The sequence below is a fragment of the Haliotis rufescens genome, unplaced genomic scaffold, assembly GCF_023055435.1.
Source record: "Haliotis rufescens isolate VD_foot unplaced genomic scaffold, xgHalRufe1.0.p SCAF_7, whole genome shotgun sequence".
Lineage (NCBI taxonomy): Eukaryota > Metazoa > Mollusca > Gastropoda > Lepetellida > Haliotidae > Haliotis > Haliotis rufescens.
In genome coordinates, this window is record NW_025964361.1 from 23,945,516 (window position 1) to 24,017,604 (window position 72,089).

Below are 72,089 nucleotides of genomic sequence, written 5' to 3' on the forward strand. Positions count from 1 at the left end.
ACCCTTGTACCAGATGACCCCCTACCCTTGTACCAGATGACGCCCTACCCGTGTACCAGATGACGCCCTACCCTTGTACCAGATGACGCCCTACCCATGTACCAGATGACCCCCTACCCTTGTACCAGATGACCCCCTACCCTTGTACCAGATGACGCCCTACCCATGTACCAGAAGGCGCCCTACCCATGTAACAGATGACGCCCTGTCTACCCGTGCATCAGATTACGCCTTACCCTTGCACTAGATGACGTCATACCCATGTACCAGATAATGCCCTACCCTTGCACTAGATGACCCCCTACCCTTGTACCAGATGACGCCCTACCCATGTACCAGATGACCCCCTACCCGTGTACCAGATGACCCCCTATCCGTGTACCAGATGACCCTCTACCCTTGTACCAGATGACGCCCTACCCATGTACCAGAAGGCGCCCTACCCATGTAACAGATTACGCCCTGTCTACCCGTGCATCAGATTACGCCTTACCCTTGCACTAGATGACGTCATACCCATGCACCAGATAATGCCCTACCCTTGCACTAGATGACGTCCTACCCATGTACCAGATGACGCCCTACCCATGTACCAGATGACGCCCTACCCATGTACCAGATGACGCCCTACCCATGTACCAGATGACGCCCTAGCTACCCGTGCATCAGATGACGCCCTACCCATGTACCAGATGACGCCCTACCCATGTACCAGATGACGCCCTAACCATGTTCCAGATGACGCCCTACCCATGTACCAGATGACGCCCTAACCATGTTCCAGATGATGCCCTACCCATGTACCAGATGACGCCCTACCCATGTACCAGATGACGCCCTACCCATGTACCAGATGACGCCCTACCCATGTACCAGATGACGCCCTAGCTACCCGTGCATCAGATGACGCCCTACCCATGTACCAGATGACGTCCTACCCATGTACCAGATGACGCCCTAACCATGTTCCAGATGACGCCCCACCCATGTACCAGATGACGCCCTACCCATGTACCAGATGACGCCCTAGCTACCCGTGCATCAGATGAGGCCCTACCCTTGCACTAGATGACGCCCTACCCATGTACCAGATGACGCCCCAGCTACCCGTGCATAAAATGACGCCCTACCCTTGCACTAGATGACGCCCTTCCCATGTAACAGATGACACCCTAGCTACCCGTGCATCAGATGACGCCCTACCCATGTACCAGATGATGCCCTACCCATGAACCAGATGACGCCCTAGCTACCCGTGCATCAGATGACGCCCTACCCTTGCACTAAATGACGCCCTACCCTTGTACCAGATGACACCCTAGCTACCCGTGCATCAGATGACGCCCTACCCGTGTACCAGATGACGCCCTACCCTTGTACCAGATGACGCCCTACCCATGTACCAGATGACCCCCTACCCTTGTACCAGATGACCCCCTACCCTTGTACCAGATGACGCCCTACCCATGTACCAGAAGGCGCCCTACCCATGTAACAGATGACGCCCTGTCTACCCGTGCATCAGATTACGCCTTACCCTTGTACTAGATGACGTCATACCCATGTACCAGATAATGCCCTACCCTTGCACTAGATGACGTCCTACCCATGTACCAGATGACGCCCTACCCATGTACCAGATGACCCCCTACCCTTGTACCAGATGACGCCCTACCCATGTACCAGATGACCCCCTACCCGTGTACCAGATGACCCCCTACCCGTGTACCAGATGACCCCCTACCCTTGTACCAGATGACGCCCTACCCATGTACCAGATGACCCCCTACCCGTGTACCAGATGACCCCCTACCCGTGTACCAGATGACCCCCTACCCTTGTACCAGATGACGCCCTACCCATGTACCAGAAGGCGCCCTACCCATGTAACAGATGACGCCCTGTCTACCCGTGCATCAGATTACGCCTTACCCTTGCACTAGATGACGTCATACCCATGTACCAGATAATGCCCTACCCTTGCACTAGATGACGTCCTATCCATGTACCAGATGACGCCCTACCCATGTACCAGATGACGCCCTACCCATGTACCAGATGACGCCCTACCCATGTACCAGATGACACCCTAGCTACCCGTGCATCAGATGACGCCCTACCCATGTACCAGATGACGCCCTACCCATGTACCAGATGACGCCCTAACCATGTTCCAGATGACGCCCTACCCATGTACCAGATGACGCCCCAACCATGTTCCAGATGATGCCCTACCCATGTATCAGATGACGCCCTACCCATGTACCAGATGACGCCCTACCCATGTTCCAGATGACGCCCTAACCATGTTCCAGATGACGCCCTACCCATGTACCAGATGACGCCCCAACCATGTTCCAGATGATGCCCTACCCATGTATCAGATGATGCCCTACCCATGTACCAGATGACGCCCTACCCATGTTCCAGATGACGCCCTACCCATGAACCAGATGACGCCCTAGCTACCCGTGCATCAGATGCCCCCCTACCCATGTACCAGATGACGCCCTAACCATGTACCAGATGATGCCCTAACCATGTTCCAGATGACGCCCTACCCATGTACCAGATGACGCCCTACCCATGTACCAGATGACGCCCTAGCTACCCGTGCATCAGATGACGCCCTACCCATGTACCAGATGACGTCCTACCCATGTACCAGATGACGCCCTAACCATGTTCCAGATGACGCCCCACCCATGTACCAGATGACGCCCTAACCATGTACCAGATGACGCCCTACCCATGTACCAGATGACGCCCTAGCTACCCGTGCATCAGATGAGGCCCTACCCTTGCACTAGATGACGCCCTACCCATGTACCAGATGACGCCCTAGCTACCCGTGCATAAAATGACGCCCTACCCTTGCACTAGATGACGCCCTTCCCATGTAACAGATGACACCCTAGCTACCCGTGCATCAGATGACGCCCTACCCATGTACCAGATGATGCCCTACCCATGAACCAGATGACGCCCTACCCGTGCATCAGATGACGCCCTACCCTTGCACTAAATGACGCCCTTCCCATGTACTAGATGACGTCCTACCTGTGTATCAGATGTATTCATGCCTGTGTATTAGACGACGCACTACCATACATCAGATGCATTCTTACCTGTATATCAGATGCTGCCCTACCTGTATATTAGATGCCTACTTCCTGTGTAACAGATGACGCCCTACCTGTGTATCAGATGCCTTCTAAGCTATGTATCAGACAAGGTACTACATATATCTCGGAGTCCTTCTTACCTGTGTCAGGGGCGGTCGGGTAGCCTAGTGGTTAAAGCGTTCGCTCGTCACGCCGAAAACCCGGGTTCGATTCCCGACATGGGTACAATGTGTGAAGCCCATTTCTGGTGTCCCCCGCCGTGATATTGCTGGAATATTGCTAAAAGCGGCGTAAAACCATACTCACTCACTCACTCTTACCTGTGTCTCAGATGGCGTCCTACCTGTATATCAGATGCTTTCTTATCTGTGTATTAGATGAAGTCTTACCTGTATATCAGATTACGTCCTACTTGTGTATCAGGGGACGTCTTACCTGTGTATCAGATGCCTTGTTACCTGTGTATTAGATGGCGTCTTACCTGTGTATCAGATGACGTGCTTCCTGTAAATAAAATGCCTTCTTATCTGCATATCAAATGCCTTGTTACCTGTATATCAGATGGCGTCTTAACTGAGTATCAGATGCCCTATACCTTGTGTACCAGATGCCTTGTTACCTGTGTCTCAGATGGCGTCTTACCTAAGTTTCAGATGCCTTTTTACCTGAGTATCAGATATCTTCTTACCTGTATATCAGATTACGTCCTACTTGTGTATCAGGGGACATCTTACCCATGTATCAGATGCCTTGTTACCTGTGTATCAGATGGCGTCTTACCTGTGTATTAGATGGCGTCTTACCTGTGTATCAGATGACGTGCTTCCTGTATATAAAATGCCTTCTTATCTGCATATCAAATGCCTTGTTACCTGTGTACCAGATGCCTTGTTACCTGAGTATCAGATGGCGTCTTACCTGTGTATCAGATGCCTTCTTACCAGTGTTTAAGATGACGCCCTACCTGTGAACCACGTGTTTAGTTCGGTCGGGAATGTTTCTACATCCATGTAGTGAAGTTGTTTTCAGGAATGTCGTCCCTGTATTATCACTGGTGTAACACAGTGACCCCTCCTTTGGTTTTGTCGGTTGAGCTGCGGGTTGATCCATTGTGCACGCAAATCCACGGACAGTAGTTATCCTTCACAACTGGGCAAGCTCTATTTCGCCAATACCATAGTGTTGCAAGCTGCAACGTGTGCGATATTAAGCTTGCATTCCTAATGTGATGCTGTTTATAGCAAAAAATAACCTGTCAGTGGCTATGCAGAATTTGCCACGGAATAACAACTAAAAAGGCAAACACGATATCGTGGTGTTAATGTTTGATCAGGACAATCAGCACGGCATAGGGAATTATATGTCGTTTGATGATTTCTTGAAATACTGACCCTTTGATGGGGCCATTAGTACACCATCAGCTACAGAGCCTGACTGGTATGCAGAACGTGTTGGACTGTGCTCTACAACATTCACGTAATCACCATACTAAACATTAGAGATAGTTATTTGTTTGTTCAAACTAGGTCCATATTGTTTAACCTTTTCTCATAAACAATGACACCGACATGATAGTGATATCACCTAAAGTAGGATGTCATGCATACATAATGAGTGTGTAATCTTGGCTGCTCTTCAAAGGAGTGAGTGAGTGAGTATGGTTTTACGCCGCTTTTAGCAATATTCCAGCAATATCACGGCGGGGGACACCAGAAATGGGCTTCACACATTGTACCCATGTCGGGAATAGAACCCGGATCTTCAGCATGACGAGCGAACGCTTTAACCACTAGGCTACCCGACCGCCCCCTCTTCAAAGGAAGGGTAATGAGTGGCTTTTGATATTGGGTAGACGCAATGCAGAGTTGCGCCCTTTTACTGTACCAACATCCTCCGTTCATGGGTTCGAATCTCAGATGATCCCCGATTGTCGCCTTTGGTCTGTCAGTACCCTACCCGTGCTTAGTACAAGTGTACAGCGTGGCGAACTTCGGTTTTCGAAAAGCGAGCTGGATAAAATATGTTTCAATGCCATAAAAAAACATTAATGTATTCAATTACTCGCTGCTCAAGGAGTCAGTCCATCATTATATTAACTTGGTCTTGCACATCCATAGTACCATATCTTCATTCTGGTAATATACACCTGTTCCCCACCAAGCGTCGTTTAGGAAGTGACAATCTCCATCTCCAACTTAGCACAGAATGTTTCTTTGGAGCTTCAGACCAGAAAGTGGTTCTTGCAGTGTAGACGTAGGTTGGATCCTAGTGTAATTTACTGTATTCTAACCTTTACCCACGCAAAATAAAAGATTTATTGGTGTTATTCTCATGACATAATAACCAGCTTGAACGAATTTCACTTTCATCAGTGATTAAGTGATATTATGGCCATCAGAATGTCATTGTGCATGTTGGAAAGTAGTAATATCAAATCATAGGACACTCTAAAGTTGGGCTGTAACTTTTATCGAATAAATAGTGATATCCCCAGATATCATTCACACTTCTTCCTCAAGTGTGTTGAAATGATATTATGCATTAGCTGAATTCATTTTCTGTAACCGCCTCGTATTTGACTCAAAAATATATTTTCCCCATTTTTCAACACGAGTATTGGTAAAATCCACTATTCTCGTAAATTATCCCAAAGCTGGTAGTTTTTGCCTGATGTCAATGTTTGTCCTTGTACCTGGTGTCACAGATGACGAGTTTCTCCTGACATGTACAGTGTTTACGGATTGTTTGTATATTTATTCGGCTATGGCCATACGTCACCCCAAACCTGTATTTAGTAAGTAAAATAGGAAACGCCAATTCCAGAGAATAGCTAGGCTTGATTGTCTGCTACTTTTCATCGGAAGCATAAGGCAATATATGGTGACAATATAAGTAGTAGGGTAGATAGGTGCTGCTCTACCGGTTTTACCTTTCAGTAACTCAACGAAATGCATAGGTGCTTTACAAATTACAAAACTTTAACCATTGCTAACATGTTGTGTGCCACATTGTGGTATTATAGTGCAATTGTGTATAGTTTGTATGTGTGTACGTTCCAGTAATACCAGCAATGTTATAACATCGTGCAGCATGTTCACAAATGAAATTTCTTGTAAAATGTTTACTATGGGCTATGTGGTAACAAATGCTCAGGTACGAATCTGAATATATTAAGGCGCCAGTTGTATATACAGAGATATACTTTGTTTGACAAAATACGTAAAAAAATAAATTTTTACCTCAGGTTTCACAAAAAACTAATATTTTCTCACTGGATGCCCTGAACAAAATGTGTTGTTGGTCAAGAATATTGTCAGCTCCTCCTTCCCGGATTATTAAATGATCAGATTATTTTCATTCGGAATTTCCCAGAACATGTACTTAATCGGCATTAATATGGTTCCCGGCATGAAGCACCAGGTGTGACCTGCGCATGGTAAAAGCTTAAATATCGTTGATACCTCCAAGAAACAATAATACATTTTGCCTTTAAACAAAGATATTAGAGAATAACGGAAAAGAAAAAAATAGCCATTAAGATATGTTTCACCACCACCCTAACCTGATAATAATATGGTTACAAACAGTAGAAAGGGTCAAACATAGCCGTTCCATCTGCGGCAAACAACAGTTACTATTGACAACATATTTGAAATGATTGTATGAGAAGTATAGTAGTTACCGTAGGGACCGACCATATGATATTTGAGGTAATGGGTGTGGGTGGTAGGGGGGCCTGGGAATTTGTACAGAGACTTCATATATTTTCAGCTAAACCTGAAAAACTAGATATATCTCTGTCATTAAAACTTTGAGCCTATATTTTTAACAAACGAACATCTTGCAGATGCACAATGCATTTTTTGTGGCTGAGATTTTCTTCGACAGTCTGAAGCAATTACTTTTTAATCATATGGTCTCTTTGTTCTATCGTAGCTGTACCATTAGTGTATAAGTTCGTGTTATTTCTCTATCATGAAAATGAATTACATTGCTTGTAAATGTTGATGTTTCTACCAACACGAATAGACAAGAACAACATATATCTCAAGCAATTTATTTCTGAACCCAAGTATAAAATTAGAAAAGAATTAAGAAAATAGCATATTCCTTCACGTTGCTGCCTTTACGAGCACTGATACGTCTTGCACGTGCAGCTAGTTGGCATGGGCATGGTAACCTTGGTGATCCTTTCCCCGTAGGCCAATCCAGCGCAGTAGGCCCACACCCCTGTCTGTTTGTAGCTGGCCTCACAACGACTAACTGTACCATAGCTAGCTTTGGCTAAACACCCATGGCTGAAACAATGAGAAAATGTGTTTAGCTTGTATATACATGTACTTTTACACAACAAAAATAATAATTTGCAGGGCATGCTGGATGTTCTGAAAACAGAGAATAAAAAGGTCGGTTCACATAAACATATACTCAAACCGTCATCTATATCACTGACCACCCTTCTTCTGGGTTACATGTGGCACCACAACTGAATCGACCCATGAAGATCCGGGGTAGAATAGGTCTTCAGCAACCCATGCTTGCCGTAAAAGGCGACTATGCTTGTCGTAAGAGGCGACTAACGGGATCGGGTGGTCAGGTTCGCTGACTTGGTTGATGGAGGTCATCGATCTCAATTGCGATCGACGCTCATGATATCAATCACTGAATTGTCTGGTCCAGACACGAAAAATCTGTTATTTTTCAATATTAATTTGCCAGGTCAACGACCTTATGGCAAATGGCGGAGCCATTTATTCTGAAACTACTGATGGTACTTATTGTTGCGCTGCCTGACGCTCGGCATTTTGGGGGAGTAGGGGTGTAAAAGCGACTTTGCTTGTCGTAGGAGGCGATTAACGGGAGCTCGTTGACTTGGTTGATGCGTGTCATCATATCCCATTTACGTGGATCGATGCTGATGTCATCAATCACTGGATTGTCTGGTCCAGACTCGATAATTTACAGACCGACGTCATATAGCTGGAATATTGCTGTGTGCTGCGTTAAACAACAAGCCAACCGACCAACCACATCTGAATCTCCCATCTCAACCACTGGACCAGAATAGGCCTCTTCCAGATGTCATAAAACAACATGTCCCCCTTATTTAATAAACGATGGGAATCTCATCAAATTACATCTTTGGCTCCGATACGATATGTCTCTACGATAAAATCTGACGTTAAGGCCTAACGTTAAGATCGCGTCAGGTGAACTCTGAGCCATCTATAAACACCCAGTCTAAACGAAGGATGGGTGGGTTCTTGCGCCAATCACATGTCAGCTTTCTGAAACGATTCGGCTTCATTCCTCTGCCATATCGATTCGGATATTTCGACTTTTACAAATGAAAGGTCACACAGAACACATATATTCGCTTCGATCGTAGACCTTCTTGGGAGTATATGCCATGGCGCTCAGAAAAGACAGTCAATATAACATAGTTACAAAAAATAAAACCATTACGTCACGCTTTTGTTAGTGCAGGTGATTCTGAGCCAAGAAATCACTTGCCATTTTGAACCTGTATTTTAAACAAGTACAACTGACTCAATTATAGGTCATTATGCTAGATTATAGATAAATTATGTATCAACCTGTTGAGTCTACTTGCGGAAACAACGGATTTTCAGCATTTCCTCATTGCATAATGGCGCGACCTGATTTATCTGCATCCGGAAATTGGCGTTTTCGTTCGTTTTCGAGATACAGAAATCGGATATGGTGGTCTGAATGCTTCGCTCCCTCATACCGAGAATTTGGAAGCTGATTGGCAGATTAGAAAGTACACCTGAAGAGACATCCCATGGGTATGGATAGAGTAAGAAATCTAATTTAAATGCGATAATAACTCATATTTCATAACGTCAGATCAAGTAAACAGAAACACAAAAATGCTTTCCATGTACATGTACATGTACCCAAAAATAGAAGATAGATTTTTCACTAGCTTATATGGCATGCCTCCCTGACTCACTATACAGACACACTATACAACACCAAACACAACACCAAACACAATAGCACCAACCCGCAGTTGTGGAAGCTGACGTCTTGGTACACAGGGTTGATGACCCAGCAGTAGTTGCTGTAGGAGTAGAAGCGTCTCAAGGTCAGTGACTGACCTTGGCATCCATCAGAGTAGGTAGCTTGGCGTCTAAATCTGTAATGATAAACATCATAGTAGAGACAGTAGATTGTTCAAGTGTAACGCACATGGACATGACATATGTACACATGGTATACATACAAATGAAGAACGTCGAGCCACAAGTCGGCATATGAGACTCTAAAAATCAAACTATGAGATGCATAAACAGTGTGACTTAAACTATGTTTTTGCATTAGGAACACACAATAATTGAAATATTATTGTGTGTTCCTTACGACATCATGCCAAACATCTTAAAAAGTGTTGAAGCTAAAACATTATGATGTTTACTATCCTCCATGAGATACAGAAAATTGAATGTGCAGACAAACCTTTCCCTAATCATTCCACACTGAAAGAAAATGTTCAAACTACACGTCTAAATCCTGTGTTGTTCGGTCCTGCCCCACGCTGAGCCATATGTTATACATGGTATGTCCTTAGATAAATGACTGTGTTAGAAATATGCCTCTGTTCACCCAGTAGTGAATGGGTATCCAGTAGGATGAGGCGGTTACTGTAAATCGTCTAGCGCCTCATTGATTGCGCACTGAACCTGAATTAATCATAATAATGATAATAATGAACATTTCTTGCGTATGGAATTGAGCATGATAAATTGTGTAGCGGATCTTTCGTGTGTCGAGTGAAATATCATGATTCTCTCATCGAGTGACGGGGAAAAAAAGATGTGTTCGAGTGACGGGGAAAAGAGATTTACCACCACACACATAACATGTCCTATTTAGTATATTTTTTGTGTAGTTGTCAACCGGAAAATTATATGACTTCATCTCAAATGTAAAACTTGAAACGTAAATACTCTCGCTACCTTACACGCAGGGGCGTTTCACCACCCCTTGTAATTGCGATCTACTAACTAGTTCCACGTTAGCAAAATGATAAAAAAATAAACAATAGTAACAAAACCATTTGTCAATTAAACTTCTTTAGCATACATTTGGATATGATTACTAGTATATACAAAATCAACTTCTTGAAATCTACGAGACTGCTGTTGGAAGCGAAAGAATGGCTTCTTGCGAAACGAATGGTCTCGATTAACTCGGGTCAGACACTTACGATAAAGGGGAGATAATGTGAGGGGAGGTAACTCTTGTACGACAATAAATACCTCCTTGTGTTCTACCTCGATGTGTAATACCTGAATGTGTAATACTTCCATGTGTAAATGTTCAGTCAAAGTGTTATGTTCACTGCAGTGAAATATCAAGTCTTTTGTTCACTGCAGTGAAATATCAAGTCTTATGTTCACTGCAGCGAAATATCAAGTCTTATGTTCACTGCAGTGAAATATCAAGTCTTAGGTTCACTGCAACGAAATATCAAGTCTTATGTTCACTGCAGTGAAATATCAAGTCTTAGGTTCACTGCAGTGAAATATCAAGTCTTATGTTCACTGCAGCGAAATATCAAGTCTTATGTTCACTGCAGTGAAAATATCATTTTTGTCAACTTCAGAAAACTTTCACACTTAGTATATAATTAATGTTATTATTATAATAATCCTGTTAATAACGTAACAAACATACCTTTGTCCATTTATGGCCATGCTCGGCTTGAGGTTGTATTTACCCTTGAATCGACCCCCAGTCCCTAAATCAAAAATGGCGGCTCTGATCTTGGGTCGCTGTTCAAGTTCGAAGGTGATGTCACCTCTGAAAAAATACATTTCGATGAACACTGCATCTCTGCATAATAAACTAATTTGTGGTACGCCATAATAATTTTGTTTGTAAAGGTAACAACTAGAGTTGACGATGCATTCGGCAATAGCATTTGGCTGTTCGTGAACGAAGTGAATGAAATAAATGAATGAATGCTGTATTTGTATTTAGTTGAGAAAAAATTGGGGTAGTGCGCTTCGCCTCTTTCGCAATATTCCAGCCAGAAAGGGTGGTAGACCACAAACATGCTTCACACATTTTCCCCATGTCCCTGGGTCTTCGGCGAACGCTTTAACCACTATGCAATAATCACAGAGAAAGGAGTGAGTGAGTTGGGTTTAACGCCGCTTTTAACAGTATTCCAGTTATATCGCGGCTTGTCAGCTTAATGTGGGAGGAAAGCCCGAAGTGATGCAGGTCTCAGACGTTTACCACCACGGGTATGGTGCTGGCAAACCTAGAAACATAATTGGCGCGAACCGGGATTCGAAACCACAATCATAGGTTTCTGGCGTGCCCAAGAGACGCAACTCTGCATAGCGAATCACGTCGCCTTAGACGACTGGGCCACCCGTGCCCCCACAGAGAAAGGAGTGTGGATGAGTAAAGCGGAGTGTTTCACTTACTTTGGGTAGTTGTAAGACAAGTGGGAGAATTGAAAGAGAGTATATGGTTCTGGTTTGAGGCCGCACTTGAGGACATTAGGATTGACAACAGGGGCAGCAATAGCAGCGTTCTTTAGGCTTGGCGACGTTGTCGGGGCGTGAGAGGGTGCAGGGAATGCATTGGGGAAATCTGGATGCGGCATATCAGGGAAGTCGGGTTCAATGGTAGCTGTGCTCGGGATAATGTCCTTTACAATATCAGAAGCTGCGGGTTCCTGTGGGAATGTTGAGCTTGGTACAACGTCGTGGACGATGGTGTTTGAGCTTGGAACGACGTCATGCACTACGTCTTTCGAAAATGCTTCAGGGATTACATCATGGACGACACTCGGGCTGGGTATTACGTCGTGAACGATGGCATCAGATCCGGATTCAGGTATAATGTCACGAACAACGTCGTCGGGATGTGGAACAACGTCGTGAACAGCATCTGAAGTAGGGCCAGACCCAGGTACGACGTCATAAACAACATCATCAGATGCCGGACCTGGTACAAAATCTACTATACCACTGTGGCCGGAATCGGGAACAACATCTTTCACAACGCTGTTCGACTGCGGGTCGTGGACAATGTCGTGGATGGGATCGCCTCCATGGACATCGACGGGGTCTTTGATAAACTCGCCATATCCACCTACAGTGGAGTGATGAGGCACAACGTCAATGACATCATCTGAGTGCGGACCAAAATCACGGACATTTCCCAAGTCTCGGGGATGAATCTGGGAAGACACGAGACTAACAAGGACAGAAACCAGGGGGAAGTATGCCTGCAACAGAAAGTATAGGGAGAATTATGGTGTCATTCAAGACATTGAAGCAGTCTTAATTTGTTTTGTGTAGAAATGAAAAGTGAGGTGAAATGGGGTTTAAATTTGCGTTCAAGATTATTGCACTAAAATAGCGATGTGCACGTGTTTACGTGTCTCTCGTGCACGCCGTTGTTATTAGTGCTAGCCCACTGAGATACCATGCCGCAGTTTATCATGGACGTCCCAATCAGACACATGAAACCGACTCCGAGCTGACCAGTCCTTGTTTTATCTGCTTCGTGCAGAGCTCCGGGCATTTTAAACCTCTTTAGGTATGATGGAACTACAGTCATTCCGCCCTACGGGCAGACGCTCTATCCACAGACATGGAGGCGGTCTTATTGGGTGAAACTCATATTAGAAATTTCTGCCTACAGAAAAAGATTTTATTTTATACAATGCTACTTGATATTCTTTACTGTTCAAAGAATAAACGATTAACCAATGATGTATCAGTGAGTTAGTTTTGATCGCTTTGATCAGTATATGTATAATTTACAACTTGTCAGCTTGATGTGTGAGGAAAGCCCGATGTGATACAGGTCTTAGACGTTTTACTACTTTGGTGACATCCACAAGCATGGACAAGGTGCTTACAGATCAATTATCATAATCAGTACGAAACTGGGATTCGAACCCTAAGAAACAGTTTTTGTTTCAATTTTCTTTGTCTCATTTATCAATCAAACTTCATTTGCATATTTCAAGATTTTAAAGCAACACTTACCAGTTCTTTGCTAAATTCACAACATATTGTAAATACAAATCAGTAAATTTCACATACATGAAAAAATATATTATTAATACTTAAATGGCGCACGGATGGTCCCGTCGCCACAACTCGCTGTGCAGAGCTGCGTATAATAAATGACTAATCTCTTACGGGGTTAGAAATAATTGGGCGAGGGAAATGTCGTCCTCTTCTGAAAAGCTGCTTCATCTCCGAACTCGCGGACATTAAGGGTTGAAACTGGGAGAAGTTTACGAAATGGTTTACATAGATCGTCGATATTTTAAACTGCTAAAGCCAGTGAGGTATTAAGTTAAATAAAACAGCCCCGCTCGTGTTTTAGGAGATTTTAAACACTTAGTCGAAGCATTTATACCTTTGATGCGGGTTTTATTCTTCACAATCACGACAAAAAATATTCTTCAAGCGGTTCATGATTTTCACGCTTCAAACATTGATCGAGACAGGGATGACTTGATACATATCTCTGTGCTTTTTCTGAATCATTTCTGAATCGACTCATATATCAACCCATTTATATATTTCTGCATTCTTATCTTCAATAATCAATTATCTATTCATGTCCATTGTTGTTTAAACACGATGTATTATTTAAATACCAGTTACCTGTATATGTTGGGGCGGTGGGGTAGTCTAATGGTTAAAGAGTTCACTCGTCGCGCCAACGGCCAAGGTTCGAATCTCCACATGGGTACAATGTGTGAAACCCATTTCTGGTATTCCCCGCCGTGATATTGATAGAAAATTGCTAAAAGCGGCGTAAAACCATACTCACTCACTCACTCACTCACTGACTCAAAGATCCTATTCCAGCAATATCACCGCGGGGGACACCTGAAATGGGCTTCACACATTGTACCCATGTCTGGAATCGAACCCGGGTCTTCGGCCTGACGAGCGAACGCTTTAACCACTAGGCTACCCGACCATCCTCTTGGAGTCAAGAATCCTTAGCTCAGTATATATAGTCATATAGTTGAACTATATCAGCACAATGTCCACCCATTCACTTATTTTATACCACAGCACGTTACATGTTTGCGAATGATCAATAAATGATAAAACGTCTCACGCTGTTGATTCTGAATTCTGTGTGCCGACGACACAGCTCTTTTGGCAATTAAAGACCTACAGAAATAATCCATTTGCTTTAAAATGTATTGTAAATTGTGGAAACTAACAGTAAACACGGATAAAACGTAGGTCCTTATCTCGGTGGTGCTAAAAAGAATTAAATTGATTTTGCAAGAAAAGTATTTAAATTTTGTGGATGAATATAAATATCCTGGTATAACTTCCAAAGCAATAATACGTTTTCTAAATTTGTTTAAACTCTGTGTCCAGGTAACAAAAGAAATGTATTTTATCTTACATACGGTACGTTTACAAAATCTCTCGTTGAAATGCAAACCCTGCCTGTTTGATGCTATGGTAAAACGAATACGACTATGTTGATGTGAAATATGGGGTTGTGATCATTGTTCACAAATTGACAAAGTTCATGTATAGATCCTCAGATACGTATCAACGGTAAAGAGAATCACATCTTTAACAATGTTCCAGGGAGAACTTGGTAGAACCCCACTTTGTCTGGATCCCCACTTTGTCTGGAACCCCACTTTGTCTGGATGTTAAGTTAAATCTCATGTCGAAGCTGATGTCAGGACAATGTAGAAAACTATCGCATGTTTTGTGTGAAAGTTATGACATTGAATATGAATCCCACTATATTTTAAAATGTAAATATTGCACTAAACAAACGGAAATGTACATTCCAAAACACTGTTAAAAATATGTTATGAAAACTATGTTACGACTCCAGCAATAATTTAACTGCCATAAAATATCATTTCAAAAGAAACTATGTAAATTTGTTAACATCATAATGAAGATTGTAAAAACTCCCGGTCAAACGCTGTCCGCCGCCATGTAAATTACTGTTTGTACCTCATGATCATATGCCGATGTACTCGGCCTGAGAGAAATGAAGTTGTTCTGTTTCTCTTCTGAACATAAATAGAGATAGCCGTGGACATAGCATAGCATAGCATAGCATAGCATAGCATAGCATAGCATAGCATAGCATAGCATAGCCTAGCCTAGCCTAGCATAGCATAGCATAGCATAGCATAGCCTAGCATAGCATAGCATAGCATAGCATAGCATAGCATATAGCGTGGCATTATAGGGTAGATCTGCCCCACAAGTATTACGAATACAGGCAACTTCCGAATGAAGTTTCAACCGTTACTATTACCAACGTTTACCGTAATCGTGTTAAGGAACACATGCAAAGGGCGCGTTATCTTTCCAAACACTATTACAATAAAATACCACGTGTGTGGAAATATACGTACTACTGACAAAAAGAATGCAGAACAACTTTACACAACATATTACTTACAAACATTGTGATTCTGGAGACACCTCCGACCCAAGCATCCACCTGCACAGCGCGGTCCAGTCAAATGACAGTGGGTCAAGGTGAAACTTAACCCACCAGGTGTCATAAAACGCTTCATTACATATGGGCCAGGACTGAAATATACAGGGATAACCCCGTCATCATAAACAGCCACGGTCAACGGTGCTTCCCGCAGAGCATCCATTCATTGTTTCACTGCTCGACTATAGAGAGTATTAACGAGAGCCCCTAAGTCTAGCCAAAGCCACGCGGTGTTTATTCATTGAATGCTATAATGACTCCTAAACTGGTTTAATGACCATAACACGGCACTGATGTCGCGTATATTTAAACTTGTAAATGGATGTATGTAGCGTTAATTTGCATATTTGCGATTTATTATTCATGGAATGCGTAATATATTCTCAACTGTTATTGTGATGCTTTTGTGAACCAACTGTCAATCCTTATAGTGTGGATATATATGATGCAACACATAATTTCATTGATGACTCGGTTTTACGTATGTTGATTAATATGACGTCTCTGTTAAGCCCTTCAATCAATATCAACTTTATGAGTGTATCGTCAGTTAGGCCATGAAAGTTTTAAAAATGCTTCTTATAATCGTGCGGGATATCATCACCATGCTACGTGGACGAGTTCTTTGCTTCATTCAAATCGGGGGCGCGAATGGCCCAGTGTCAGAGGCGCCGTAATTCGCTATGTACAGTTGCGTCCATAAGGCGCACCACAATCTATGGGTGAGGGTATGGATCCCATTTTCGCCCTGATTATGTTTCTAAGCTTGTCAGATTGTGCTCATGGGTTTCAACAAAGCGATAAATATCTCAAACCTGCATCACTTTGGGCTTTCCTCCCACATCAAGCTCACATGACGTAATATAACTGAAATAAATTTCTAATGTAAGCGGCGTTAAACCCAACCCTGTATCTGGTAAGATGGAGTGAGGGATTTCACGCAACTCCCTCACCATTCAAATGTTTGTTACATGACCTCTTACCAAAGCAATATTAGTATTTCGTATAAAAGGTTCTTTTTTAACTCATTTGGTTATCAGAACATGCGCAGAGGTGTATGCACTTCTGATGCTGTGGAAGCTATATGCAACGAATGTAGTGTGGAGGAAGATGCATGATCCAACTAAGTTTTGGGCTGATATAGAATCGCCTGTTCAAAACAATATCGCGACTTATAGTGGAAATAATAATTTTATCAAACACATCAATTTCATGATATCTACCTGTGTAAAAACATGCATTATACACATGTCAAAGGGGGAACATGTAAACAACATGCATACTCGTCATGCTACGTTAATGTAACTGTGTACTCTGGGTCTGTTCTTGAATCCCCGAATCTTTTATTTTCAGAGCAGAAAATAATTAGTTTGTCCGTTCACGAAACGATTTCATTACTATTCCTCGAAATATCCGATTTTAATGGACATTTTCTTCACAGCTATGCTACGATGGTTGCTAAAGAACCCGACCATGAGTATGATGACACAGGGCAACTCTGTGATTCGAACACACGCCCTGGGGAATCCGGTAACTATGGGACACAACTATGCGCATGGTGCAACGATGTTGCCGGTGTCCCGGTATAAACTCTCCCCCGTACACATTCTCCCCCCGGAGATTTTATACCGGTACAGATTCTCCCCCGGCGAATCTGTTCTGAAATAAAATCTCCCCCGGGCGGATATATTTCGCGCCCCCCTCAGTATAAAGTCTCCCCCCTGATTATTCGGTTTGTTGCAATGTCTTTAAGTACTATATTCTTTAAATAGTTATCTTTAATGTAAGGAGGGTTACTTTAAAAAATAGATTATGAAATATGGTCATAATGAATTGATATTTCAGAATATTTTATTTGGTAACTGTACCTTCCATCCTAAAATAATTATAAGACATAATCATACCAAACAAAGGATGGGAGACATGAGTCTCTACAGAACTTGTTGTTTCTAATACAGTTGTTGTTGTCTGTATACATTTTTTTAATATACCAGTTTGAGTCTACATGTGAACACAATCGATGGTTGAAATGTTAGTCTAAGAACAAAACATGAACTAATTCTAAAGAACTCTGATGTATAAAGTTACCTTCATCTTTGATTGACTGATGTATTTTCAATCTTTATTCAGCACTGAAGAGGCCACAGGCCTATAGTACGAAGCATTAAGTTTATGAATAAACTGTTATAAAGTATTCATAAAGTATCAGGGATCATTTCAACTTGCAAAATGATTGACATAGTCCTTTATAGAGCGAGGATTGGGCTGTTTTCTCACCCGATTGACTGACATACAACATTCACATGGTTTAGAATGGTACAATGAATGGTAAAGCATGCAAATTACTCTTTTACGCGATATTTCATAAGAAAATATCATATCTCCGTTAAAACATAAAACCAATATTTATGAGTCTACATATTGATATAAGACTTTATCACTGTATCCAATTCCAACATTTTAGATATAAACTTTCGGACAGTTCAGTTCAAAATTCTTCAACCTTTAATACATCACAGGGATTTGTAGCTAGACGACGGGAATCTACAGTCTTGACTGTGTGTGTGTTTTTTTATGAGAATGTTTCTCACCGACCTTAGCGTGTAGGGGTGTGATGTCCTTGGCAGGAAATGACAGTGTTTTGACTACTCTTCTTTCATTAATTAACGTTATGGGCATCCCTAATTAACATTTACTAATTCATGTTAAACCAACACAGGATGTTTTCTGGAAGTGGACAATCGCGAATGTAATAGGGCTGACACGACATGTGTTAATAACTGTCCTAGAACTTCTTAAGTTACTAAACATTCTTTATATCTAACGACTAATATTATATCCACCTATATACCACTTTATTGTCTCATATTGCGGTAGTAAAGAAAACACAGTGCTCAAAGTGAAGCCCTTTTCACTCCACATTCTCAACATCGTCTCTATCAGAAGTGTTTGGCAACTATTGAACTGCATGGCAAGTTATAAAACGACCGGGGGAGGAAATATTCTGGGGGGAGATTTTATTTCGTAGGGTGGGGGAGAATTTATTTCGAGAGGGGCGGAACTGTACCGGTATAAATGACACCGGCCGCATGGAACTCTGGGTTGGAGAGTGTAGTTGTCGCAGCGCGCATTGATCCGGGAACCAGACCGGAAGTGACAGTTTGGACCGTCGCTTATATCATTTCAAAAGGAGAGTTATTTCCCTTTGGAACAAAAAGATTGCCCAATAGTCAGTGTTGATAAGTCAATAATGATCGGTTAATCATCACACGAACAGTGATGATGGCGTTGAAATATGAGCACATACAGTCGTACTGTGACTCGTTTGATTGAATTTGTTGTTATTTATTGTCAAAAAAGAAAGACGATATTTGCAATTGCAATAAGCTCCCAATTTATGCATCACACAATATGTTATTGCAAATTTCCATTTCATCTACCCTGAGCCTTTTTCCAATATTAAATGTTCAGCTCTTACAAGGAACGTCACAGAAAGTAGTATAGGTAATGGTGATTCTGCCGCAACCCCACTGGAGCCAGATTTATATACCTATACTGCTACTACAGGGGGAATTTTTTATGTGTAAACGCTGATGCGATTCAACGATCGTCATGACATTAAGTTAAATTGACTCTAGCTCACCACTACCTTGAGTCAATCAATGATACCATAGAGGGACTTTTTAGCACAAAAACGATGATGAGACTAAACTAAATTGTAATGAAAATATTCTCTATTATTTTTACTCATACGCATACCATAATTTTTTAACAAAGGGATATTCAACATTCCATTATTATATATTTATGTAAGCATTCGTTTAAATGAATGTATGATTTGTTATGCGGTGCGATCCAATGATAGGAAACAATCTAATTTTAATCTCAAACCAGTTCTTTGGTTTTGGCACGGAATAATTGACGCGCTTGTGTCCCCTGTTCTATGTACTTTTTTTCTCGTCTTCGCTAATACCACTGATCTTACGATATTAAGATCGAATCTCCTGCTTTATTGTGTTGTATTTGGTGATTTCTGACAACACTGAACGAAAATCCTCCTCGGATATCTTACAATCAGCCAGTGCTGTTGAAATATGATCCTCAATGCTGTTCAACTTTGCTTCGGCGAGTATCGGGGGCACGGGTGGCCCAGTCGTCTAAGGCAGAGTTGCGTCCCTTGGGCACGCCAGAAACCTATGATTGTGGGTTCGAATCCCGCTTCGCCCCGATTATGTTTCTAGGTTTGTCAGCACCATACCCGTGCTCGTGGGTTTCACCGAAGTGCTAAACGTCTGAGACCTGCATCACTTCGGGCTTTCCTCCCACATTAAGCTGGCACGCCGTGATGTAACTGGAATACTGTTAAAAGCGGCGTTAAACCCAACTCACTCACTCATTCGGGGGCGAATATATTTCGTGACACCGGAACTACTGATGTAACTGATTTCAGAGATCTTATTAATCCTCGCAAACATTCGGATTAAATCTACTTTAAAATCTACTAAGACTGCGTACGTTTACATGTATAATCTTTATAAGCAAAGTAACCCAAAATATAGATAATGTGTATCATCTTCCCGAAATGATTAGCATGTAGAATAGATTCAAAAACATCTGTATTGAACAACATCAACCGGCATCGTCAAAGCAAAGTGTACATGTAATTATTACAATGGGGCTGGCGGTGAATATTAATGAAGAACATCTTGTTAAAAAGACACACCGAAACTGATTTGCATAACTGATGACCCCAACATATTGCAAAATATCAAAATAGTAAAAAATATACAGTTTAACCTCACACTGAAGAGAAAACAAGAACGACACAGAAAAGTAAAATAGTACGTCATATAGAACTGAGATAAAGTAATCTGAGAAGGGATTCATACGTTATATACAACTTAAAAATATATTATTATGAAAAACGAAAGGAAAGGTGGGACACCCCCCACCCCCAACCACACACCCCACACCCTACACAAGTAACTAAATGTATAATTCAGAAAAAATAAAGGAGATAAAAAAAAAATGAATAAAAAAACACATAAACAAATTAACATTAAAACTATTGGCAACTGCATGGCAAGTATTTATAAAACGACCCGGGGAGGAAATATTCTGGGGGGAGATTTTATTTCGTAGGGTGGGGGAGAGTTTATTTCGAGAGGGGCGGAACTGTACCGGAATAAATTCGCTGGGGGGAGATTTTATTCTGGGGGCGAATATATTTCGTGACACCGGCCGAGAAATCCGTGCCCCTTAAATTGTGAAGGTTTGCTGACGACCATGGGGGACACAGATGCTTACTAAACTAATATACGCTTTTATCACAGGGTCCGAAGGTCATCAATTATTTATTCATCAACTATAATTATGATGTGTTTCGTTATAAAAGACAAAGTTAGTGTGACCATAATTAATTTATTTTACAACAATAAGCGAGAAACAACAAATCCATGAGAAATACAATTCCCTCTCTTCCTCTTCTTCGTCTTCACAAGTCAACATGATATTTATCATTTGTGTAACACAATTGTCAGTGTTCTACCTGTGCACGTGACACCAGAAATGGGCTTCACTCATCGTATCCATGTCGGGAATCGAACCCGGGTCCTCGGCGTGACTAGCGAACGCTTTAACCACTAGGCTACCAGACCGCCCCACACATCCTAACAGACATTAATAGACACTTTTGAAGCAACATTTGTGTTTCGCTTAGTTAACACTGATCAGTGTCACGTTTGAACATCACTGAGTGAGTGAGTTGGATTTGACAACAGTATTTGATAATATCAAGACATTTCTGGTAAATGTGGGAGGAAATCCTGAAGTGATTCAGGCGTTTCCCATTTCAGTGCAACCCACAAACAAGAGTACGTTACTGTTACAACAAGAACCTTTATCAGGGTGAATCTGGGCTTCAAACCCACGATCATTGCTCCTGGTAGGCTAAAGGGGAATAACTCAGGACACGGAAATGCGTGATTGGGCCCACTCAGTATTTGCTGAGTAACTATTTGACTGACCTCAGAAGTGTTTGATCTAAAGTTGGGCAACCAAGAGGAAGAGATCCCCGCAGTTGGTACTGTCTATATCTATACATGTACAAGCGTGAAACGCAGTTTGCGGAGTTTAGAGACATATGTTACACCGGTTTGATACTTTCAGAGCTCCAGATTTCCGGATGAGCGACGTCCTTGCCACTGGAAGAGTCGTGTATCACATTGTCAGCTAAGTTTCCCAACGTCTCGTCTGTAACTGGAATACTGCCTTGCGAACTCGTCCCGGATGTACAGGACATTGATGAAACGTCGTCCTCATTGTCAGTCAACATAATGTCCTTGATTTCGTCGTCTTCGTCTGTGAACACAGCGTTCTGAACCTCCTTGAGAAACCTGTCCACCTCCTCCTGTCCTCCTAGCTGCCCGACCAGCCAGTCTCTGGCCTTGTTGACCACCATCTCCCACACTGACCGTTCATCTGCACATTCCAAGGTCAACCAGCAAATCGCCAGACCAGTCGCCCATACCTTGAAGTCCTTAACAAAAAGCAGAATGTGCATGTATGTACTGAACTTTATCATTAAAATCACCGACACTCTTGTTTGTCTCTAACACATAATTCAGCCCCAAGTCTATTCACCAGAAAGTCCCTTATCATACCTAGTACTTTCAGGGCAGATTATGTAGATTAGTAAACCAAATGAAGATCGGAGTCACAATGGAGTACAGCTGGTGCATTATGGGTTACAGTCTAGAGCTGGATGAAGCGGTATGTCATCACATTTCTCTGCCTCTGTCCACATTTCGGTATATAACGGAAACATGAGCATGTAGAGTGATCATTCAAATCACTCACTGTGCATACTGCCATCTGCATCAGTCTGTATCGATGTACGTTGAGAAGGCAACACAGTGCCCCAGTCAGCATCCAGGCGCCGTCATTCTCCTGCAGTGTCACCATCTCACTCGCTGTGGGCGACTCTACATAACACAACAGATCATTTCTGATACACGCAGGATTTGCACTGAATCAAAGGACTTCGTCTCTTCATAATATGTGTCAACGTCTCAAAGAAATTTATTTTTCACATGTCACAGTTTACTAAAAGTTAATTTTCAGAATACGGTTGACATCAACTAGCCTTAGGAGATGACAACCGTACACTTGTTAAATTTATGGCCATGATCCATACATATAATAATTGATTGACATGGTTTTAATCAGATGTTGATGAGTCAATGAGTTTTATAATTCAAGTCATATAGCGTCGTTTTTCCTTTATGTGGGGTGAAACCCCAAAGGTCATCACTTTAGTGATTTCCACAGGCATGGGCTGACAAACCAGGCTGCATAGTCAAAGCAAATCGAACCCGCGTTCATTGGATTCAGTCATGACGAAAGGATGCTACTCTGCAAATAAACCCTCGACGACTGTGCCGACTGGGTGTCACACCAAGTGGCGATAGCGGTCAGCTTCAGATAGAGCCAAACGTAACAGTAACTAAAATCATTGTTCCCATAAGTGTAGCTAGTGTGGAACCGAATACGAGAGCCCTCGTATAAGGCTGAAATTGTTCATCGCCTAAAAGGTCTTTGCGTTAGTAATTTTTATTGTCCCAAAAATCATGTTCCAAATAAAGCGTCCTCTGTTATCCATGCTTAACAACTGTATTGTATTATAGTTGTGTTTGTTTGTATGTTTGGTGGCATCCCTCATTACATGAATAGAAATGATACTATTGAGGAAATTTTGTGAAAAATATTAAAATTCTACCTTCCTCCTCACCTTTGAGAAACATATACCTGAGAAACATAAAATTTATATACAGACAAGGGAAGTAATTTCCAGGTAAATCGTACTGCGTTATATTACTTTTGAAATACGTAGTTTAGTGAATGTAAACGAAAAAAACACATTTTTAATAAAAAGAGGTTGACATGGTCTCTCATATATTCGCATAACAATGTAACGTAATCAATTAATATATCTACCTTCGTCAGTGGACACAACTGTATCAGCTTCACATACACTGAAACAGACATTCATACACTTGTGTGACTGTTTAATCACTTGATTCGGCTAATATACTACCCAAAAGTAGTTAAAGGATACCCGACTTCTTTCATATGACGACGTCATATAGGTGGAATATTGCTTTGAGTGACGTTAAACAATAACCAAACAAACAAACTTCTGTATGACTATAGTTTATCTGTCATGTCTTTTGAGTAGCATATATGTTATCACTATTACTAATTATATTATTTGGTTTTAAGTTTGCACCATGTTGACTTTTGCACTTGCAAAATCAGATGTGCATGTGTATTTCTATCATCATTCCAATACATATATAGTGACACCCTGTTAAACCGGACGGAATTGTTCCTTGTGAAACCGTCCGGAGTAACGTTTTTTCGGAATACCGGAACACTGGTAGGTAGAAGTGTCCTTTTTTAACTGACACTTATTGTTTGACAAAACCAACATCTGGATTAACGGGTCCGGATTAGCGAGCTGTCACGGTACAAGTTTATCTCGTCAACACACACAGTTGTAGGACCGAAAGCTCAATATATATTAATCAATACAATATATTAATAATAACAATATATATTTAATATTTATTCCGATGATAATCACATCAAACTTTGCTCGGTAACCTTTCATATCTTGTCTCTGTTTTTTGACGTGTTATGGGCTGAATGTGTTCCTCTGTGGTCAATATGTCCACACCAACGAATGATGTGTACTTTGAAACCACATTGCCAGCCATACTTGCAGTAACTATCTCATTTTTCTTCGCCCCGTCGAACTCTGTAAAATAAGTTATACGTATACATAGATGAACGTTTTTCGATTCTGACAAGGATATATATTGCATACATACAATGAAGTGATTACCAAAAACAGGTTCGATAGAGAATACATCTGACATAAAATACTAATTGTGCTTTATATACACAGCAGAGATGACGAGAAATGAGACCCCAGAAAGAGGTCCAGGCAGACGAACATCTCCATAGTGGGCGAAGGAAGTTGCCCGTGGAAGATCTCGAAAGCACTCAGTCATTCGTGAGCGCTCCACACTGGCGGCGACTGTTATGTTGTGATAAATGGTCACTTGGAAGCGAGTGTGTATCTTGCTAAGATAAAAAAATATATTCCGAGGTGTGTAGTGTTGTGTTTGTGATGTGATGTGTGGTGTGTGGTGTATAGTATTGTGTTTGTGATGTGATGTGATGTGATGTGATGTGATGTGATGTGATGTGTGGTGTGGTGTGGTGTGGTGTGGTGTGGTGTGGTGTGGTGTGGTGTGGTGTGGTGTGGTGTGAGGTAAGGTGTGAAGTGTGTAGTGTTTGTGATGTGATGTGTGGTGTGAGGTGTGTATTATTGTGTTTGTGATGTGATGTGTAGTGATGTGTGTAGTGTTGTGTTTGTGATGTGATGTGTGGTGAGGTGTGTAGTGTTTGTGGTGTGATGTGTGGTGTGGTGTGAAGTGTGGTGTGGTGTGGTGTGGTGTGGTGTGGTGTGAGGTGTGTAGTCATGTGTTTGTGATGTGATGTGTGGTGATGTGTGTAGTGTTCGTGGTGTGAAGTTGGGTGTGTAGTGTTTGTGGTGTGATGTGTGGTGTGGTGTGGTGTGGTGTGGTGTGGTGAGGTGTGTAGTGTTGTGTTTGTGATGTGATGTGTGGTGTGAGGTGTATATTGTTTGTGATCTGATGTGAGGTGTGCTGTGGTGTTGTGTGGGATGTGTAGTGTGTGTGGTGTGATGTATGGTGTGATGTGTATATTGTTTGTGATCGGATGTGAGGTGTGGTGTGGTGTGGTGTGGTGTGAGGTGTGTAATGTTTGTGGTGTGATGTATGGTGTGATGTGAAGTGTGCAGTGTGCTGTGTTTGTGGTGTGATGTGTGGTGTGGTGTGGTGTGCAGTGTTTGTGGTGTGATGTGTGGTGTGGTGTGAAGTGCAGTGTTTTTTTTGTTGTAAGGTGTGAGGTGTGTAGTGTCTGTGATGTATGGTATGATGTGAAATGTGCAGTGTGTTGTGTTTGCGGTGTGATGTGTGGTGTGGTGTGGTGTGGTGTGGTGTGGTGTGGTGTGGTGTGGTGTGGTGTGGTGTGGTGAGGTGTGTAGTGTTTGTGGCGTGATGTGTGGTGCGGTGGATGTGCAGTGTGTTGTTTGTGGTGTGATGTGGTGTGAGATGTGTTGTGTTTGTGTGTGATGTGTGTTTTGATGTGAAGTGTCAGGAGTGTTGCGTTTGTGGTGTAATTAGTAGTGTGATGTGATGTGCGATGTGGTATGAGGTGTGCAGTAGGTGGTATTTGTGTTTGTTAGGTGGTGTGATGTTTAGTCTGTTGGTACTGTGTGTGCATAAACTGGGTGTTGTGTTTGTGGTGTGAACTGTGTGATGTGTTTGTTGTGTGGCGTGGTGTGATGTTTAGTGTCGTCAGAACTGTGTGGTGTGAACAGTTTGTTGTGAACTGTATGTTGTGCAGTGTGGTGTGAACTGTATGGTGTGATGTTTAGTGCCATGTAAACGGTGTGGTGTGAACTGTTTGTTGTGAACTTTATGTTGTGTAGTGCCGTCTGAACAGTGTGGTGTAAACTGTATGTTGTGCAGTGTGGTGTGAACTGTATGGTGTGATGTTTAGTGCCATGTAAACGGTGTGGTGTGAACTGTTTGTTGTGAACTTTATGTTGTGTAGTGCCGTCTGAACAGTGTGGTGTAAATTGTATGTTGTGCAGTGTGGTGTGAACGGTATGGTGTGATGTTTAGTGCCATGTGAACAGTGTGGTGTGAACTATTTGTTATGAACTTTATGTTGTGAACTGCGTGCATGAGGTATGTGAACTGTGTGTTTCATGTAGTATCCCTTTACCTTTGTCGATAACCTCCAGGTGTTTGATGAGGGCTTTAATGGCCATCCTGTGCATGTAGCTTTCAGACGTTGTCACGGTGTCTCTGTGGACATCAAACGTAATCGTGTGCGTGAACGCCTTCTCCCCTACCTTACCAGAGACTCTGGCAGTTCCGATAGGTGGTGTGTGATCATCAATCTGTATAGAGGATGTGAGTGAATGAGTGAATATGTTGGGTTTCACAACGCTTTGCACACTACTTCCGTTGTATCACAGGGTATCAGCTGATATGGGAGGAAAGTGATGCAGGTCTTACACTTTCACCATGATAGTGAAACCCACGGGTGAAACCCACCCAACAAACCAAGAATCACAGTAAGGGCGACTCCCAATGAGTGTGAGTATGTGTCAGCGTACCCGATAGTAAGAGACGTTGTCATATCTTGACCCATCCTCGATTACCAAGGGTATTATTTTTTCATTCTATTAAAACAATACCCTGGACACATTCGATAACAACACTCCGGGAGTGACGGAACCATTTCTCTTATTACATACTTAACACAGAATGTCACTCTCTTCTTTCAAGAGATTTATGTGTCTGGACAGTTATTTATTAAGCGTCGTGTCATTCACATCGAGCTTAAAAGGCAGCAATGGTAGCAAATGGGTTGACGCTATTTAAAACGAATAGACTAGTTATATAATACACTGGAAAACATGGATGGTCTGACATACACTCGATGATTTACAAGCCGCTGTAATATAAATGTAAGATTGCTGACAACGGCGTTAAACAACATTCACTCACTCAAGACCTTTCACAAACAAAAATACCGAAGTTCTGTCATATTATTATACTATTACATGCTACTGGTATGTTCATACAGCTTGAACAGGGGCGATGCGGTAGCCTAATGGTTAAAGCGTTAGCTCGGCACACCGAACACCCGGGATCGATTCCAAATAAGGGTAAATTGTGTGAAGCCCACTTCTTGTGTCCCCATCGTGATATTGGTTGAATATTGCTCACTATTCATACTCACTGTTAAAAATTCCCTATCGACTTCCACAATCAACACAAGGTCTCCTTAGTCTGAATCACTGCAGCAACATAGTGACAACAATATAATACATTAACACAGGCCTTCACCTGTCTTACCTCCCCATCAACAATAGCATATACAGTGTATATCTCTCCATTGAACATCACGGGAATATCTCTCGGAAGTCTCCATGCCACTTTAAGGCCCTCGGGAAGGTCAAATGTGAGGTCAAGGTCGGTTACGACGGGATGTAAAGCGTGCCTCAACAGCTTCATCACCTTCGAACAGAGGAATATATGTCAGCAGATAAATGATGGTAGTTCCAGTATCTATTCCTGGTTAAAGGTCACGTATTAAAACTCATATCAAATTGCTAATAACTGGCACACAGGTGGCCCAGTCGTCAAAGACGCCAATTTTTGCTGTGCAGAGGTGTGTCCCTGGATACGCCACAAACGACCTATGATCGTAGGTTCAAATCCCGGTTCGCCCCGATTATGTTTCCAGATTTATCAGCACTATACCCGAGCTCGTGTGTGTCACCCATGTGGTAAACGTCTGAGACCTGCGTCATTTCGGCTTTCCTCCCACAGTAAGCTAACACGCCGTGATATAAATGATGTACTGGCGTTAAACTAACTAACTCACTCACTCACAGATCTTCACTCCATAACATAACGAGTAAAAGACTCGCTGACATTATTAGGTGCTGGTGATGAAATTAATTCAATACATTTGAGGAAGCGTAAAGTAAACTTGAAGCGGACATCTTTTCCAGAAATGTTCATCAATTTCATAAAATTATATACGGAAATTACCTTCTTATGAAGATTATCAGCGTCTCTGACAAACTCCACCAACCCACCTCCGGCCTTGGCAACATTCCGTACCAGCGATGTCGACACACCAGCACCGATACCCACTGTGAACACCCTGGGATGAATGCAGTGTTAACACTTGTATACAATCAGCCACTGTTCCTGATAATTCCTTATAGATATATAACACTTTAACATGGCTTTCTGTGAAGGTGGAGAAAACGTGGCCCTGTCGTCAGAGGCGCCGGAATTTCCAGAGTTGCGTCCCTTGGTGATGCCAAAATATAAAGCCATGCGCCACCTTCACTCCCATACCACGCTAACACTCCCTGATATAACTGAGATACTGTTCAAAGCGGAGTTAAACCGGAGTAAAATATATATGTCCAACCTGATATGTGATTTATTGAAACATTTCAGCAGCTGTATAATATATACTTATTCATTTTATTTAACGCTTTGACAATATCAAGATGTATTTAAAGGTCTGTTGTAATATTTAGTTGAAGGATATATGATTTCACAGAAAACTACTCACTTGCACGATGTAGCTTTCCTCTTTACCAAGGACACTATGCGATTAGTGCTGGAGATATTCCCATCAGTCAGAAGGAATACCTGCAGGGGAAAACCGCTAATAACACCCAACAAGCGTTATATCATAGAATCCGAGTATATCAAGTCCAACAAGAAGTTTTAATGTTCGTATGAGAAGATTATGCTGGATGAATTCCTTAAGTTAACTTCAATAACAATTGCAATTAAGAGTCTGGCTACTCGTGTACCTAATATAGAACAATGGGTCGATCATTTTAAAGATGCGTTTGACAACCCAACAGATGAGGATACGGTTATAACCTATACGACTGTAATGATACTCATGAAGATATGTCTTGCTATATTCTGGACTCCCCCATTTCACAAGAGGAGGTGCTATGTGCTAGTAACTCTTTGAAATTAGGTAAATCCGCAGGAAATGACCACGTCATTTCAGAATTTTTTAAACATGCCAATGATATTTTTGTCCCGCATCTTACAGTGCTGTTAATATGTTGTTTGATAACGCCCACTTTCCTGAATCTTGGTCTTTGGGAGTCATTGTTCCGATTCATAAGCGAGGAGACATCCATTCCCCATGCAATTATAGGGGAATAGAATCTTCGCGTCTTGGTGTGAGGTCTATGGTAAAATTGTAGATTCCTAGGCTGGTTTTCGTCATGATTATTCCACCATAGATAATATTTTTATATTACAGTCTATTATCCAGAGATATATCAGTAAACGTAAGGGTAGGGATATGGTTTGTTTGACGATTTTGCTAAAGCCTTTGACAGTGTTAACCGGATGATGTTATGGTCAGTACTAGTTGCAAAATTATTAAAGCTATTTATACAACTGTTAAGGCTAGCGTTAGGTTTAAACACTCATTTGAAATATTCCAGTGGCCAGAAGGACTACGCCAGGGTTGTGTATTAAGACACCTTCTATTTTCGATGTTCGTTAACGAACTAGATGGTGAGTTTGTACAGAACTCCGGACCTGGGATACAACTTCATCCTGATATTACAGAGATATTCCCGTTACTGTTTGCAGACGATATTATTCTCATCTCAGATACGATGGTGAACTTCAGAAGCATATAGGTGTTCTAGAAAAAGTATTGTAATGAATATGATTTAGATGTCAATTTGGATAAGACTAAAGTGGTTGTTTTAAGAAATGTGGAGTGTTGTCAAGAAAAGAGATTTGGTACTATAAAGCTTTAAAGTTGGAGTGTGTATCTTCCTGTAAGTATTTGGGCGTTTCTTTTTGCAAGAGCTTTCTAGGTGTCAAATCGTCAACACCCAACAACATGGTTCGAGGTGAATGTGGGCGTTATTGGTTATTGGATAAAGTTATTGAGTATGTCCGATTGTCGCTATTCACAGAAATGATATTATACGATGCTTCAGGCAGAAGGTCATGGTAAAATTAATTCGGTCTTAAAATGTAAATCTTTTTAGATTGGGATTTGGCTCTGTTTGGGAATACCAGTATATATGTCATCCTCAATCATATAAGTCAGAATTTATGTCAAGTCTGGAATTTTGTTATGAACAGGATTGGCATAGTCTTCTTGAAAAGGGTTGTAAATCTTTCTCTTATTCTCTGTTCAAGGTATCGTTTGATACAGTATTGTATCTTAGCTGTGTGACCGTCAATAAATTTAGAGTGGCGCTCTCTCGGTTTAGATGATTTTCGCATTTAGCTATGTGTTAAAACTGGGAGATACGCTAATATCCCACGTAACAGAAGACTATGTTGTGTTTGTAATGCTGGGTATATGGGGGACGAGTATAATCGCATGTGAGTTTGTCACGGTTATAACACGTTACGGGTGGATCACTTACCAAAGAAATATTGTGAATATCCGATCAAACACAAATGTAATATCATTATGTCTTCAACTGACTGTAATTTAATTAAAAATCTAGCTATCTCTATCTATCAAGCGATGTCACTTCGCAATACATTATTGTCAGAACTATAAGATCTGTGTACACCACATCCATTATAATACAAATGTAACCATGGGCCGATGTCCTACGCTTACGAAATAAACAGAATTGAACATTCCATTGTAACAACGACGATGATAATGATGATGATAATTGCTGTTGATAGATGATGATAATGATGGTTGTTGATAGATGATGATGATAATGATGGTGATGATAGATGATGATAAAGGATGATGAAGATAAAATATATGATGACGATAAAGATGACGATAATGACGATACACTGTCAGCAAACAACAAAGGCCTACCTGTCGTGTGTAGCCAGGGATTTCCTCTCTCTCTAACACGAAGCGTAATGGGTTCAGAAACTCACTTCCTCCCATATCTGCCCTCAGATCCTCCTGGAGCTCCATGGCTTTCTTCAGGGAAGCTGGACCGTAACGCTCGCTCCCCCTTTAAAACGTTGACGTGTTTTAACACATATATTCTCTATGGTAAAAGACGTTCATTGGAGAACCCCGGGGTAGGGGGTTCCGCCACACCATCCCTTTAAAAAATACCTACATGACACCTTCGTATTCTTAAACAAAACTTCACATACATTTTCACACCCACTAGTTAGCAAATAAAGCATTGTGGGTATGAAACACGAAATTATATTTCTGTTTAGAATATAAGTGTAAGCATTTCTTATTATGCTAAGACGCTCCTCTATCCCATCCCTACTGAAGTTATCAAACCTAAATATTCTTGATTAAATAAGAAATTATGATTCTGTTTATGATTATGATTACTTTGTTTTTCACATTATGCTGAATAATTATTATTAGGAAGCTCCATTACCTGGGGAAAAGAGGAGAAAACCCTGAACCAAAACTGATGACGTTGAAGTAGCAGTCTGACGGAAGACTTTTCAGGAAGCACAGCAGAGTCTCTTGGGTTCTTCGTATGGGTTTGCCATTCATGCTGCCTGTTTTGGAAAGAATTTTTGGCCTCAACAGCACTCAGTTAAGTGCCCATATTTGTGCGATGATTTGCCCAGTGTTTTTTTGTTTGTTTGTTTTTGTTTAACGCCGCACTCAAAAATATTCCAGCTATATGACGACGGTCTGTAAATAATCAAGTCTGTACCAGACAATCCAGTAATTGACATTATGAACATCGATCAACGCAAATGGGATACGATGATATGCATCACCCTGACCACCCGATCGCGTTAGTTGCCTCTCACGACAAGCAATGGTTGCTGGAGATCAATTCTAACCCAGTTTTCCACTGGTCCGTTTTAATATAGTGTGATACAATACCAACAAGCACATCCATTTGAGTTACATGTACATATCTTACAATGAACATGTATTTCTTTATGGTTAGCCAAGTCATATAAGGCGCCGAACGTCGCTGTGCTTAGTTACCTCCCTTTGTTGTGTCAGTATCCGCCAGATTATCCTGATTAGTATTCCTGGTTTATCAGCACGTGAAGGTGGATTTCATCAATGTCATCTCATTAATCTGACACGCCGTGATATAACTGAAATACTCTTCAAAACGGCGTAAAACCAGAATCGGTCACATTTATGGCTTGGAAAACAATATTATCCAAAATAACTATTCTCCACCATCATACGCCTTTGTAATGGTGTTACATAAACCGCCAACCTTCTTAGAGAGCAGCTTGTGTCTACATGGTGATTCTACAAACGTATATGACAGAAGTACGTACCCGATCTGTCAAGGATGAAGATAAACTCAGCGTTCACAGGCCCCGAGATGACATTTGGGTAGAAGGACAGCATCAGTATGTCTTTCTGAAGGAGTGATGAGGATGAACCTACATACGACAACATAAACGAAGAACTATTGGACATATTCATAACCACTCTGCTATTTCTTCTGCTGCCTAAGTTATGAATTGTCTACTGAAAACGTGTACCTTTTATATTTAGTTGTTCAACTCCGCACTTAGTAATCTTCCAGCTACATTGCGGTGACTTGTAGACAGTCGAGACTGGAGCAGACAAACCAGTGATTAATATAATGATAACGCCCTTCGCGGTCGATAACACGTTTGTTTGTTTTTGTTTGTTGTTTAACGCCGCACTCAGCATTAATCCAGCTGTATGACGGCGGTCTGTAAATAATCGAGTCTGGACCAGACAATCCAGTGATTGATATCATGAGCATCTATCCACGCAGTTGGAACCGATGACATGCATCAACCAAGTCAGCGAGCCTGACCAACCGATCCCGTTAGTCGCCTCTTAAGACAAGCACAGTCGTCCTTTACGACAAGCATGGGTTGCGGAAGACCTGTTCTACCCCGGATCTTCACGGGTCTCGATAACACGTAATCAACCTGACTGTTGGGGACCTGTTCTAACCCGGATTCTACACGGGTGTGTGTTACTTTGAAGTTTGAAGACTCCAACTGCATCTTATATTTTATACCAACAACACAATCAGTGGCGGCTGTGCTTTCAGCGTTTAAACAGCGAGATACCCCTAACCATTCGTCAATTACTTGTATGCACTGAAATCCCGTTAATCCAGACCCTATCATAACCAGTGACTCTCCGAATAATAATAAAAGATTAAAAATCATGTCCCATGTCCATAATCAAGTTACATCTGTTTTACATATGTTGACGTCCTCAACAGTAATCGCCCGTTATAAGGGGTTACCTAACTAAAGCGATTCCGACTAGTGGGGTTTGCTGTTTGGTGATGGGACGCCGGTACCTTTGTTTCCTTTCTCCAAGGATGTCTGGATGCCATAGTCTTCTCCATACAGAATGTTGAACGATAAATTATGTGTTGAACTGAATGATTCAGCGAGATTTATCTGAAATGACACGTCATTCACACATTGACGCCAGAGTGACATTTAAGAGTGATAAATATACGTTCGGTATATCCGCCAATATAACTACGGTTTCGTCAGGAAACCTCCGTTAGAATCGGACGTTTCGTGTACGAAGCCGTTGGTGTACTGGTCAATGCACCTCGAACTGTATGGAGGGTGATTAATATTTATTTGCTTTCGCCGGTTCATGTTTTGATAAAGCTAACACAACTGGACAGAAAACATTACCAACATAAATGTTTAAAACAAATAGTTTCCAAATACTTATCCTCGATTCAGTAATGTTATGACTTTAATGTTAACTTACGTACATTATCTAACATGGTAATTTGAAAAGGCGCTGGTTAGGCATATATCTACACCTGTAGATGAAAAAAAGGGATGTCCAGTTACACCTTCTGCTCAGAAAAACAACATGATTCCGACAGCCGAAAAGGGTACAAAGTTTGGATAGGCATTTGGAAGTTGGAAGAAGACGAAGAAATGAAATGGACAACAACAAGTTTGTTTGTTTGTTGTTTAACGCTGAACTCAGCATACGCAATTGTAGCACCGAACAGCTCATATACTGTATAAATATACCACCAAGGTGTTGATGTCTTCATAAAATAGCCGCTCGTTCTGTAGCACATTCTTTTTTGCGTGTCCATCTTAATGTGCTAAGGACAAATTTCGCCCCGTTGCACCACAACACAGTGAAACAATAATCACACCTGTGCAATCGCATAGTGTAAAGAATGATATAAGTAAAACTCATTTAAGGTTTCTTTCCCCGTATCTTTATTTTATATGTAACTGAAAACATGTTGTATGCATGCATGTCCATTATTACAAAATAGTATCCTGTATAAATTTTCCAACGATCCACGTTTCGTTTTGTTTACAACTTGATAAACTCATATTGAAATGCAAACTCCGAAATGGAATTATCTGATTGCATGTTGTGTATCTCTCACGTGGCATTGTTACTTGACAACTATCTCTATTGCTTCCTCTTATTCTCTGCGTCATACGACTCTGGACAATCTTGACAAACATACATTGTCCTTATGACAAGTTATCATTCGTATCTTAGACATGTGTCAAATTCAGATCAACGTCATACATGGATATTGATAATGTGACAATAAAGGAGGGATGCATAATCATACGCCAGGTTACATAAGTCAATACTATTTGATATTTGGATTGTCTTAGAGCATATTCGTGCAGCTTAAATTCCTTTGTCAATAATCGTGTTCAGGGTGCACCTTATGATGGGGTGTGCCTCTGTACATACCGTCATGGTCTTGACGATTCCACCGTCCACTGCCGTGGTCAGTCTATCTGTAATGGACCACACTCTGGCTATCTCGTGCTTAAATACAACTGTGCCACGGAAGGTCAGACTGTATCCCGATGCATTCACACCAGAGAGAGTCGCATCTTCATCTGAACCATCATCTGCAGCAACACAACACTGACATCAGATTTACGCCGGTTTCAGCAATATTCCTTGAGTACACCACGAATGGCTTTCACGTTGTACCCATGTGGGGAATAGAACCCGGCTATTCGGCGTGAAGAACCAATGCTTTAACCACTAGGCTACCTCAACGTCAAAGTATGTAGCCGTCACTGCGTGTGGCTGTAATTGTTGAAAAATAAGGAGCCCTCTTCCTAATATTTTGTGAATGAGAGACATGTTAGACGATTAGCAACAAAGTTTTATTACTTTCTTGATTATTTAGGTCTATGAACGTAAATTTAAAGGCACATTTTCGCACTTTTAGTCTGATTTTGAGGTTATGCTGAAAAGTACCATAAGTACAAATAATCATAAAGGTTTAACATTGCGTGAAATAATGTTTACATTCTTCGGTGGAAGTTTGTATTTTGTAATATTGAACAAATCCCAAACAGAAATCAACCCATAAGTTAATTATGTCAGTTAAGGTTATTTTGCATTTGGAAGTGGCTCTGTTTTCGTAACCCGTCTTAACGGCAAACAGAAGCCATTCGTGATTTATTTTCTGAAAAGGCCACATCAAGAAACAATCACTTTCTTATTCATTATGAATAAATTTACACAGTACATTATATGCATTTGTGAACTTATGTTCGACTGGTGAAATCGAAATAAAAAAATAAATACGAAAATCGAAATCGAACAACCTAACCAAAAACAAAACTTGATGATCTTTTGATTGTGCCTTACCTTCCTTGCTGGGATTATATCTGGGATTGAGAACCGTCGGCAGAACAAACTTGAGAGACCCATCAGTCTCCTGGGCCAGCTCCGTAACGAAGGAAAACTGGAGTTTGGCGTCCGAGTCTGGGGGGAGATTACCCAGCTTGCACCTGAAGATGTCTCCTGAAGCATCATGTTCCTCCATCAACACCGCAGATCCACCAGCAGCTACAGCTTTTGTGTAGGTTTCCCGAGCCTTTGAGGAGCATGTTAGGTAGAGGTGGGTGTAATTTTATGTTTACTGACAAGTGTGATTTAGTGATTATTGTTCTACAATGCGGTCAGCAATATTTGAGCTATTTCGGCCTGTATACAATCAGCGTTTGACTGCAAGATCAACTAGCCATGTTGATAGTGCACGGAGTCAACAGGTCCTAAATTGTAATCCCCCAAACCTCATTAGTCATCTATTACAACAAGGATGGGGCAGTTGGACATGTTCCGACCTTGAATCCCGACGGAGACTTTCGGACAAGATTGTGTTTTGTTACGTTGGTTTCCACTCTCACGCTCATATAAGCAATTTTTCAGCAACCATACCATACCATGTACGTCGGCCTGTAAATAATCGAGTCTGGGCCACCGGAATACCCTGTGGGCTAGGAACAATGGAATCCCCATGACATCATATGCTACTACAGAAGATACTGGCATAAAGTGACATCTGGTTGACGTGAATCTCTCAGGACACGTATCGAGGCATCCATACACGAAGAATAGGCTGCACACGGTGGACCTATCTAGGACGTGTCAAGCCTACGCTTTAACCTCTAGGCTACATCGATACGCATATGCTTTGACCAACATTTTACATCGTCTCAAACGTTATATCCAATTAAAAGATTTTGTGTCAGTACAACTGCACCGCGGTGGTTTGTAAAGCATCTGGACCCATACAAACAATTGACCATGATCACCGATCCACGCCGCATGGGATACATTGACACAAGGTCGCTTTGTATGACAACCATAGGTTGATGGCGCCAGTTCTAACCGGGAATTCCAGTGATGGTCGAGTTATACATCATAATGACAATGATTATGTTTATTTTGTGCTCACCTGTTCTTTTTCCTGAATCTTAGCTTCGTAATGTCTGTCGTCGATGTCGGCCACAAGTTTGTAGACCACGCTGTTGTCGTCCATTGGGAAGACAAAGGCCACGTCCAACGTGCTGTCTTGGACATTGCGGTAGTTGATACACGCGTCGACGTTAGCCAGGAAGCCTTGAACACTCACGGATACGTCAACACTCGTCAGAGGCACTGAAACATTATTGTGAGCCAGCGTGTTTGGTTACTCCATCACTTTATAAGGTTTGCACATACCTCAGTGAACCAACACAATGCACAGTAAATCCTTAATTAATTTCCCAACAATACTACTGCAGGTTGGGGTAGTTGTAGCATTACGAAGTCCGGACAAATAAGGTTGCACAATACTGTATTCCTCAGTGAAGGATGAAACACGACCGCGGGCTCAAGGGATTGTAAATCCCTAGGTCAGAGTGTCTGGGGAAAGGCATCCGGGGACGCTGGATCGTCGGTTAAAACCCTGACGAGGTAAAGACGCTCTTTTCGAGGGTACACAGTCCCAACGATAACCGAGGAGCGTTGTGATACATAGTTTAGACACTGGGACTAATTTAAGGAAAATTAAATATGTCAATGTTGGATGAAAAGAATAATGTCTTTATTCCTCCTCATGGTCGTGTAGACCGACACTTTGTCGCCTTGTCACATAATATAAATTAAACTATCTTACACAGAATTTCGCAGTTTCTTAACTTCCATACAAATTTGTAACAATTACAGAAATATACTTTGGAAAATAGTTTGCTGCACAGTTTTGTTAAGACCAGAATTCGATGTGCACCGTGTGGGCGATGCATTCAGCGCATCTCATGTTTGAACACGTTTATCCTATTGTGATGTGAAACTTCTAATTGACCAATTCTAATATTTTCCGCCATTGGATAATTGAATAAAAGCAGACATTAGTTTACAGGTTAGTGCTAAACATAACTCTACTCTACTCCTTCGTGGTCTAGTGGAGAGTGTCCGCCCGTAGAGCGAAAGGTCCGAGGTTCGATCCCCGGTCGTGTCATGCCCAAAGACGTTAAAAGATGGTACATGTTGTTAATATCCTGTCCGGCGCTCAGCGGTAAGGGGCTAAAACAAGGACTGGTCGGCTCGGAGTATACTGTGTCTGAGTGGGGTCTATAAAATCGGCATTAGTCCGGACCAGTTCAAGCAGCCACATGCGCACACACGTACATGTACGTCGCTATATAAGTGCAGTAATGTTGGACGCGAAGTTAAACCCCATTTCACCTCACCTGAAGCAATGTTCTTCGTGTAACTACATGTAAATAACGCTTATCAAATAAGACATTGTTTTGTGACGTGACCTACAACCTACAGTTGTTTAATTTGGGTTTCCTTGTCACAGCGTGTCCGCTTTATGGGGAAGGTAAAGCTGCGTTTTCCTGATACACACACAAACGAGTATGGCGATGGCAAACCAAGGATCTTAATCGGAGGGTTTCGGAGGGATCCCAGAACCAGTGGGAACCAGATTGCGGTGAGTTGATTGTGACGTCTATGAACTACTGTTATATTGTATTGTTTGGTACATCAAGATAATATGAGGCAGAGAGTTATTTTGCAACTACTATTGCTGTAGTCATTATTCTTTTGCATCAGGCATTGCTAATGATGAGTATTTGAGTTGAATACTTAATGTAATTAATACCTTATATATAATTTTTTTTTATAAACAATCATAATTTTTTGGCATAAGTTATTGCTAATGGTGAGTCTTTAATTCAATACTTAAAGTAGTTTAGTTCTTATATAACACATTAACAATTTTCAGTCATGCATCACCCGTTGGGGATATTACTGTTTAATAAACGTACAGCTGTGTTGTATATTGTGTCACCATAACATCACGTGCGGATTTAACTATTTTGATCATCTGTTGATCATTCAAAATAATGAAAGCGTCGGTAGCACATTGCAACTGTACACAACATTTACTCTGCTCCCAGACAGATATTCTACTCCTGATATACTCTACTAAGTTTCGCGAAACTCCTGGGTTAAACCGAAATAAGTTAGTATCTTACTGAACATGTATCTCGAAACCCACTGTATTGACATGTTTTATTTGAATTTGCTTTTACAGTCACCTCTGAGCATTGAGGGACTCGCCAACAAATACGTTTGAAGTAGACGTTTTGTGGACTCGCACTCTTGTATAGCAGTATTGCAAGCATTGGAACATCATTAAGGTTCAGAGCATTACTGACAAACAAAACATTATGTCGAATCATTAAAACATTCATCGCCACATCAACTTACGACCTTGAACTTCATTTTGCAAATGAGAGTAGTCCCCCTTGCACCAAATGGATAAATCTCGTCCTCATGCCAACCGATGCAATCCCCTGTCTTTGGTGCACCGTAATTGGTATTGCTTAAATTTAATTACAATCAATTTCATAACACTACTACCTGCTGACTCGTATACAATCGCATAGCCAACATGACACGATTGATTGACTCGAAGAGACGATCGTCGCCTACACTGAACCGAATTTGAGATTATGCAGCTTGATGTTTCCGTTGAATGGGAATTAGTCTTACTTGGTGACCACTGTGTTATTAAAGTGAGTGAGTGAGTGAGTGAGTGAGTGAGTGAGTGAGTGAGTGAGTTGGGTATGACGCTGCTTTTAACAGTATTCCAGTTATATCACGACGTGTGGGAGGAAAGCTCGAAATGATGCAGGTCTTAGACGTTTACCAGTTCGGTGAAACCCACGAACACGGGTATGGTGCTGACAAACCTAGAAACATAATCGGGACGAACCGGGATTCGATCCTACAATCATAGGTTTCTGGCGTGCCAAAGGGACACAACTCTGCACAGCGACAGTATACATGTGGCGACTCCAACCCGAGACTGAGCGAACCGACAAAGGGACATATTTCTTGAAAAGAAGCGTCTTTTAAAATTCTATTTTCGCAGGTTCGCGTTTTACCCAACTGGTATAGATAGATAGATAGATAGAGAGATAGATAGATAGAAAGATCGAAAGAAAGAAAGATAGACAGATAGACAGATTGATAGATATCGTGTAAATATACAATCATAATATAATTGCTGCAGTGTTAACATAAAAGTATCTATATTTACTTATGACGTCGTAAAGTAACCTTACCACGGCAACGGAAACACTGTTCAGTCAGACCATGAAGACTGACCGAGACTTGATACGGTCCATTACTCACCTGTTCGTCCTTGTTCTCCGATCACCAGACCAGAGAGGATCGCCATGTTCCGTATATCCCCCACACTACAGTCATACTGACCCTAGAACACTACTAACCCGCAACTACCGATCCAGCAGTGTGTATACCAACGCCTTTATTTCCGAACACACTGATGAGTGACTGAATACAAAGGGGTGCTTTCAGTGTTATACTGAGGCGCGGAATATGCTCGCGTGGTGAATAGTAAGATTTTAAAAAGGAATGTGGAGCAATTTCTTTGCCTATTCATCCAGCTCATTCATTGAAGGGTAAATTGTTAGAAAGTTATAGTGAATGTTCACAGATTATATTGTTCAGAAAGATATGCGGTGTGTGTATATTCATTGGCTTGTAAACAGGTGGCTGGTTTAATATTCAATGCGAGACCTTCTGATTATGCACATACTGTGAGTGAATGAGTTTCAGTTAACGTCACTTTGAGTCGTATCATGAGTATGTCAGTTATATCACAGCATGTCAAGGGGTATTGGCGTCCTCATCGTATAAGGCGCCGCATTCACTGCAGAGTTGCGTCCCTTGTGCGTACCAGAAACCTATGGTCGGGAGTTCGAATTCCAGTTTTTTCTTTGCCAACACTATACCCGTGTTTGTTGATGTCACCAATGACCGCCTCCGTGGTCTAGTGGTAGAGCGTCCGCCTGGAGAGGGGAAGGTCCGGGGTTCGATCCCCGGCCGCGTCATACCAAAAGACGTTAAAAGATGGTACTTGTTGTTACCCTGTCTGGCGCTCGGCATTAAGGGGCTAAAACAAGGACTTGTCGGCTCGGAGTCAGTATACTGTGTCTGAGTGGGGTATTCATGTTAAACTGCGGCATGGTATCTCAGTGAGCTAGCACTATAAATCGGGATTAGTCCGGACTAGTACAAGGAGCCACACAAACACACACACGTATATGCATGTCGCTATATAAGTGCAATAATCTTGGACGCGACGTTAAACCCCATTTCACCTCACCTCACCTTGATGTCACCAAAGTGGTAGACGTCTCAGATCTGATTTCAGAATCACTTCCCTCGGTAAACTCAAATCACTAACTCCGACAATATCAAATGCATATGAAGAAGGTTTTTGGATATCTCTGAACCAGTAAAGCATCCAAATATGTATCAAATTATACTTGAGTTGACATTCCTCATGCAAAACAAATAAATTTCTCCAAGAACATGCTTTGCTCAACACTGTAATTCCTACGAGAAGGATGGGGATGAAGATGTTGAAGAGGCGACAAATCATTGCGCGTCATAATACCCCGACGGCGTGGGACGTTGCTCGTATCTATATATCCATTTCATTCAATTTGTTCCTATAACAAATCATCAATGTCAATAATCTGCTCCCAACTGCAGTAAAGCATACAGACATTTTTGTTTCCGATTTCTACAATAATTTGAGCTCTCCTATTATTATGTTGTTTTACGACGTAGTAATATCCCTGTTGTATCACTAAGGCCTAAAAGCAAGTTTGGACCATACAATCAGTGTTTGTGTTACGTGTCGATTCCCAAATTGAAAAAAAATATCTTTACGCAGAAATCTGTACGCAAACGAATTTAGTTTGCAACCAACAAACAACCAACAAATGATATACAATCAACAACTGCATTACACATTTAACTGGGTTTTCTAATCAATTCAAATTACTGCACAGCAGTTACAATGACGGTACGCTATATATTGGTTGTACAATATTCAATGGCAGTATCAAATACAAAATGTGATGGAAGTGCTGATATAAGAAAGTTCAGTGATAATAATATTCACCTCGCCGCAACAGTGGTCAAGCCTCCGAGACGGGCCTAGGCTGGGAATCCGGGGTGATAAGTGATCTTCACGCAAAAGCTGGTCTTGATGTAATGTGAGATGAAATGTCACATGAAATGTGTGATGCAATTTGAGATGAGACAGGAACGCGCCTGCTCCACTTTTATAGTCTAACCAGCTTCCAGCACTTTCCACACAGCGTTAGACCAGTCCAGTGTCACCAGAGTGAGTTGGGTTTAACGCCGCTTTTAACAGTATTCCAGTTATATCGCGGCGTGTCAGCTTAATGTGGGAGGAAAGCCCGAAGTGATGCAGGTCTCAGACGTTTACCACTTCGGTGAAACGAATGAGCACGGGTGTCAGTGTCACCAGAACATCAAAGAATATCCCACATGTTTCTATAAGTCTTGACATCCATCCATGCTATTCCGGGAGTTTAGAGATAATTCGAGCATCTAAATATGATAACTTCCTCGCCATTGCGTAAATTAAATAGTACTACATTCCTAACAATAAATCAATGTCCAAATACAATGCAATTAACTTCCACTGAATCACAACAGCAACAATGTAATACAGTTACAATGTTGCTTAACAATAAATAACACTGCCATATAACAGTAGTTAGCATGATTCCCACATCAGTGGCAATATAACAGTAACAGTGGACTTCGTACGTTTTCACATGAATATATGAACAAATGAAAATATAGCAACTTCACAAAAATGATCAAGACAAAATATATATCCGTACATCCCAATTATATAAGGTGGAAATGTTTTCGTGAAACCTTTTAGTTATATTTGTTTTATAATTATACAATAACATTTGTCAGTGAAAGTCGGAAGGAGGATCCGAACAATTTAACGTCTTTTCACAACACGCTAATTCAGCACATCCGCGGACAATTTTAGTGTCTAAAACCTGAGGACAAGGTTTTGATTAATAACCAGAAGAAACAAATTTTAAGTTACCAAGTAACCATGTAACCAAGTCACCAAGCGGATGCATTTGCTCTTACAACTAGTATGTAAGTTGCTTGGAACAGTTCAGTCTCAGAATCCCCACGTGGTCTGTGCATTGTTGTCAAATAACTATCATAACATGCTGACTCGTCAGGATGTCTTGGCAAACTATTCAGCACGCTAGTATTATCCATAATTGGATGATTAATTATCTTTTTGTTGTCCTTCATGAGTTGTTGAAAAAAAAATCAGTGGTTTGTCTGGTTCAGACTCGACTATTTACAGGCCTCAGTAGCTGATATATTGCCCACAGCTGCGTAAGAGAATATAAATAAAAGTAACAAAGCCATTCCAGAATTCATAACAAATCATACACATGCATTACAAGTACATTCAGCACATTGGCGAGTGGGCGCGCCTATCCATAAACATAAAGCAATACAACAGATATTAGCAGTTTCATCAAGGTACTAGACCCGGCTAGGTGAGTAAATTGACTGTGTCTGTACCTTTATTCCTTGATGGTGGAGTCATGTGTCCAGGGACAATCTGAATTGGAGGCCAAAATGAAAATAAATTATGCATAAATGCAATCTAACGAAAACATATTAAAATTGTCTGTGTGTTAGCATAGAGCAAGCAACATGTTCCTGGTACAAATAATGATTGTCCGTTTGTATTGCGAAAAATCACATTACCAACTCATCCTACCGGGTACCCATTCACTGCTGGGTGACCAGAGGCATATTCCGAACAAAGTCACTTGCCTGAGGGGACGCCACATGTGCTACGTGTGCTTCGGTCTGGGGCAGGACCGAAGCCCTGGAAACTCTCAGGAGTCCAGCTGCCGAACAGTCAACCACCCAACTGCTCTCCGCGACCGTTTTGTGACGGGAACACGTGCCACCAGTGTGGCTATACCAAATGATAAAATCAAGAGTGTGCACATGGCCCAGAGTTATCGTTTACTTTTCTTTTTATCAACTGATTGGAAACAGCGATTGAATCGAATGAAAAGAACTTTAAGCACCACCTCTCTTGAAACTATCAATGAAGCTGAAACTTGGCAGACCGGAAGGATATTAAACGGTAGTCACTTAATCAATACTGATTTTGTGGTATTCTTCAAATGTTGAGTCCCGATATTGCCTTCCTGATGACAAACAATGCATAACGTCATCATTAATTATTTGCGTCAATGCGTTGATTGGTTGGTTGGTTGTTTTACGCCGCATTCAGCAATATTCCAGCTATATGACGACGGTCTGTAAATAATCGTGTCTGGACCAGACAATCCAGTGATTGATATCATGAGCATCGATCCACGCAATTGGGATCGATGACATGCATATGACGTCACGTTGCTGTCGGACCTTCATGAACAATGACAACAAATGGTATGAAAAGTAGAAAGTATAACGCCAAATGAGATAATTACTGAAATTATATACCACTGATATCATTGTCTCTATGTTAAACATAGTAGATTTACAAGTGGTGATGTTTTTCCTTCAGGTATTATTGACAGTATCACGACCACAAGCTTTGATAATAGTGGTTTCATAAGTCTGTTAATTCCTGTTAATTTCATAATCATCAATACTTTGGTCGAGAGGTTAAGGACAAAAATTACGAAATTATTAGAACAATTTCCATTTTCTTGAGATTGTTTTCCCAATGAATTACTGTAAATGTACAGGATATCCAGTCTCGATTATCCCAAAACAGATTCCATTTGGCGTAAAAGGCAAATTAGCTATGAAATACGTGTCACATTTGAAATTGATGATCTAATTTCTGAACGGGTGTTCCAGGAACAGATATGTCAACACGAGCTGAAGAAGGGATGTTAGCTGGCTTCCAACTAAAACTGACTATGTTTGAAGATCTGGTGGTTCCATCGTGTTCCATCTCTCTGCTGTCCTCCTTTAAGTTCCGTGAAGTAAGAGATGACGACATCTATCTGTGTACATATCCTAAATCAGGTAAGAACCTTTGGTGAGACATAGTCAAACGTGGGTCCCTTGTTTTGACTTAACATGGCTTTGATCCATAATACCCAAATTAGTGGATGCGTGCCAACTCGGTATGGTATAGATACATTGTATGTAATAACGATTTCACAGGCATTGTTGACATCATGCAAAACATTTGATCAAACATGGCATTCGGGTCTCTTCATGAAATGTATAGAGAAATGTTAGGTTTCACAATTTACGGGTTAACTTTTTCAGTTCTTCTCTTAGTGATATTAAATCAAACAGTGTGGTCCCTTGTTTTGTTATAACTTGGCTTTGATCCACTTGTCCAAAAATAAGTGGATGGGTACCAAATCCGTATGGTACAGATACATTGTATATAATAACGATTACATGGGCAATGCAAAACAGTCGCTGCTCACAAGATACATACCACACTGTGTTAGGAAATGGAGGAAATAAAGAACATCTATTGAGATCACGTGGGATGAGGTATCTCTATGTAAAACGTTATCACCTTGGTATAAGAGGTACAATGTGATCTCTGTTACATCACTGTTATACTTCCATGTATGCTTGCATCAGGAGCTTTGGTAGATAGATGCAGGAATATGTATATATAATGTTTGTTCACTTTGTGTATTATTTGCTGATAATACTACACTTATCAGTTACAGCCCAAAAGCTCTACAAACGGCTTTAGATACAGCTGTTAATTACGTATCCAAGGAGCGATGTATTTATAATACATCGAAAATTAAAATTGTTGTATTTCATAAAAAGAAGCAAAATATGCTGGTGTTATCCTACAAAGTACCACTTCTTTTAGATCATATATTGAATAGAGCTGTACAAAAGCAAGCGCGCTATTAATTCTCTAGTCTACCCGTGCGTCTCCATTTGTAAAACTGTATTCTGCGCATCTTTGTCACTCTATCATTTAAATAACAGTAACTTCGACAGTCTATGCGGAGCGTTGATTTCAACAGGTAAGAAATATAACCTATTTCTTCATTTATTGAAAGATTGCATTTTCTAAATGACATAACTATGGCCGTATGGAAATATGAATTTTCTTATAGAACTGACCTGTCTCTATATTCTGAAAATAATATTTACTGTCGGGGCAAAAACATGAATACTATTGAAAGGCACCTGCAGCTATGCTCAAATAAAGTCCAAAAATCGTCTTTAGAAAGTGGCACTAAATTCTCAAAAGCTGTATTCATTTTTGTAGAAAACACAAACTGCACAAAGACCAAGGAATTAATTTTAGATGACTGTCATATTTATGTTGTAAATGAAGCCAAATGCTTAGGTGTTATTTTTTTTTATCATCATTTAACCTTTCTGTCTCAAATCAAATATTTAAAGTAAAACTGTCTGAAGGCCCTTTATTTATGAAAAGTAGTTTCAAATTCCAAAGGGGAGGATAAAACCCTACACCAACTATACAGAGGGCTCAGCCGCTCTAAACTATGCTGGGACTTCTGTTCAATATCAAGGACTGAGGCTTTACCTTGGAGCCTTTAGAATTTCGCCGATTCAGTCTGTATGTGGAGGCAGATTAGCCCTCACTTAAACAAGGCCGCCTAAAATTGTCCTCACAGTATCTCACAAAATTTTAATGAAACAAATCCAAGTATGTGTAAACAAATTACATGAAATCAAACCAACTATCGGTTACACCTACATGGGTTGTCAGTCCTGATTTGATGAGGTCATTATGCGACGATTTTGTATTGGCCACTCGAGAAATACATATGAATATTTATCAAGAAGGTGAGGATCCTCCCTTCTGTATCCCTCGTGATGAGGGAATCACAGTCAAGCATGTCCTGCTCGACTGTGTTGATTTTGCCATTCCAAGGGATAACTATAGCGAGGTTTCATCCATAAAGGATCTTTTTAATATCAGCTCACATCAAATTATTGTTTTTAAAAATAAATTGCATTCATTGATAATATTTTTAAAATTGGTAGAATGAATTAATAACTGAAATACTGTCACATAATTGTTCCCTGAAAAGGTACGTAAGTTCCAGATCATTCAAAGTATTTTTCTTTTCTCCATGGTTTTAATCGCAGTATATTTGTTGGTTTTAATTGTTTGGTTTTCCAATAATCGCCAACAGCACATCTGCTCAACTCAGCAGGTACATTCTGGACATGGGAAATTCTGAATATGATCATAAAAGGAGAAGCAAAGTACGCAGATCATTGGATGTCTTCCTGTTACATTGACCATCGACATGAAGACGTCACAGATACTATTCCCTCGCCAAGAATATTGGTCACCCACATGACACCACGGTGACTATGACATTGATAATGACTGCGTACACCAGGCAATGTTTCATATCAATAAGTGTGCTGTAACAAGAACTTTCCTTGATATGCAATACAAACAAAAATCGACAGTATAGTTAACTCATATTCAGCCTAGGCGTATTGCTAACTACTACTTTAAATATATTTTTGTATGATGCATCCAAGATACTATAGTGTGCGCGTGAGTTTTTCGAGTGTAACTGTTCGTAGTTACGTGCAACAGTGTGTATATATACACGTGTGGAGGCAATATCTACCGTCTAGTGATATATACTTTGATCTAATTTACAGATCACATTTACAGATCTAATTATTGCTGGCCATGGAATCTAATTGATTGATCAACCACATATATAATAATATGCAATGAATGCACCTACACATGCAGAGGCAACGTCAAGTCATACCGATGTAGCCGATTACTGCGTCTTTGCTGACATTCTCCAATTAATATTATTGACGTCTTTATATGAATTTCAAAATCGTTATAATTGTCAATTGCCACCTGTCAGATGTATACATCTACATCCCAGAACTATACTTGTTGCTATACAAAGTAACCTAGTCCTGAATCATATTTAACGGACGTGGGAAAACATGAACACATTTGCTAGTGTCTTTAAACGGGTACCATAATATTTCCCTAACAATTTAACACGGTGTATTGTATTTAACATAAAGCTGGTTTTAGTAAGGCAAGTTATGTTTTAAGGTGATGTGTGTTGATATCATTTTTGAACCAGAGATATTATGATTCTTGTTTCATGCTATGTATTTCCATGTCATTATTTAATTTGTTCCAGCACTCTGCCAAGAGCAGTTTGGGAACGAAAGTGTCATGTGATCAATGTACAGCGAAATCCGAAGGACGTTGCAGTGTCCTACTACTCCCAACTAACTAATCAGAATTGGATGAATGAATCAACGGAGCCTTCTTTCACAGGTTCCTGGGAGAACTTCTTTGATGCATATATAAAAGGAAACAGTTATGTATCAATTTTCTGAAATGAATAGCAGACGGATGACATGAACACATTACAATATGCTGCTCTTGTATAAATAAATTAATGTAAGATACAGATGTCGAATAACCATTGCTCCATATGTGTGAATGATCATGTGTCAGGGCAACAAAAACGTAGTAGCGTATGCTACCTGTAAGGCAGGACATGTTTAACCTTTTCGCGAATACCTGTTATCATTACTGATTTTCAGTGATCCAATTATATAAATTTCACCGCTATTTTGCCTTTAATGCCCAATGGAATCTGGTTCGAAGGAGCATCGAGACTGTATTATCTCAGCCGTTGACATTTCACATTAACAAAACATTGCAGTGAACACACATGTGTATGATCATCAATATGTATGATCCTACTTTGAATATGTCGTGGACATACATGTATGCATTGTTTTGTACGTGTGAAATTCCAAACAAGAGCATCAGAACAAATTACACATATGAAGTTCATGGTTGTGCAGTGAAATGAAACCTAAGTGGTCCTCATATTGGAGGGGGCTTGAGGGTTAGCATTAAAATATTAAATGTCTAACATTTCAAAACTGAATTATTATAGGTTTCTTTTGGAATTTATAAAATGTTCATATATGTTAAATGTGGGCTACAATAATTTCAGTACTATATGGTTCTGTGTTCGATCACAATCTGTCCTGGAACAAGGTGCCAGAAGACTACCCGGATGTTCCCTTTCTTCAAATACATTATGAAGACTTGAAGAAAGTGAGTATAATATCGACTTTCATACTTTTCTTTTATATGAAAAACTAGATATATATAACGGGCTTCTGCACATTCGAACATCAGTACATAGAAATCTCAAATAGCAAGGCCTTCAATGTGCCATTGAATCACGTGTCTTACCTCAAATACTTTCAATAGATGTGTTGGACAAGAACTTAATAAATATATAAACACTTCCAGAATGCTTCCATAAATCACTTCCAGAATGCGGTGACAGTGGTTAAACGATTGGCTGAATTTTCCCGTCACACCCTCCCCGACAGGGTATGTGAAGAGATTGCAGAAGCTTGTACGTTTACCAAGCTAAAACACGCACACAATCATATAAAGATCCCAACGTATTACTACCCATGGAGAGAAGGGTCAACTGGTCATTTCAGAAAAGGTAGGATTTCTTTTAAGACAGTGTTTGAGTGAGTGCGTTGGTGGTAGACTTGTGAGTTGGTTGTAGTTCATGGTGTTTATATTCCTTAAACAGTAAAGATGACTTAGGTCGGGATAGGTGTGTTTGTGTTTGACTTATAACATCTTTACTACTTTCCAGTACAATTGAAAAATAAAATACAAGTAAAATATCTTTGCTCCAGAAGTAGTGATACTTACAAATTGGTTTCACTTTACAGGTGAAACTGGCGACTGAAAGAACTGGTTTACAGTTGCTCAGAGTGAGAGATTTGATAGAATCTACGAACAGAAATTTCATCGTGCATTTTCGTACTGAACGTTCCCCTAGGTTTATGTTCCTCCCCTACTTCCACATAACACAGGTTTTAGATTCACGTCTGGTGAACATACAGAAGTTTCCATATCTGAGTGATTGAGTGAGTATGGTGAGTACGCCGTTTTTTGCAATATTCCAGCAATATCACGGCGGGGGACACCAGAAATGGGCTTCACACTTGTACCCATGTCGGGAATCGAACCCGGGTCTTCGTCGTGACGAGCGAACGCTTTAATCACTAGGCTACCCGGCCGACCCCATATCTGAAAACATATGTTCACATTGATGATCTTCACGTATAGAGTTACATAGAGGTGTTCAGAGAATACTCATGTGTCCAGCTATGAAGGTAATACACTAAGGGAAATGGAACATGTCAATATAACAGTAAGAGATTATCCGCTGTGTTAATTGGGAATACAATACAAACATCACTGCTTATATCTTATGTCGAATCCTTCTCATCTTGCATGGTCAATTCCTTCAGCAACATTTAAGTTTGGTTTTAGGTCACTACTGAATTTTCTTATTCTGTGGTTACCAATTGCAGGGTATAACTTTGTTTCACTTTGGTAATATTGATTTAGTGTCGTTTAAACACAGGGATTATGAATGCATTGTGGTGCCTTATGTTTTTTCTCCATCACCCATGTTGAAAAGTATATTTAATATTTTGTCTAATACACTACTGAACATAAAGACGTCAAATGCTTAGCATTATTCATAGTCACGTGGCAATACAAACAAATGGTTAGAAAAAAGATTTATAGCGACGAATCATTGTATACAATGCAGCAAGTATTGATGAAATGAATGACCATGTTTTAACCAGGCCGGTCAAGTTATACAAAGGTTACCGTTGCAGTTCATTTCTCACTGTATCCAATGTTGATCTCAACAAACGTGTCTCCTTTATGGCAACACACATCCACATCCCTGAATAGATGACTTAAATCTGCGACGGCAAGGCGGGCCATCATCTCGTCAATAGCAATGCTCATCTGCAAAGATCACCGACCAGCAATTGATAATATTCCTGATCAAGATTGTAAGGCTTTCCTTGACGTTACACTGACCGTCTTATTTATTGTTTTAGCAGATGCACAGACATAACTGTATATAAATCGACTGCTGGAATACATGTATAACAGGCCACATGTAACTATGCAGATGACTGTCACAATTTCTCAAATGCATATTTTTTTACAAGAATATAATGGGACACATATATATGTACATAATACAATAGAATATTGTAGCAGATGTTTACTATTACAGAAAAAAGTGATGCACAGTATCTGATCACTGTGCTACCGAACAGCATCTTTTCAGGACACACACGACACGAAAATTGTTCCATTTATATGCGATGCGTTGGTGTTTTTCCATTAGTATCTGTAAAACCAGTTTCTTGTCAATTGACACATATGGCAAAACACTTGTCCCTCTGTGAATTAAGTCCTAGTGACATATAGTTCAGTGATTACTAACTGACGGGGGGCGGTCGGGTAGCCTAGTGGTTAAAGCGTTCGCTCGTCACGCCGAAGACCCGGGTTCGATTCCCGACATGGGTACAATGTGTGAAGCCCATTTCTGGTGTCCCCCGCCGTGATATTGCTGGAATATTGCTAAAAGCGGCGTAAAACCATACTCACTCACTCACTCACTCACTAACTGACGGTTGATGAATGGGTTTGGGCACACGTGACTAAAAGTAATTATATTGTCAAATGCAAGTAAATTTGGTATATGTGTAGTTGGTATGTACCGTTTTTTCGTTATTTAAAAATTTGACCTTGTTTTGACCTTGTTCTTAAATTTTCCCAAAAACATCTTCTCCCCTGAAATTGCAAGACTCAGGGAGCTAAACTGTTACATGCATAACTTATGATGACATAATATATTGCTTAAAACATTAGATTTATTGTTAATTTTTGTCCTCAATATTTATGTAGAAAATATTTAATAACAACGCTGACAGCAATTTGTTGACTATATATACAGGTGAGCTACAATGCCTGTGGTAATAGTTGTTTCCATTATGGCCGATGGCAGCCATATGTGATATCGGATCAAGATGCTACAAACAAAATTGGAACTGCAGTTAGTGACCATCACCCCACCACGTTTCGGGTTTCTGGACTGTTTTAAGTTCGGGAGTTTTATTTGTTTTAAATCAAAGATGGCTACCTAGCGGCCATACTGAAATTCCATTCTTGATGCTATGAACATTCTTGTACACTCTTATAGCGACACACATCCACACACAACTACAGCTGAAGTCATCAAGGTGTCCCCCGCCGTGATATTGCTGGAATATTGCTAAAAGCGGCGTAAAACCATACTCACTCACTCACTCACTGAAGTCATCAAACAACTTCTGAGAACGAGTCGAAATTTGTAAATGTATAACGTTTGTGTAGGATGCCGACAGAGAACGGACCACGGACGACTTATTCGCAAATGGCCTTTCGCGCCAGGTGAGCTAAAAAGGAAAACCGATAAATGTGTTCGAGTTCGGTGTAAACATATCTCAATATCCGTACTGTCTCTGCGTGTTTGAAATGATGTGTTTGATTGGTGGACGTTGCTCATGAACTCAATCATCGTTTTGTCTGGTTCAGACTAGATAATTTACAGACCAGCGAGATGCACCGGGAATATTGCCGACTATGGTTTTCAACATCAAACAAATATGGAAAAAAAAAATCATCTGAGGCATAGTCGTGAGGGAGTTGTATATACAATACACAGGGAAGATGCGAGTTGCGGAACACTAAACAAAAACATAAATCATATTAAAATAGCAGAATACATGTACACTATCCAACAAGGGAAAGCATATCTATATAGTCACAAGTCAGTAAGGATAAGACATATGGATGATCAACTTCTTTATTTATACCATTTGGAGCGTCGTTTCGGTTTTGTTTCTAACACCCTTATCAAGCGGTGTTACACTACAACGCAAACGTCTTTTACTTTATTTCGCAAAATTTTCGCAGAATGTTTGTAAATTTTTTACGTAGCTACGCAGAATGTTTGTAAAACTTTTGCGCAGCTACGCAGAATGTTTGTAAAACTTTTGCGCAGCTACGCAGAATGTTTGTAAAACTTTTTCGCAGCTACGCAGAATGTTTGTAACATTTCTGTGGAGCTGCTGGGGAGTATCTGCGAAACTAACTGCCTCTTTTATGGGACCAATTAGTTTTATGACCCCCGGGCGTCGGCACAAGCGTGGTGTTGGAAGACAAGTTAAACATGGACATCACTGTCATCGAAGACAAGATATACATGGACATGACTGTTTTTCACTATTCATATTCTAATATCATTCGTAATACCACACCATTAAAGTACTCTTTGCCACTTTCAAAATGACTTCAAATGTTAAGTACAATATATTGAACGAGAACAAGTAATGAACTACACATAGATTATTCAATTATTGTCTCTTTTATGAGCCGCTACGTACTTAGTATTGTGTGCATTGTACCATGAAGGATTTTGTCTGTCACTTTGCAGATCTAGACTCACAATGTGTTCATTCAAATTAGGAACAAGAATAATTGATTATCATGAATATATATTATGCATTATATATATTGGAACATATTATATATATTAATATACATTGGAACGAAATGTAGAACGGGGGTGTATACGTTTTCTAATATGGTAAAATACATGTAGGTTTGTTAAATATGATTTTAAAACGAATTTCTTTTTAATTCCTTTCATTCAAAATGTTTTCGGAAATTAAATTATGCTTGAGAAGTACAACTGACTTGAAAAATGTAACGTTTGCAAGCTGAGACTGTACATGTGGACACACATTACACGGATACATACAGCATACATGTAGGCTCTTTGTTCAAGCAGAAATGTACAGGAAATGTTTTGTAACAATTCTCTATGTAATAATTACATATTTGGATGTTAACAACAACGTGATAATAGGTTCACAGGTTTATTAAATAACTACTAATTGTACACCTGGTTGACAATTACAGATAAATCCACTCTGCGCCCACACAGATCACAAAATATTTCTATCTGCGCAAATATACAACCAGGTTGTAATCAAACAACTGTATTACAGCTAGAAAAGAAGGTAGCTACAAAAAACAACACTTTGACATGATATGGACCCAGAGCGTCGACTGCCAATTATTTTGGCTTCGACCAATTAACACCTGAGTCAATTAACTCCACAGTCTAATGAGTGAATGACCTCGGCTAAACAAAGGGGAAATAAACACCGACATACTTACCAATTGCTTACCAAAATATATTGTCTATTTGGTATACATTTAAGATGTTATTGTCCATTCAAAACACTAGAGATCTTAAGAAACCATCGAAATGTATTGATGAAATATTTAAATCAGTACGAAAACACAAAACAGAAAAGATATAATATATCCATGCATGACATACTGTCATCTTGTTACATATTAATTCGTTATGTGTACATGCTTATTCTTTTGTACTCTTGTGTACCACCGCCTGTGGTTTGGAGAGAATAAACTCTTCTGTTCTGAGAGCTTATCCCTAAAACGAGTCACTTAGACTACAAAACAAGACGATTACGTCTGAAAAACGACTAGTGTTAATCGACTAGCTAAAGTTCCTGTCACTTTGACTGAACAAGAAAATACTAAATTTCCCAAATAGTCATTTAATCACGGGAAGGTTGGTTATCCTTGGATTACTAGAAAAAACAGAGTATTAGAAATACTAGTCACTAAGCGCCTAGTCAAACACAGGAAGGTAGGTTATCCACGTATTGCTAGAAAAACTGAGTATTAGAAACACCAGTTACTAAGAGTTTAGAAATCACGGAAAAGTTGGTTATCCACGGATTATTGGCAAAACTCAGTATAACAAACCCGAGTAACTACTCTTTAGTTCAGAACAACCAGATTAAGTCGGAATAATAGATCGACAAAGCCCGGAACCCACTTCCTGACGAAACCTAAGTTTCGAAAGTGACCCCTCCAGTAGCGAGACAATCGCGAACGATTTAACGACGTCTGGAGGGTTGATGATGATGATGTTGGAGATTTAACGAGCGCTTCCGCTTCCGGTGTTGCCAATTTCGTACTCGGGGCGTACCCAGAAACACATGAAGGAATGATTAAATTAATGTAAAAATGTTTACAAATGTATACCCAAATTCCCATGACCGGGATGAATGTCAGAAAGGGAAATAAGCGATTACTCAAGAGTAATGGGGTTATTTTGGAATAGGGGCCTGAAAACTAGCTGACAGAATTGATGTGGAAGTGTGATTTTTTAGTAGCTTTTGCTTGTTTTTGTTTTTGGGGAAGGGCATTTAGATACTACCGTTTAATTTTGTTTTGATAAGATAATTGCCTAGGCGGTAAAAGTTGGAGGAATTAGTGAGGAGTTAACAAAATTAAAAAACAACTACATATACGTAATTATATACAATATCGACTTCTAAGGATCTCACTTAATGAGCATGTTTCCACATGTCCTAATAGCAACAGGACATATACGGATTATACTTTACACAACGTACGTGAGAATATAGTTATTACCATGAGAAGGCTGGGTTTCTTTCCTGAACTGTTCCCGATTTCAAACCAAAAGATGCAATGCATGCAAAAGCTGCATTCGTGTCACAATATTCACTCACGTTTTCATAAATCGGCGGAATACCATATCACCCATTTTCGAGCATCCCCGCACCCAAACATGTACATGTACCGATGTACATGATATACAGATTCAATTTAAGGTTCTACATTTCAAAACTTTTCAAAACCCCAGTGTACAGTTGTGAGTACCAAAGGTCAGAACAATCAAACCTAGTTCTTTAATTATGATAAACTAACAATATTTGCTCACACATTTAACTTTAAACATTGTACAACTATTTTCGCTTGTGAGTTGTACACATTATACATGCACATTGTCTTGCTGGTGCCCACTGAAGTGATCATTCTGAACATACTGCGCTGTTTAATATCCAGAGAAAATGTCAAAGAGTATTTATCTGACCCTTGTATACAACTTAACAGACAATATGTGAAATATGTCATGTGGTATGAACGACAGATGATAATTACCCGACCCTGTACCACATCGCATAGGGCAAAGTATGGAAAATCTTGAAAGATCATGATACAGGTAGCTAAGTCATCAGTTATAACAGAAAATATTTGTTGGCACACGTGACCAAACATACAGTGAAAAGGGTATGTCAAGGTGTAGGAAACTACTACGATGCACTGACGACAATTGATGTATATAACACATTAATAACAAACTAATACAAGACTACTTGCTGCCTTACTGACCGTCTGTCTGATTGAAATAATCTGTAAAGGTACGTGTAAAACGTGCTTAAATGTACACGGTCTACTGTTATATCACAATTACACGTAGCACTTACACGCAGAAAGATCCATACTTAACAGTTGATTATTTAAATAACATGGGAATTGAAGTATATGTGTCTAATGCAAATTCGTATATAATAATACGTTTTGTAGGAGTACATGCAATGCACTTCGTATTGTTATTAACATTAACTGTGTGACCACACTAATCAGGACGTCCATCCATACATGTACGAAGGTGTTTTGTAATCAAGTAAATGTACATGTACACGCATCAACTGTACTAACTGTAACCGGGGGTGTTCATGAATAACACGGGTCGTTATTTGTGATGAGGATTTATTATCAGTCAGTACGAACGCCCTGGAACATATACTTAAAAATAAATGTACACGTAAATATATATATGTAAATATACACAAACATAAATAAGTAAGAGCACTTCACATTATATTATATTCATTCACATCGTCACACCGGCGACATCAAAGAAATAGAAAGAACTAATGCTTTTAACAATTACATTGAAGGATGTGTTATAATCCACAATAACTTTACATACATTTGTATCCCTATACATATGTAATAATATGATAAATACAATACACAAGAAAATACAAGCATACCCTATAGGTGAAACTGGAGCGGGAACTGCGTTCACCAACACAACTGACAGGACTTATGATGTTTGCATCTAAATACAAATACAAAGACAAATATACTCACTTAGGTGAAACGGGTTACCTTAGAAAACATTAATTATGTGTTACACATAACATACCTATAAACGCTTTACATTATACATAAATAACATTGTCATAAGCAAACACATACAACATAAATACATACCCATTCGCTCACTCATTCTCAAATGAAACATTTAGGAAAGGTGAAGATACATGTATACAGTGCTAGATATCTCTTGGAACTTACTGACCTAGTAAAACATTTACATGGCTGCAATTATATGACTATATGTAACTTATCTAAATATGTATTAAGACTGTGTAACACAACAACTAGATGCAGGTACATTATAACAATACGTATAGAAACATTACTAACCTGTTACAACGGTCTCAGATGAAAATACTACACAAAGCAGATATTTGTTGTCCGCATGGTCAAGGTGTAGTGGCTAGTGTGCTGGTTAAATGCTGGGTGTTAGTATTTGAAACAAGGCCAATCAGGCGTGAGCTGTATTAAACAAAGGACCGACCCAAGCTACCAACTCTACCCTAAGACCAGTAGAAGTTAAATAAAAGAAAACTCCACGCAGATATCAAGTCATTATGCTGCTGAAGAACTGTAGAATACAGCAGCCATACAGGTTTATTTAATTTAATTCAACATAATAAAAGGTTAAAACACCATTTCATTAGAAAACATTATATGTATACAAATATATAAAATACAGAAAATACACATATATACAACACTGCCACACACTTCCCTCCACTACGAAATGATGTCCTCAACATTTAATCCTACCAGTCACAATATCCAGGATTGAATCAGATAATTGAGGTGACTGATCAGAAAAAAACCTTGCTGTATCAAGGAGGGTGCTGAGATAATTGGCTCTCGTCAGCCAGTCCGGCTGTGCAATGGCTGACAGAACATAGTCTCCACTTGTCATCCACTGTGGTTGTGTCCGCTGTCGATTAGACCGCCGAGGTTGGGGGACAGGTGGCGTAGATGGCCTCACATCAGAACGAGAGTTAGGATCTTCAGGATGAGTGAGTGATTCACCAGTGAGTAGTTCCTGTTGAGCATCACCTGTGTCCTCCTGATCTCCCTCAGTGACTGCATCCATCTCATCATTCTCATTGTCCTCTACTGTGGCTGTTTCAGGTGGCCTATCAGCTGGAAAAACAGCTGACTCTGAAGATTCTGAGGATTCATGGGAGAGATATGCAATTCAATCATCCTCACTTCCTGATTCACAATCAGATTCTGGTCTGTCTGCATCAGCCTCGTCGGCTGGGATGGCCCAGTCGGTGTTAAAGTCTTCTGTCGTGGTCTTGGTGTTGGCGTTGGAGCTGTACTTGTTGGATGTACTCTCCTTGGCCGAGGTATGGGTGGCTCTTGGTTCTCAGGCTGTAGGATGGATCCAATTGGAAGTAACAAGTTCCTGTGTAATGGCCGTTTCCGTCCTTCTCCACACTCCTTACCAACTGTATACACTGGTATGGATGGATTCGGCTTGGCAAGCACAATTTACACATCTGTTTCCAATCTGTTGGCCAACTTGTGTCTACCATCAAAAGCCACTGCATTGACAGGTACTCGGTCGCCTAATGCTAGAACAGCAGCTCTAGCCTTCTGGTCATAGTACGTCTGCTTACCACGTGACTTCGTAGCTGCACTGGAAGTAATGTCGTACGCTTGAGAGAGTCTTTCCCGATTTCCTTGGTGTACTTATTGATGGACTTGGACTTGCTTGGCTCCATGCTTAACCCAAATGCTACATCAACAGACAAGGAGGGTGCCGTCAAAACATCAGAAAGAAGGGAGACAACTCTGTAGACTCATGTCGGGTACAATTATAAGCATGGACCAGTGGTCCAACATGGGCTTTCCAATTCCTTTTGCTGTCAGGATCAAGTGTGTCGAGCATGTTGCATAAAGTACGGTTGAAGCGCTCACACATTCCATTACCCATCGGATGGTAAGGCGTGGTCTGTGACTTGTCTATCTTGAGCAACCGACATAATTCCTGCACGAGCTTCCCTGTGAAATTAGCTCCCTGGTCTGAGTGTATGCGTTTGGGCATTCCGTAGTGAACAATAAAGTTGTTGAAAAAGACCTCTGCTGTTGTTCTTGCAGTCATGTTCCTTGTTGGATAAGCCTGAGCATATCGGGTAAAATGAACTGTCACAACGAAAACATGTTGTTGGCCTCCTTTCGATGGTTCCAGGGTCAGGAAGTCCATGCTTACAAGCTCCAAGGGTTGCGATGTTACAATGCTTACCTATGGTGATCTTCCAGCAGATGGAGTCTTTCTTCGTAGACAAGTTCAACATCGCGTGTCATACCAGGCCAGTAAAGTCTCTCACATATCAACAATATAGTCCTTTCCCTTCCTGGGTGTCCAACATTGTCATGGAGTGATCGTAATGCTGCGATGCGGCACTGAATCGGAAGAATCAGCTGATCCTGCTCTTCTCCGTCGTTCATGGTAATTCGATAAAGCACTCCTCTCTTCAGTCTTAGCTGCTGATGTATCTTGACAAGGGCTGTGAGATTGGCATCATCTGTAAATGGTATTCTGTCGCGCCTTGTCTTGTCCCTTAAGTGTCCAATGACAGTAGCCAGGGATTGGTCCTTACCCTGAGCTCTCCTCCATTCTCTAATATTGGCTTCACACTTATCATGAGTGATCATCAGATTGTCATCATCATCCACATTATCGACTGAGACACAAAGACTCTCAATGTGGTTAGGTGTAGTGAGCGCATTGCAGATGGCTTTTACAGTGTCCACATTGACCTGGTCCAGTTGTAAAGGTATCTGATGGAGTCGGAAGTCGTGAGAGAGTATCTGCATCAGTATTAGCTTTCCCAGGCCGGTACTTGATGGAGAAGTTGTAACTAGATAGAGATGCAAGCCACCTAAGACCAGTCGCATCAAGTCTAGCTGATATCAGGACGTAGGTTAATGGGTTGTTATCCGTCATAACAACAAAGTCATTGCAGTACAGGTAATCATGGGATTTCTCTGATACTCCTCGCTTCAAACACAGGAACTCAAGCTTGTGCGCAGAGTAATTCCTTTCAGATGGCTTCATATTCTGCTGGCATAGGCTATGACTCGCTGTTGATCGTCATGGTGTTGATAAAGAACTGCTCCCAGAGCGTGGGTGCCTGCATCTGTGTGCAATTCAAATAGCTGGTGGAAGTCGGCATATCCGAGGACTGGCGACGTGGTAAGACGATCCTTGATCTCCTGGAAGGCCTGTTCCTGAGCTTCTCTCCACTCCCACTCGGTTTGCTGATGTTGCCGTCGTCTCTTGGGCTACTTTGTTGCAGTCTTAGGCATCAGAATAGATAAAGGCCTTGCAATCTTAGAGAAATTGTGCACGAACTTCCTGATATCTTCTGGATTGGTAGGTGTTGGCCAATTTCGTATCTTGTCCACTTTATCTGGGTCTGCCTCGATTCCATCAGCACTGATAATGTAATATATTCCTAAATAGTCATTTTAGTGGACCTTAGATCCATTGTGTTCATTTCAAGATAATGCCAATCTAGAGCATACTAGATGAATAAATAACCAAAAGATTATGTAAAGTTAAGTGTGGAGTATGGCCACGGCTTTATTCATGAAATTACATTGGGATGATATTTTGCATAACCTGCATGTTGGGCGAACCAAAATTTCTGAATCCGGGCCGAAGGCGATAGGACAAACAGAAAAGCGCGACTCGAGAGGATAAACACATAACGAGTCATCAAAAGGCGAAATGACTTTGATCCCCCCAGGGTACGCCATAGGAGGTCAACCAGCGTGTCATTAAGCAAGCTAGGCCCTCGCGGGTAGCGCTCATCGAAGGCCTCCGGAAATTACTATGCCCAACCCGCAAGTATTACGCCGCAATGTCACACATGGCGTTGGACGAACCTCACCTCAGTGACTGAATGGAGTCCTGCTGCCGTGACAAAGCAGAACTGAAATTTGGCTTGATACCCCTGTAATCATCCACAACAATCCGAAACAGCAAAATCTCTAGGCAGAAATTGTACCTTACTAACCTTCATAAGGTATAGCTCATGACATGTCTGCAATATAAATATAAACTTTTAAGCTATAATATGGGAGGGTATCGGGAGGGGGAAAAACAGTTTGCCTGTAATGGCCGCCGAAAGCGAAAGGCAGAGGGGAATTCCTTCACATTCAAGGCTCACTTCAGTTATCTCCCTTTGTCATGCTACTAATGTATGACCTGAATATTCTCATGGGAGCCGGCCTGTAATGCAAAATTATAGCTTGTAGACCCGAGTAACCTCCCTTAGCCTGCAACATAAATACTATAGTGCACAAATTAAATGATGGGTCACCTATCCCAGGATTGCCCAACTGAAATAAACCATTTTATCCTGTAAAAATAAACAATACATTTGTCCTAATTAGTTTTCAGAAATGTGAAATGATGGCCAACAAGGTTACCTACTGTTATTGCATAACATTTTTCAAATGTTCAATGTTTATACGAAAAATGTTCTCTACAACGTTACAGTTTATCCAAAAAGTATTAACTCAATCAATGTGCTTATGTACTTTGTCATCTTTCTGTGTCATGTTATATATATACTTTTAATGAATTGTATTGCTCATGTACCACCGCTGGTGGTCACCTAGAGTGACCAGGTTGTTATTCAGCCTATGGACCAATAAAGTTGCAGTGTTGTCACTACCCCTAGTGTACTGTACATTCACCCTGTGCATTCAAAAGAACCCACTCGTCCGATGGAAGATGACCATATAGTGCAAACACGAATACGTTCATTCACCCGAAACATTGGGGTCAAAACGTGCTGTGTCACGCTGGTCAAGTGATTTAGCTTAAATGTGCATCTGTTCACCAGCCAGGGAATGTGTACCCGATATGTGAGGTGGATGTAAAAAACCATTAGCGCCCCCGGGGGGAATGATAACTGGAATAAATACGGATCCACAGGTCGGGGAATAAATAAACCGTATTTGAGCAGATACTATTACCTGGATAAGTGCAGTATATAAATGCAATGCATAATATAATATAATATATATGAATTATTAACACATTGTAATATGCTGCTCTGGTATAAATAAGAACATATTGACTGTAGAGAATGTTTAGATACAGATGTTGAATAACCCTAGCTCCATGTTTTATGATATTGTAGATAACATAAGAAGCCATGTGTCAGACATGCATTGTTGTATATGTGTACAATCCTGAAGAAGGGCATCAGTGCAAATTATACAGATTAAGTTCATGGTTTTGCCCTGAAATAAAACTAAGTGTTCCCATATGTGGCTGGAGGTTACCATTCTTTACCATTCTTTGTACCATTCTCTCATATGAAAAACTAGCGAAGAGTCAATCCCACTTTTTTCCCCATTTCAAAACGGCAATCGCGATGAAAGAGCCTTTACCCCAGTGAAAGGCCTCTTTATTAGTATTGTCTATCATGAATTTCTGCATATTCGGACACCACTATAATGCCACATGACCACAGCATGAACAGCATTTTCTGTCATACGTGTCACATTTGAAATTGAAGATCTACTTTCTAAACGGGTGTTTCAGAAATAGACATGTCAACACGAGCTGAAGAAGGGATGAGGGCTGGCTTCCAACTAAAACTGGCCATGTTTGAAGATCATGTGGTTCCATCTTCTTTCATCCCTCTTCTGTCTTCCTTTAAGACCCGTGAAGTAAGAGAGGAGGACATCTTTCTGTGTACATATCCTAAATCGGGTAAGAACCTTTGCCGAGATATAGTCGAATGTTAGGCCTCACGATTGAAGGGTTTGCTACTTTTGGTCTTCTACTCTGAGGTCTTAGTCACACAATTTCAAACAGTGAGCGCCTTCCTTTGTGATGGCTTCAAGTTTAATAATATCCATTTGACCCAACAAAAATGGATGCATAGTACAAATCAAGATGGTACAGATGAAGTGTACGTAGTAACGATTTCACGGAAATTGTTGACATAATGCCAAACAGTATTTTTTCACGTTGTACATACCTCTATGTTTCAGGAAATGGGGGAAATAAAGAACATCTATCTATTGATCTCGTAAGTTTGTATGATGACACAACGTATCTCTACACATTATGTGAGTCTGTCAATTTTGTTACGGCTCATATATGATCACATAAAGACCATTGCGGTGTGTTGATGTATATCACTCATCACATCTGATCAACTCTACAGGTACATACTGGACATGGGAAATTCTGAATATGATCCTTAAAGGAGAAGCAAAGTACGCAGAACATTGGATGTGTTCTACATTTATGGATGAAAGAAATGAAGAAGTTTTAGACAATATTCCCTCCCCAAGGATCTTGGCTACCCACGTGATACCAGGGTGACTATGACATTTCCCATGGCTGCATACACTAGACAAAGTTTATAATCAATATGTGTGCTATAACTAGAGCCTTGCATTTAATTAAGGGTCCATGCAAATATGTACATTGTCTAATACTCTTTAGTATAAATTCTTTGTCTTATGCATACGAGATACGATGGTGGGCGCGTACGTTTTTCGAGTGAACGTGTTCGTGGTTACGTGCAAAAGAGTATTAATATGACAACATATATCTTACTATTGGATCTAATAATTAATATTTTACTGTTGAAATTTGGATACGTCTTTCTCACATATTACTGTATACGAATGTAAACCTTGATCAGTTGTGTTGCCCACACGGTTTGACGCCGCTTTTAACAGTATTCCAGTCATATTACGGCCTGTCAGCTTAATGCTGGAGGAAAGCCCGAAGTGATGCAGGTATCAGACGTTTACTGCTTTGGTGAAACCCACGAGCATGGTGATAGTGCTGACAAACCTTTAAACATAATCAGGGCGAACAGGGATTCGAATCCACAATCATTGGCTTCTTGTCTGCTCCTCAGACGACTGAGCCACCCGTGCCCTCACAGTTGGAGAGAAAGAAACCATACGAAGCCAGTGCTGCTTGCCACCATTATGGCAAGACTTCTGCTGCTGTACATTGTACTTATATATATAAAATGCTATGGTATATATATATATATATATATATATATATATATATATATATATATAATAGTGTTTAAAATGTCAAGCTTTTTTATCGTCGAGTAAATATAATTCATTTGTAGAGATGATACTCATCGTGATTATTGTTACGACTAATTGTGAAGGTACGCATGAAATATGGAAATTACCTCAGCTGACATACCATCCTGTTCAAAGTTACCTCCCATCTGGAATCGTTTGCTTATGACGTACTGATGTTTTCAATTAGTTTTCATTTTTGTGTTGACGTCAACACATTTATTACCTGTAATCCCCGGTACGCATGTAAAGCATCCACTGTAATTTGTCCATTATATGTACCCAAAATTCAATCAAGTAACACGATAGAAGTGCACGCAACATAATTGTCTCATGTTTCGGACTTTATATCCAATGCTCACAATCAGGAGATTTGAAATCGTGAGGTAGAGATGAAAAGATATTGTATTTCTCATAAAGCTGACAGGTAAATTATGTATTAAAGAGATGCGCGTTGATATAATGATATTGAAAGAGGCATTTCTTGTTCATATATGCAGCATATGTTTGGTATTTTATTTTGTGTCATCTGTTTGATTGTTCCAGCAATCTGCCAACAGCAATTTGGGAACGAAAGTGTCATGTTATCAATGTTCAGCGAAATCCGAAGGACGTTGCAGGGTCCTACTACTCCCATGTAACTAATCAGAACTGGCAGTATGAAGGAACAGAGCCTTCTTTCAATGGTTCCTGGGAAAACTTCATTGATGCATACATAAAAGGAAACAGTTATGTACCAGGTTTTGAAAAAGAAACAGAAAGATGTTGTATTTCAGTGTAAATATTTTAGATAAAATAGCAAACCATATGTTAACAAACCAGTGCTGTAAATAGATCTCTGTGAACATTCATGCATATTTATCACCACAAGCATGTGTGATCCTTCTTTGAATACGTCCTAAGAAGGCATTGCTATATCACTGTGAAATTAAAAACAACAACACAATAAATGTTTCTTAAAGTAGGGTGGCAGGACAAGGTACATATGCATGTATTTATGGTTGTGATCCCTATTAAGGGCTGAAGGTTATCGATTGTCATTGGACACTATCTTAAGTAACATCACCAAACTGAAATATCACAGGGTTCTCTTGGAATTAATGATATTGTTTCAAGTGAACGTAAAACGTGAGCTTCATCCATTTCAGCTCCGCATGATTCAGTTTTCGATCACAATCTGTCCTGGAATAAGGTGCCAGAAGACTACCCGGATGTTCCCTTTCTCCAAATACATTATGAAGACTTGAAGAAAGTGAGTATAATATCGAGTATAATTAAATATTTTCATCCTTTGAAACGAACCGACTTTTAAGTGTCAAAATGTTCATGATTTCAGTATTTTATTATTTTCTGTTGATGTGCCCATTTGTATTATCTTTATCCTTAGAAAACACGTATATCATCCAGTATACATCTATACTGCGTACCAAGGCAACGTTACTTAAATCGTGTACTTGATAAAAGTGACCCACCCGTGCGCACACCATATTTTCTCGGTGTGGGTCACAATCTGTCCTTAAATATGATTCCAGATGACTACCCGGATCAACGTCCACATTGATTAAAAACATAATGAAAACTTGAACAAACAGAGTGTGACATCGAGTAGACGTAAGAATTTGCAACCCTTGACAGGACTCTAATTTGCAATTGTCAACCATTTCAACCCTCACTTCAGAGACACATGCAAAGTAAGTAAAGACACTACAATAGGGTAATAATTTTACATAACATATCGTACCATTGTAGAAGTGATATATCTTTGTCTTTCAATTACTTGAACCAATATATTTTCTTCATCAGCTTTTATACTTTTCAAGGCAATGTCCAAAGTTCTTTTATTGGAAATGCTAGGGAAGGGTCAATCCCATTTCTTTTTACTATTTTTAAACGCGAAAAAAAGTCTCCTTAACCATGTACTTATACAGACACCACTATAGTACCACATGCCCAACAAATGAGAAACATTTTCAAAAGAAATTTCAAATAACAAGATCGCCAATGTGTCATTGACCTTTACAGAATAACCCTCTTAGCCTAAACCATAATATAAACATCAAATACTTGCAACACATAAGTTATGACAAATGTTACTGAGCAAATAACCATGTATGTAAACTTGCCCTTTCAAATGTGTAAGGGAACTTAAAAGGTCAATGTGCTTCATGCCTGTAATTACATGTTTCTCACAACGAAATAGTCAATATAATATTACATTCGCGTGTGTTCAGTAAATATAAAACGTCTTGATTATCCTACGAAACAGATCACACTAGTCCTAAAAGGCAACGTAGATGTGAAAACCACGTGAGTGGATCATTGAAAATCAGTGATGACACGAGGTGTTCGAGAAAACGGAAAGCATGTCCTGCCTTATCAGTGGCACCTACTCACACAATGTGCATAAAAAGTAAATGTTTGTTTGTTGCCTGCTGCCAGACAATAAAGTGATGGACCAGAAACTTCAGTGACAGGGCAGCGCATTAATTTACTGATTGTGTTGAAACTTCAAACGATAAGTTAACTTCGAATTACGTCTGCCGTGCACACGTGCAGAGATTCTGCTGCTTACAAGTGAAGATAAACGTTTAAGAACTCATATAAAATCACAATGTTTTTTCCAGAGCAATTTCCTGTGGGTTCCTTAAGAAACGACCAAGATCAGAGCAAGGCAAAGTGTTCCCAAGTTTCATCGGGGTTTTCTTTAGCTATCAAGTTTTTATTGAGAGTGTGGTTAACTTCTACGAATCCCATTGGATTGTGATCAAATGGGATATTTTAAAACATTGTTCTGAACTATATGAAACTAAATCACTTCCAGAATGCGGTGTCAGTGGTTAAACAATTGGCTGAATTCATCAATCATCCCCTCCCTGACAAGGTATATGAAGAAATTGCAGAGGCTTGCAGGTTTACAAAGCTGAAACACGCACACAAGCATGTAAAGAATCCAACGTATTACAACCCATGGATAGAAGGGTCCACTGGACATTTTAGAAAAGGTAGGATCTTTTAAGACAGTGTTTGAGTGAGTGATCACATGAGTTAGCAGTAGTGAGGTGTCTCAAGATGAAATGAGTTCAGGATTGGTGTGTTTTGTGTTTCACTTATATCACCTTTACTATTTCAATACAATGGAAAAAATAAAATACAAAAAAAAGTAAAATAACTTTGCTCGAAGAAGTGATATTTGAACGTTGGTTTCTCTTTACAGGTGAAACTGGCGACTGGAAGAACTGGTTCACAGTTGCTCAGAGTGAGAGATTTGATAGAATGTACGAACAGAAGTTCCATCGTTCATTTCCATATTGAACGTTCCCCTATAGTTCATTTGTACAAATAGATCAATGAATAAAAGTCACCAACTGTTTTTCTTTACGACGGAATGAATATAAATGGAGACTTTGGATAAGATTCGTCTCATAGGTATTTATACAGATATCTTTTCCTTGATAATCTGATAGAAAACACATAACCTAGGCATACGTATCGTGAGTTTTGTTGTTGTTGTTGTTGTTTAACCCCACAATCAGCAATATTCCAGCTATATGACGGCGGTCTGTAAATAATCGAGTCTGAACCAGACAATTCAGTGACTAACATTATGAGCATCGATCTACGTAATTGGGATACGATGACATGCGTCAACCAAGTCAGCGAGACTGACCACCCGATCCAGTAAGTCGCCTCTTACAAGCATGGGTAGCTGAAGACCAATTCTGACCCGGGATCTTCACGGGATTACTCTCACCTATGACAATCATAGAAAGTGTAGCACAGGTACACGGGCACCCCTACAGAAAATGAAGGAAGCCCGCAAGGTTTAGTTCTACGTCGCGAAGAATACAGTTTCAAACTTTAAAGTTCAAGAAAGAAGGGCTAATGGTGACGTTCAAGGAAACAACAACAGAGCATGCAATGACTGTAAAAGGAACTATCCGCTGTATGCTGTGACGCTTTCATACAACTGAATTGACAGAAGAGACATTACTTTGTGAGGAACTACAGTGTTTCAACTGTTCAACCAACATGTCATACATCTGTGAAAAGCAAAGTATGTGCAGTGCCAATGGCTGGAATAGGTGAGGTGAAATGGGGTTTAGCGTCGCGTACAAGATTATTGCACTTATATAGCGACATGCATGCACGTGTGTGTGTGTGTGGCTGATTGTAATAGTCTAGACTGATGCCGATTTATAGTGCTAGCCCACTGAGATACCATGCCGCAGTTTAACACGAATTCCAAATTCAGACACAGTATACTGACTCCGAGCCGACCAGTCCTTATTTTATCCCAAAGCGCCAGGCAGGGTAGCCATATAATACCATATTGCAACGCCTTTTGGTATGATGCGTCCGGGGATCGAACTCTGGACCCTCTACACAAGAATTGGCAGAGTATCTGAATGTTGAGGGTACAGAAGCCACATTAGCTATAAATACAGTCAATTTGATAAATGAAGGTTATGAATCTCATGTTACAGATGTTACTTGAATACATTCATTGAAGAAGTCAAATGTTTTTATCATTCGTCATCTCAGATGCCTCCTTTGAAAGACAGTTTTGTCACTCAGACTGACACTGATCAGTGGAAGCAGTTTGAAGGAACTCACATACCAACGATCAGTTGAAAGGTTCCGCTGCTTATTGGCCAGTACAATCCCCGTGCACTTGCTCCCCTTAGTGCCCAGTGAACCTTATGTGACGACCGCCTCCGTGGTCTTGTGGTAGAGCGTCCGCCCGGAGAGCGGAAGGTCCAGGGTTCGATCCCGGGCCGCGTCATACAAAAAGACGTTAAAAGATTGTACTTGTTGTTACCCTGTCTGGCGCTCGGCATTAAGGGGCTAAAACAAGGACTGGTCGGCTCGGAGTCAGTATACTGTGTCTGAGTGGGGTATTCATGTTAAACTGCGGCATGGTATCTCAGTGAGCTAGCACTATAAATCGGCATCAGTCCGGACTAGTACAAGCAGCCACACACACACATACACGTGCATGCACGTCGCTATATAAGTGCAATAATCTTGGACGCGACGTTAAACCCAATTTCAGTTTTGGGATGGGACATAAATGGTGATCTCTAACTTTGTGCAGGCAGATGGTTTATTGCAGTCTCGGGTGGAGAAGTTTTGGGAATGTGACACGTTTGTAGATGAAAGTCCACAGATGTCTTTTGATGACAAGAAGGTTATTGACCAGGACCCGGTTGTATCAAACTTTATTGATGCATTAACGTGTCATTAAACCTTCATTAACTAATGTATCATTAAATCCAGTTGTACTCACGTTTAAATTACGTTGTGCTGTCGTGAGCGCGTCATTAACTTGATGAAGGTTCTGGGGCATCATTAGCGTGTCATTAAAAACAAACATGGCAGCGAACATATTGTTTGAACTCTTAGGACGCACAAGGAGAGACCGTGTTTTCAGAAAACGAACTCATCACTTCGAATCCATGAGCGATGAAGAAGTAAGGGCCCGCTACAGTTTTGGGCAGGCAAGCATCAGATATATTAAATTTTGCGATTTTGTGAGAGATGAATTACAGCCCAAATCTGCAAGATCGCACGCAGTTAGTGTTGAACTACAGGTAAATGTTTGATAAATAACACGTCGTCACTAGAAACTCAGCAAGTTTGAAATATATATATATATAATTATACCGCAACATCGGGCAAATTTATAGCGGCAATCTTTAACATGTGATTTCCGGTCGTTCACGCGGGACACGCCTTTTACCGGCTCTCTATCGACCTGAACTAGATCATCTGCATATTCATGGCGACTAATAAGGTAACGGAAGTTACGTAGACCGCACATTTTTCCCGCTCTCTGGCCAGGAGTGCTTCATATATATTTTTTAACATGTTTTCCATTTGTTTACAATTTAATTTCATCTAATTTCTTTATCCAACAAAAATCTTTAAATCTTAAAATATCCTTTCTGATATTTTATTGTTTTTAGATATTTGTTCTTACTTTTCAGTTACTTTTCAGTAAATAGGCATTGAATACCTATTAATGGTAAAACATTCAGAATTTTAAATGTGTTGTCTTTGGACAAATCACTGAAGTCTGACATCACCATACGAATAATCATAAATGTTAGTGAGTGCATTTTGTTCCGTTTAGCGTACATGACAAGTACCGCGAAACCCGAGGCTGCAGGCTACAAAGTTGAATGTACCAATAACTTGTGAAACCATGAGCATATGCGCTTTGTTGAATAAGATTCAGTTGATTTCGGTCATACCGTTACGATGTCTGTCTGTGCTACGATAGGGAACAGTGGAAACTTTCCCGGTGACTTATTGTACCGGTTACCAGTGTTTTTGTTGTCGATTAGTGATACACGATCATTATCATATTATTCTCAGTGTCATTTATTTTCTGTTTTGCTTGGCATTGTTTTATATGCAGATATTAAAATTACCCATGTATTTTCTCGTAAATTATAGGCCGAAATAGCAATCAGCTCACATCTACCTGTTGGTGCTGACACCGTGTCCTCAAGTTACACCCTCAATTACACAGGACAGGAACAGTGATTAGATATAATAATACACCCCTTGAAGAGAGAGTTTGTTTTAATTGTAAAGATGTTGTGGAAAATGAAGCACATGTACTTTTACAGTGCCCCCTATATAAAAATGTTACTAAAAATATGTTAGTTTTATGTTCAACGTTATATGCCAATTTTTATGATATGTCTGATGTTGATCAGTTAGCTTTTATTATGTCATGCCCATATATTTTTAAAGTTACTGCCAAAACCTGCATGGATGTCTTAGATGTTAGAAAATTACGTTTATATACATCTTAAATTTTTATAAATATTTTATGCTATTTACCCTTTTTACTAACGTATATATATTTATTCCATATTTTATGTCTGTGTATCATTTTACGTTCTATAGTCTCTCATAATCCCATTCGGGATGGCTCATCACATGTATTTTGTTATGTGACCTGTATATATTTTTATTTGTATGAGGTGAGACATGAAATAAATTTACCTTACCTTACCTACCTTACCTTGCTATAGCAAACAACTTGCTGCCAGCCAGAAATTTGATAGTAGGCTCGTTAGTTGCTAACAGTATAAAATATATTTCGTTTGTAAAATTCTGGATGATTACTATTTACGTCTCCCCTCGAGAGTGACTTATATACGATTCCCGCACCAATTGATGCCCCCTCCCATATATATTTTTTTACTGGTGGTGTATTGACAGCGACCAAATAAATTATATTCATTGTTCAACACAACTGAAAACAGGCAATGATAATGTATAGTATTTCGTATTTAATACCGTATTATAAGCAACATGTCAATGTCTGAAAAATATAAATATAGACGAGTGCATATTTTAACACGATACAGTTGTATATTGACCACCTATCGGAGGAACGATAAAGAGAAACCGCAAGATTGAGGTGTTTTTGTAGTCAGTGTGTGTACACGATCCTTATCATATTATGCGCAGTGAAAAAACAACCCCGTATCCTTTTTTTCGGTTCTGCTTGGCATTGTTTTTAGAAATAAAAATTAGCGCATGTATTTTCACGTAAACTAAGCCGGAAATAGCAATCAGCCCACATCTACCTGTTTCTGAAAATATATCCGTTCACTTCATGCACGATTTCGACACATTTAATGTATACCTATAAGAACTGAATGAACTTGTGAATACTGTTTTCCGGTGCTACGGTGCTACGCTAATTTGCATCTTGTGATTATTGTTGCCATTGTGGTGAAAGTGTGGTGAAAGTGTTGTTTACTGCATATCATAAAATCATTTAACCTACGCTGGCTTGTATGTTGCCAAGGACAGATTCACGATAATCCCGCGTTAAAGTGCACACGTGACCCAAGATACCGGTACCAGATATTGCGTACCCCGTACATTCGAGAGTGATCATCATGAGGGATCATATTTATCCAGCTTATAGCCATCTCACACAAAGAATACAATGAAGACGCTTAACGAATTGGCGGGTAAAACGCGTGTGTACTGGGTTCTGTCAACGACAATGTTGATGATGTTGTTAATCACTGAGCGGAGCTGCTGGGGACTTCTTTCTT

The 72,089-nt window shown here is 40.3% G+C and overlaps 2 protein-coding genes across 2 annotated transcripts; both read right to left on the reverse strand.

Moving 5' to 3' along the window:
- Positions 1 to 7,198: 7,198 nt before the first annotated feature.
- Positions 7,199 to 15,652, reverse strand: LOC124137522. Its single transcript, XM_046503854.2, has 5 exons — positions 15,597 to 15,652; positions 11,591 to 12,399; positions 10,830 to 10,955; positions 9,157 to 9,288; positions 7,199 to 7,423 (listed from the first exon to the last, which is right to left on the reverse strand). The coding sequence occupies exons 1-5, from the start codon at positions 15,600 to 15,602 to the stop codon at positions 7,252 to 7,254; spliced, it is 1,245 nt and encodes a 414-aa protein (XP_046359810.2). The 5' UTR covers positions 15,603 to 15,652; the 3' UTR covers positions 7,199 to 7,251.
- Positions 15,653 to 21,050: 5,398 nt separating this feature from the next.
- On the reverse strand, positions 21,051 to 40,388 carry LOC124137501 (von Willebrand factor A domain-containing protein 5A-like). The gene is made up of 16 exons (XM_048388103.1): positions 40,251 to 40,388; positions 37,018 to 37,220; positions 35,925 to 36,153; positions 35,007 to 35,170; positions 33,604 to 33,706; positions 32,588 to 32,695; positions 31,708 to 31,834; positions 31,173 to 31,317; positions 28,902 to 28,981; positions 28,364 to 28,478; positions 27,662 to 27,823; positions 26,520 to 26,697; positions 24,303 to 24,456; positions 23,634 to 23,671; positions 22,497 to 22,621; positions 21,051 to 22,176 (listed from the first exon to the last, which is right to left on the reverse strand). The coding sequence occupies exons 1-16, from the start codon at positions 40,294 to 40,296 to the stop codon at positions 21,784 to 21,786; spliced, it is 2,370 nt and encodes a 789-aa protein (XP_048244060.1). The 5' UTR covers positions 40,297 to 40,388; the 3' UTR covers positions 21,051 to 21,783.
- Positions 40,389 to 72,089: the final 31,701 nt, after the last annotated feature.

Excerpts from the sequence above, each read along its gene's own strand:
- LOC124137522 (XM_046503854.2), bottom strand. Across the intron at positions 10,956-11,590 it reads TTGTCTTACAACTACCCAAA|AGGTGACATCACCTTCGAAC; the intron begins GTAAGTGAAACA and ends GTATTTTTTCAG. Across the intron at positions 9,289-10,829 it reads ATGGCCATAAATGGACAAAG|ATTTAGACGCCAAGCTACCT; the intron begins GTATGTTTGTTA and ends TTATCATTACAG.
- LOC124137501 (XM_048388103.1), bottom strand. The coding sequence starts at position 40,296 with ATGGCGATCCTCTCTGGTCTGGTGATCGGAGAACAAGGACGAACAG. Across the intron at positions 31,835-32,587 it reads CTTCATCCTTGACAGATCGG|GCAGCATGAATGGCAAACCC; the intron begins GTACGTACTTCT and ends TTTCCAAAACAG. Across the intron at positions 23,672-24,302 it reads ACAGAGACAAGATATGAAAG|TGTATGTGAAGCTGATACAG; the intron begins GTTACCGAGCAA and ends TGTCTGTTTCAG.